Consider the following 71,173-nt stretch of genomic DNA (forward strand, 5'->3'; position numbering starts at 1 on the left):
AATTAATAATAATTATAACTAATAATTATCTATTCACTTATCATAGATTATGCTATATACAGAGGCCTACTGCTATATAGGCTATTATAGCCTAAACCAGGGGTCCCCAAACTTTTTTCTCTGGGGGCCACATTTTCTGTGATCTGGGGCCGGATCAATCATGTGGGCTTTATACTAGGCCACTGCCTGTTATAGCCATAATTTCTAGCACAAAATAGTCCATCATTACAAGTGATGTTTTCTATTTGAAATACCACAGGTATTCCTTTTAATTTCTAATAACCATGTAAAAATAGCAAAGAAAGGTTAGAAAAAGATGGTGATTTACAGTTTATGAGCGATACTATAGAAATGGTAGGCCTGTTTATATTACAGTGAGATGAGAAACTATCAAGACAAGATAGGATTGCTTCTTTGGGCCAGTTCAAATTGTGAGGTGCAGAGAGGTGGAGGGCCAGTCAGAGGGGCATGGCGGGTCACATCCGGCCCCCGGGCCTTAGTTTGGGGACCCCTGGCCTAAACAAATCTGATTTTGCACATCTACTTAGCCTATAAATTATTTTTAATTTAGAACATTAGCCTACTATGCTTTATAACCCAAAATGTGCCTCTTATTTTTTTTATTTGAAATAAAAACATATAGGCCTACATTTTCACAGAACAATGCACATATCAGGACTAGGCAGAACTATGTCATGTGCAATTGCAAAAGCCTATGTAGACTACGCCTATGCAAGAACCTGTAGCGTCTGCACCACATCCAAACGTAGTCCCTTTTTGCATTTCATTTGACCACTTTCTCCGCACTGTAGACACAACAGAATTAGCTATGCGGCGACATTGAATTCGATGAGGGTGGCTTTCAAAGTGCTAAATCGCTTAGTTTATGACGCTTTTGTATGCCAATGAAGTCAACTGCGGGTCGTTATTTAATGAATGGGCCTCTTCGGGCCGCCATGCTAATTAAGCCTTTGGGGATAATGGTCAATCAACAGGGGATAACCATGCCCTGGCCTGTTCCACGCACTGTGGTCCTGCTATGCTCGGAAATAAATGCATGCTCGTCTGCTTGTCGGGAAAACAAGATAGAAGCTATATTTCTAAGAAGCAAGCACTTTGCTTATCCTAAGTAAAGAAAAGAAAAGAAAAAGAAATACAATGGTATTTTATTGCTGGGGGAAATAGGCATGCAATAGGCCTATAGGCCTAACATGAAATTGTCTGGTCAATTAGGTCTGTGAAATCAGATTCCACACAGTGAGGAGAATGCACTGATTATCCTACTATTTACAAATAGCCAGGCTGTATTGTACAAACACTAAAATGTCACCACTGAACTGGGGAAAAGAAAACTTCCCTGGTAGGCCTAGCGAGATTTGTCTGTCTGACATTTCCAACTGTCTCCTCCCCTTTTCCATGTCCAATACGAGTTTCTTGGGCAGTCCACACAGTCCAGGACCTCCTTCCTAAATTTAACCCCTTGGGCGATCGAGTGGACTTTCTATCCTAGTTTGCAAGCTGCACTTTCACGGAGAGGAGAGTCTGTCGAGGGAGGCGACAGACCTGGAAACAGTCCCTCGCGAAATGGTGTTGATGGTAGAACAACCAGAAAGAGTTCTTACTCCGTTATGTACACCAGAAGTGATCAAATCCTCGAGGAAAGATGCGCGAACACTTCAATCCAAGTAAGTTTTCCCAGGCTCTGAAAAAGTGCTGCCAACTTCATTCAAAGGCCTGGTTAGCCGACTACCAAGCTAACTAGCGCTGTCTATTGTTGAATATTATGTGTCGCTCGTTATCCAAAGAGACCTTGGACTTCGATGTCACTGCTCAACTTTGTTGACGTTTTAATGATGTCGCTGATTTTGCTCGAGTAATTTCGGTTACACTAAACGAGCTGTGTCTTTGTTTTGTTGAAGGAACTACTTGGGGCATCTTGCTTTTTAATAGCCGTGTACTTTCTAGTCTTCTTTCCTTCGTTCGATATGCAAGCTTTTCTGATTTTGAAACATGGATGAGAAGTGTGCATCACTGAATAGTGACTTTACCCGTTACTGAAGTTCAGATGCCCGGAGGTTTTCAACCTTCGCTAGACTCCGACAGCCCGTAGTTTTGCATAATTAATTCACACAAGTCGTGGCATTCAAAGTAAAAAACAAAACAAAAAAACACTCTTTCGTGTATTGTCAATATCCAACACAATGCCTTTCACTTGCATGCCCTTGCTAATGTTAACATCTTGTTTAAGTTGGTTCATGTTACACGAGCAAGGGCAAAATCGTTAAAGTTGTTGGAGTCCTTCCATTGATGTGACGTCACTTTATTTGGGAACTCGTACTAGATGTGACATGGACGTAGAGAGGTAGCCTAAACAATTGTGTTTCTAGGCTTAACAATAGAGCTTTTTCTGAGCATAAAAACGGATTTGATGAGAAAACAGTTGTGCATAAAAATGCAATTTCTCAATCACTGAAGGACATCACACCACTTCCTGCAGAAGTGTTTGAAGCCACGCCCCCAATGCATATTCACCATGCATCCATCACATAGGCCTTTATGTTTTCTATAACTCTCTGCCATTAATGCTACTTCTGAGCCCACAACACAGCTAATCTTAGCTTACTATTAAGTGTTTGTGGTTTGACTGTTGTGTGAAATAATTGGTCAAAAACTTCTGCATTCATGAGGTTCTATACTTAAAGGACCAGTTCAGTCAATTTCAACATGCAGTTGTAATGCTCACACTACCCTGGACTTATCAGAACCTGAGATTTTTTTTCTTCTTCAGCCTTTTCCGAGATCCTGGTCATTGTAATGGGGGCAGCGCTTTGTTTACATCTCAAAAAAGCATTTTTATATATCCTCAAAACATCCAAAATGTTATAGAACATCAGCAGACAACCAGCAAATAGTGGTACCTTTTGGGAAAATATTTGGAATAGGGCTATGTTCTTTTTTTATAAATGTAAACATATGCTACCCCCATTAGAATAGCTCATAAAAAGAAAAGAAAAATGTGGCATCACCGGGTACTGACAAGTCAAGGGTAGCGTGAGCAATACAACAGCATATTGAAATTCACTGAACTGGTCCCTTAAGGTAACTTTCCCATTAATGTTTGTCTTTCTTGTGTCCTATTGAAGGCACCTCTGCTTATGCCATGATGCATTATAATTATGTTTCTAGAAATGGGCTCCTCGTTTCTGGGAATATAGTAACCTACCACTTTGTAACTCTAGTGCGCACTTTGCATGCAAGTAAAATTTTGAGGAAATGATTGAACCATGAGTGACATTAATGCCGCATAGGATTTGAAGAGAGGACCGCTTAACAGACAGATGGGTCGTTTTAGATTCAGAGACCACAAGTTTGCCATTTCCCCATTGACAACTGCCAAACAACATTCTGTAAGCCCCTCTCGCTTGTCTGTGCTGTCTGTGGGGGTAATTATAAAGAAGTGCTTTCCTTCTGCCTCCAACTCCAGTTTGGAAGCTGAGAATGGAGAGGACCGGTCAAGGAGAAGCGTCAGGATGGGTGGGGATCCGGCTCTCTTCTCTCTGGATACCCCCGAGTCGGACGTCCCGGAAAGCAAGAAGAAGCCCCCTCTCATGAGGTAGGTCTACAGACTACTGCTGACCCATTAACCTATTGATGTCTAAAGCAACTGCAAAAAATGCCTGCTGAATGCCCAAGCCCTTATTGGGAAAGTTGCCCTCAGCCTATAAAAACCTAAATATATTCGCCTCTGATGCACATAAAAACATTGAAACCCTAAGACCCTCATCTTGCATTAGAATGTGTTCATTGAGCTGGAACATGCCCACATTTTTACTAAAAAAGCTAAAATCTCAAGAGCCTGAATGCTGCATATATTTGTCTCCAGGCACCAAAGGTGAAACAACATATGCGAGTCATTAAAATGGGTTAAGCAAACAAATAACCAAGCTGACTATTGGAAAAGATACAATAGAGATGCTCACTAATCCCAACGCTAGGTATGGTGTGCATAAGCCTATCCATTAGGCCTGTAATGATATTGTATTGAACTGGGAAATTGTGATACACAGTCACAATACTGTATTGCGATGCAAAAAGACTGTATAGTGATAGGCTTTTGAAAGTCCTGTTACCCTTCAGTGCAGAAAACAACCGATGGCATGATGTGATCATGCCTTCAAGTTTCAAATTCTCCTCTTTATTGTTTTTAAACGGTTTTTTATACTTAGTAGCAACTTGTAACCTGCTCTACATAAAAAATATAATTCATAGGGTTTTTAAAAAAAAAAAAGATACATTTAAAAAATCGTGTGGTGTATCGAACCGTAGGTCGAAGACCGTGATACGAACCGAATTGTGAGTTGAGTGTATTGTTACAGTCCTACTATTGCAGTAGAGTGAATAAATCATAGCAATTTCTACCTGGCTGCCACCATTTCAGGTTCCTGTAAACCCCATATAAACAATCACACATTTATACATCGTATCTGCAAATGGTTCGCAGACCTCATGAAGTTTCCATCACCTGTCCAAGCAGACACAGGCCAGGTCAGCAGTTGGGTGCAAGCCAGGTGTTCTGTTTACCTACTCTAAACAGAAGCCAGCCAACCGTGCTCTCACTAAAAACTAAGCCAACATGAACTAGCAGTCAACGTGGAAGCCTAGTTCAGGTTGGACAGTGGCATACATTTGAATGGCAACTAAACACTTCCGCGATGTGCTTTTTTTCTGATTACGTTACTTGACATTTTACAAACCCTTTGTAAGTGACTCACATAAGTAAGGTTCTGGACAGCCCACCCACTACAGGGGTATTTGGTGGACTATTCAAAACATCATCATCAGGATGTATCTGGGTTGGTAATCGGAGTTCATTGTTAACCTAAAACTGTGTATATGGAGCAACAAACATTGCAGCTGCTTTGTATATACGTACCTGCGCAATGGCCCCTTGGCCTCGCATGTTTACAAACCCCCATGTAGCTGGTTAAACACCTTGTTTTATGTAACCTTGCCTTGTTGGTTCAGGTTGGAAAGAAAAGGGGAAGAATGTGCCATACAAACAAACACACACCATAGCAGCAGGGCAACTCTTTCCATGACCAGGTAGTTTTCTATCTAGGCCACTCTAATGCTCTAAAGAGGCTGATGCAAGTGGAAAATAATCATACTGGGTGAGGTCAATTAGATTCAAGATTCAACATTCCTTTTATTGGTCCTGAAGGCATGACATTACAAGGATGTTGTTAATGACCTGCGTTCAATAGGTTCACAGACACGGGACATAGAACGTGGATCTTGATTAAATACGCAGTGCTCTCTTCTTCCCAGATTCTCTGATGGGCTGATTTAAGAGGAAAGTAAATACCCGGTCAGCTTAGGTGAATTTAAAAGCTGGTTTTGATAATGTACACAGTTTATTTTTTATTTTTTTATTTTATTTTTTTTTAACATGGGAGGACATGATACAAATATGGCTATATCCTGGCCAGGGAATGTCTGTATTCCTCTTCACATGACTTAGGATATTTGAATGCAGTCAAATGGTGTCAGGATATGAAAGATTCACAAGAAGCCACCTTTTTTTGGAGTTTGCATTGTTCTGCTTGGTGGGAACCCGCGCTTTGTTGCTCCTCACATTCTTCTTTCATGCTGGAACTTTTGATGTTTTGTCATCTTTTGAAGTGGTCTATCAGGGGGGAAAAAAGAGTGCTCACTGCCTATTTCCTTTGTTTATTTTTGCAGGTTGAAGCCCGTGGACCAGATCTCGCCACTGCAAAGTCCAAGCGACTGTGAAACAAAGTCGGAGAGGAAAAAAGCCCAGTCCTCACAGGTCTGTTAGTGTGTGTATGTATGTGCGACGTGTTTGCATGTTTGTGTGTGTGTGTGTGTGTGTGTATTTTGAGCGCTCATCTGACCATGGGCCTGACTCTTGCCTCGGAACTTTCCAAGCACTCCGTCGTGACAAATAAAAGAACATTGTAGAGCATGTGTGTCACTCCGACTGCCAGTGCGTCGCCACTGTGAGCAGCTCCTTTAGTGAAATGCAAATGCGTTACACACCTCAACTGCTCCATTGATAAAATATGGAAATAGCTGAAATGTGCCAGGTCACTCTCAAAACACCAATCCATACTGTGTGTTATCATGGCTATCGTGTTTCTGTTTTTATATTTCCGAGCAGGATCTGACAACAGTTGTTTATGACCTGTCTGTGTGCAGTGTTGGCTTTTTTGTTTATTTATAGACCTTTCCCATTATAGACTCTTACTGGGAAGTCATATGCCACATAGTCGCAAAGGCAAATGCCATTTTTTTTTCCACCCGTAGTCTCCGGACAGTGGCAGTGAATGGGTGCAGGGTTGTTAAGGCATTTGGCTGGTTGCGTAAGTTTGCTGTGATGCTGCTGAGGTTGTTTGCACCTGCTGTAAATAAACAAGGCGAGGTTGTAACCTCTGTGACGACTGGCTAAAGTGCCCACAAGCCATACAAGGCCACAGACTCTTGTCCCGACATTTACAAGGCCGTAGTCAATGATTTACTGACCCCTATATTTTAATGAGTTTTGAATCGCATGGTCTTACGATTTAATTTTCATGTTAATAATAGTGGTTGAATAATACTGGTCTGAGGTGGTTGTATAATTATTCACACGTCAAGGTTTTTGATTAAAAGTTTGTTCGTACATGGTATTACATGTTCCGTTTTTAATAATAACAATAGTCGTTGAATGATAGTTTTTAAAACGGTTCTTTTCTTATTTTGTCTGTTTCTAGTTTTCCAAAGCAAATGCACAATATCACAAAGTCTTCAAGGATCTCAACAAAGATGAAGTGCTGAAACAAAGTAAGTAAGCCGACCCTTAACCCAATTGAATGCACTCTTAGCAGAATGGATTTTCTTCCGCTTACACTGGATAAACAGTTTTTGTAAAGTAGATGAACCAATCAATAATCTCCTATTGTGATTTCCATATGATCGAGTGGTAGGCCACTTGGGTCAGTGTAATTGAATATCTCTGCTCTATTGAACTCAGAATAAAGGAATTGAGTAGCTTTTTTGCGTCCTGTAGTACTGGATATTGTGTTGAACAAACAGTATACTGATTATAAATCCTGTTGTTCCGTGTAGCATCCTTATGTGCGTTGTGTCTGTCTGTGTCCCCTCAGGTTACACGTGTGCCTTGCAGAAAGACATCCTTTATCAGGGTAGACTGTTTGTGTCTCACAACTGGATCTGTTTTCATTCCAAAGTCTTCGGCAAAGACACTAAAGTTAGTACAGACGTTTCCCTTGATAATGTGTGTGTGTGTGTGTGCACATGCATGTGTGTGTGTCTGTTTCTGTCTGTGTGTTTGTGTGGTTTGTAAAAACTCTGCCAGGTTACATCACTGCCCTAGCTTTGCCTTGTTACCTAATTAGCTTGTGCTGTGTCAGCCTAATTCAGAATTTTGTCAAATACTGCAATACTGACTGACTGCCAGGACTTTGTATCTCTTTAACACTTCCCTTGTCCTTGTCAGCCCTGTATTGCATGGCAACACTGCACTGTCTGAAGTTCAGTATACGTATGCACACAGTAGATTCATGAATTCATATAAAGGCATAGCAAATATGTATGATTTCGTTCAAAAAATGTTGAAGTGCTATAGTTTGAAATGGTAAAGTGTGTTTTGGTTTTGTACCCCAGATTGCCATTCCAGTGCCTTCAGTAACGCTCATCAAGAAAACGAAAACCGCCATCTTGGTTCCAAACGCCATAGTGATCGCCACAGCCAGTGAAAAGGTAAGACTCTAGGATGTCATATGAACAATACAAATATTTTATGACTACATTACATTCAGCAGACAGCTTTTTATTGTTTTAACCTAAAATGACTTCCAAACGAAATCCTAATCCTAACTGTGCCCCCTACAGGGCTGATGGTATTCAGGCTCCATGCCTGATTTCAGGCTTGACAGAGTTTGCAAAGATAAAAACATTGATAATAATTAGCCATTAGGTTATTCTTATCTCAGAAAGTGTTACAGGTTCAGGGTTTTCTTCTACTATCAGGCTTGAATAATGGTCATACACAGGCTATTAAATGTTTGAATAATGTGTCAAAATAGGCCTACGTTGCGTCACTATGCAGTATCTTGTCGTCGTCGTTAGAGCAGGCAGCAGGCTCAGGATTTTTTTTCACTATCACCCCTGCCCCTAACTATGACCCCTAACTGACCCTAACTATGCACTACATGGTGCATAATGAATGTAACTTCATAGACTAGACGCATGTATGCACTACAAAATGAAACCCAGTATGTATTATTTTTGGCGTTACCTTATGATATGAATCATCAAAGCAAGACAAGGAACCATAAGTGCTACATACAGTCAAGTAGGCCTACGTCTGTACTCCATAATAAACCCCAATGTTTCCCTTTTGATATACTTTCCTTGTTTCGCTTTTGCTTGCTTTGTGTCCTTTCCTTGTATTTGATACTTAGTCGTGTGACTGACTTCTTTTCTAACTATGCATTTCCTGTTGTATTTTCTTTCAGCATGTATTTGTATCATTCCTGTCACGTGATACCACCTACAAGGTCCTAAAATCCATCTGTATACACCTGGAGGTGAGCCTTTTGCCATAAACAGTGACACTTTATGATGACATACGGTTTGTTTACAGTGTGCTACATCAAACATTTGTTTTATTAAGAACTAACAGTGGCAAGCCAACAGTGACTCTATCTATGTACTTCTCCAGTCCTCGTTGTTATCACAAAGGTGTTTTTGAGAGCATTGTAACATTTACCCACTTCGTTTTATTTTCACAGCTCGACAACACAGGCAGCAGTCCTGTCACGTCGTCAGCAGAGAACAGCTTCAGAGCCGAGTGTCCGTCCACCCTGCCCCTGGTTAGTGTTGCCAAGGGCGACCAAACGGCGCTGTTTGTTTTTCACATTTTCACATCCTGTCTTGACAGTCCTGGTAGTTCTTGTTGTTGTCATTTTGTATTGGTTTTCATTTGTTTTGTTAATCTGGGCCTTTTCTCGAAAGTGTTGTTGCTAACCACAAAGCAACTTAGTAGGTTGCCAATGGGGAATTGCATCGAAATCAACTAAATCGCTAACATAGTTGTTGAGAAATGCACTCAATTGTTTTATTCTGACGGTTACTATCCCCACTTCCACTCTTATAAGTGGTGCTCTTTAACCACACGTCAGAACATCTGTCATCAGTTCACAACTGCTGTCCATGCTCACTTTGTGAGTCAGCCCTTCATTTTCCTTGCAAATAAGATGTTATTAACTTAGCAGAGTGGAGCTGGAGACGCCCTTGGTGTGTCTGTGGTTGGGCATCCCAAATGATAATTTTGCCTAATCGTCTGTGTGTGTTTCTGCGTGTGTGTCTGTGTGTGTGTTGTTGTGTGCTCAGGATTTCTCTGCAGAATTCTCAGATTTGGATGGAATGGTGCGTCAGAGGAGACAGGAGATGCACGAGAGCAGCAGTTCTGGCTCTCAGACGCCCGACTATGAGAAAATAGCAGGTGGGTGTGGAATGGAATAACTCACACAGTAGAAGCATCTCTCATCAGTCACCCCCTCGTCACTGTCAGAGTCATGTTATGCAACTAGCACGGGGAATGGTTTAGCTTGTTTCGAACGATCCTGTGCGTTGTACAAACTGCATTGGAATCACAGATCAACAGAAAAATAAAGGAAAGGCTGACTAAATGGCCGACTCATGGCAGTTGGGTCGATGGAATATTCCGGTTGTCGAAAGCCTCTTTCATTGGTCAACCTCTGTCCCTATCAGCTTCATGTTATGCAACTCCCAAATAATTTGAAGCATGGTGAAACATTTAGGTAAGCAGTTTCAAAACAGTCCTGTGCATTGTACAAACTGCACTGGAATCTCCATGTCAAAGATATCAAATGTGGAAAGAACATGGGCAGTACTTAGTATTTAAATGGCCGACTTTGAGAAGAGGGCATCTAAGTGGAATCGTCGTACAGAAGCCTCTGTCCTTGGTTGGCCTCTGTCACTATCCACATCATGCTACTCCCCCTTTCAAAATGTCAAAGGCAGTGTTTGATATGCCTTCAGAAGATGGTGAAAGTTGTGCAACTACCACGTCGCAGGCATCAACTTTTGAAACATGGGGAAACATTTCGCTGGTTTAAAACATTTTTTCTGTGGTGTACATTACACACTGCATTGCCAACAACACCATGTCATAGGTATCGAGTTTTGAAATGTGGGAACAGTGTAATGGGATTCATTAGTGTGTTGTGCAACCCTCTCATTAAATAGTAGTTCCCACATATAAGTCAATTGTAGCAGGGAGGAGAAAGCTTTACTCAGGATTTACTTTGCAAATAAAGGCACTTGACGCAAGGTGCGCCCCCTTTTTTTTTCATTTGAACTTCCCACATATAACCATTTGTTTCAGATGGCATGGGTTTAAAGGGGTATGCCACTTTTTTGGGGCTTAATACAGTTAAAATCGTTGGCTGGGGTTTATAAAGGTGGTAAAGTGTCTTATTTTTCATGTTAAGTGTTGTCTTGCTTTAAGATGAGTTAAAAGAGGGAATATGTCGCTAAGCTAGTGAAAGTCAATGGATCCGTGTAGCAATGTAGCATGCTACACGGATCCATTGACTTTCACTAGCTTAGCGACATGCTCCCTCTTTTAACTTGTCTTAAAGCAAGGCAACGGCTTACATGAAAAATAAGACACTTTACCACCTTTATAAACCCCAGCCAACGATTTTAACTGTATTAAGCCCCAAAATAGTGGCATACCCCTTTAACAGTTTGGGTGGGGGGTGCTGTTCATGAACAGAGTTGGGGGGGGCTGTTCATGAACAGAGTTGCACTGTCTAACTGGGGCATATCCTAGGGTGAACTAAACAATCAAATAATAAATGACTTGTGTTATCCCATGAGCAGCATCTAGAATATCAGTAGCGGCACCCGAGGGACATCTTCACTGTCGCTTACCAGTTACTCCGCTTTTGCCATAATGCTCTAGCAGCATTTCCGGGTTATTTAAGACTGGTTAATCTAATCCAAAATCTAGCCTAATGCTTTACAGCATGGCTCATCATGTAGATATCCTTGACAGACTGGTTTGGGGGAACCTAAGGAGCAAATGAACCAATTTGTTTCGTTTCAGTGCAGCTCAAGTGACTGTGTGTGTGTGTGTGTGTGTGTGTGTGTGTGTGTGTATTTAGAGTTTCCGAGCCTTCCGGAAAACTTCCTGAATGGGGTGAAGAACGGCGAGGTGTCCGTGCATGCCGACATCCACCTCCAAACGCCCACCAGCACGCGCCAAGGGACCCAGGCCAATGGTAAGCTCTCGTGCAGTGAGTCCCTGAATGTGTGGTCCATGAGAGGTCCTATAGATATAGCCTCAATTTTTAGAAATGTAGTTTTAATTACCGTAAAGTGTCAAATATACTATATGTGAAACGACTGAAAAATAAGTAAGTAATGGAAATATAATAAAACAAACCAATTGAATATTGTTATTATTGTGTCATGATATGTTGGTGTGACTGTGGTGTGCGGTCTCATTTGGGATATAAGGTTTGGTTTGCCGCAAAAAAGTGGACATTGGTATTCGGAAGCAGGGGGGCGGTCCATTGCCCTAGGCCAGCGTTTCCCAAACTGGGAGTGCGCGGACTGACCCAAGGGGGTGCACGAGCTGAATAGAGCAATGGCTGGGATGTGTGTTTTTACACAGCATTAATGAACATTAAGTAGATTTTAATTGTTTGGTGAATTGTATGCTGGAATGGTCCATCTGTTGTGTAATTTATAACTCCTAGACCTGTCATGCAATAAGTTCCATTGCAATGAAGTTAGAAAAAGCACCAGGTCTATTGGAAATGAGGATTCCCCAAAATAACCGCATAATGTACGCATGTGACATTCGCTTAGGGGGTGCGCGAACCACATTGAAATGTACAAGGGGGTGCGCAAGGAAAAAAGTTTGGGAAACACTGCCCTAGGCGGCACCTGCGAGGGGGTGTAGAGGGGGTCATTGTAGATCATTATAGGATTGTCACTGTTGGGGAACAGGGGCGTAGCAGCAAATTGTGGGCCCTGTGTACAATCGGCTCCAATGGACTCCCCTCAGCCATATATCTAGATAAATCGGACTGTGTGTGGGCCCCCTATATACATGGGGCCCTGGTGTCTCAGTCACCCATTACCCCCCCCGGTACGACACCCCTGGTTGGGAAGTTTGAGAATGGCTGCTCTAATGGCCTCCCTCCCCAGACCTGTTGCTCTTGCCACTGCCACTGCCATTGCCTTGCCACCCACGGAAATTTCCACTGTCTGGTGTGTGTTTGTGTTGTCGTTTACATACTGCACGCTCATGCTTCATCCTCCTCCTCCTCCTTTTGTCCTCTGCCGCAGGCACTGGCAAGCCCGTCGTTCTGGAAGACGTGGTTCGGCAAGACAAACCGTCCCATCCATTGTCCCTCAACACTCTCCTGCTCATCTATATGTTTTTGTGAGTACACCTAACACACATCATTTTCACATACAGTACAATACTGCATGTTTAAAGTCACTTGTCAAAACAATGTCAACGTTCCAACTTTGTCTGACGTGCCTAAACACGTTGAGAAGGCAGTAGCTAAAGTCCTGTCTTGGATCAGTGTGCGAGCAGTTGTTTTTTTTGTGTATGTGTTTGCGTTTGCATGTGCGTTCATGTGTGTTTGTGTGTGTGTGTGTGTGTGTGTGGCAATGGCTTGGTCTGTCTTCTCCCGCTTCCTTTCTCAGAGAGTGTGTGTGTGTGTGTGTGTGTGTGTGTGTGTGTGTGTGTGTGTGTGTGTGTGTGTGTGTGTGTGTGTGTGTGTGTGTGTGTGTGTGTGTGTGTGTGTGTGTGTGTGTGTGTGTGTGTGTGTGTGTGTGTGTGTGTAATACTAATGCAATGGCTTGTTCTGTGTCTTGTCTCTCTCGATCTCTCTCTTTCTTTCCCGTTTGTGTGTGTGTGTGTGTGTGTGTAATACTAATGCAACAGCTTGTTCTGTGTCTTTTTCTTTCCCCAGAGTGTGTGTCCTTGTCCTGTCCTCATGTTACATGGCCTTTAAGATTGTCGTCCTGGAACAGAGGCTGAACTCGCTCGGCTCAGGCGGGGAGTACCACCAACATAATGAGTAAGCTCTTCTCTTCTCTTCTCTTCTCTTCTCTTCTCTTCTCCTCTCTTCTCTTCTCTTCTCCTCCCTTCTCCTCTTTTCCCTCAGGACCAGAGACACAGAAACCATACAACATTTTTTGCAAGTTGCTTGTGAGATACAAAAGTTTTGTGAGTTGCTTGATTTGTTGTCACTTTAGGGGTGGGGAGAGGAAATACCCCTATTTATCATCACTTCATAGCAATGTGACTCGAGGTACATTTGGATTTTCAGGTTGCACTGGAGAGTATGTATGTCGCATTCAACACTTTGCAGGAGCCGGGTGAAAAGTTCCACAGATGATGACATAAGAGATTACCCACCTACTGTTGCTGCTCCCTGTGATTTTTTTTGCAGTTAGCAAAGAATTGAAGCCCTCCCTGCAGGCAACATCTCGTTTTATTAACATTAGGACTTTTACACATTAGGGCATTCATAGACCATCACAGTAGGATGTGTATATTTTTTTCAAATCAAGTGTTCTTAATTGTCAAAAATCTATGTAACAAGGTTAGCACATAAGTCTAAAACTGTGTTTGACCAGTCTCCAAGGAATTTAGCACAGCAGACTAAGAGCAGCATGTTGTGTAGACTTGCCAAAAGCAGCATTGGGACACACATGTTTGTAAGACTGGGCTATTCTGCATTCCCTCAAAGCCAAAAGGCTGGAACTACATATTTTGTTGAAAAATTAGATTTTAGATTTTAGATTTAGAGTTTAGATTTGCTGTGACACAGTGCGCTGATATGCCGCACCATATACGGGCAACATAGCCCATGGGGAACTGGGTTGGAATCTGGCCTGGGACATTTTCTCAACCCATTCCAATCTCTCTACCACTAGTTCCATGCCTCCATCTTGTCACTGTCCTGTCAGAATAAAGGCTAAAAAAATCTAAAAAAGACTTTATAACGGCTCACTGGCCATGGACTGAAAATGTTAAGCTTCTTGCTATTAAGGAAGTACACAAAAACATTACCACTACTGAACTTTATTCAACATTATTCAGTTTGAATATTTGCCTTTGTAAGGAAGTTCAGATGAAGACATAAGGGTACATTTATGGCATGCAGTGAAAGACTATGTAGACTCACTTGGTGAAGTCGGCAGCTGCGGCTTACTCTTACTAGTCAGGTGGTTTTCAGGTCACGGGTTCACGTGTTCAAATCCCACCTTTACCTCTACCTTCACCTTTGCCCGTGAACAAAGCGCCTAACCCCACATTGCTGCAGGGACTGTAACCAATACCCTGTAAATAACTTAGTCGCTTTGGACAAAAGTGTCAGGTAAATGTGGAACGTGTACTAACAGTCAAGTCGGCTACAGCACTTGGCATCTCACCCTGTTCCCAGACATTCTCAAAGCACTTTCAGGTGCACTTCATTAAAATGGCTACCTCCCCCGGTCCTTTTTAAGATAAGACGGTTAGAGAGGCTTCGTATCCTCTCGGTACAGTACAGTGTCGCTTTTGTTTGGTGTTTATCTGGGACAGGAGATCCCCCAGAGGCGGATCAGGACTCTGCCTTGGACTTGCCTTACAAAAAAGTCACCCAGGGCCACTGCTGCAAAAGCTGACAACAAAGACCGTTTTGCTACAGGGAAAAGAATTGAAAGTGATGACTAGTAGCAGCTTCTTGCATTTTTATCTTTTTCCCTCTCTTGTGTGTATTGCAGCGCGGCAAAACTTTTTGTCCCCGGTCACACGGTGTGCTTTTGAGTAACTTTTGTGCGTCTGTCGTCATATATTTTTTTCCACTCCTCCTCAAACAAGAGGTTTGCTGTTCAGCATTCATTGTAGCACAATGTACCTGAAATGCCTAAAGCATACTATGCTGACGCATGATACCAGTTGAAGAGAAATTCCTCCCATGTCAGAAAAGCTTGTTCAAGCACATTAGTGGTCCTTTTCCCCCATCCACTCCATTCAAGCATCAGAAAGATCCTACACTGTGTACATTCCACCAGCAAGTAACTACTACGTTTTGGTTATCTGACCTTTTTGAAGTAAACTTTTACCTGAAAGTTGGATGACCGAAACGTTGGATGACAAAACTTGCTTAATTCACTTGCTGGTAGAATGGACAGTGGGCAGGATCTTTCTCACACTCGAATGACTACCTCACTGGGGTAATGTCTAGTCCTACACACCTCCAACCATTATCAAGTTTGTAGATAGTCATAAACCAAACAACTATATGCCAATAAATATATTACCAGTCCATTCAAAGGTTGCAGAGAAGGTAGTTATACATCATTTAACACAACAAAATACCTGCAATCCTGGTCTAAACGATATGCAATTCGGTTTCAGAAAGAACTACTCTACTGAAACAGCTGTTGTACGTTTGACTGAAAAAATCAGAGCACAGCTTTGAGAAGGTGGAGTTGTTGGAGCTTTATTCTTAGACTTGCGTAAAGCCTTTGATACTGTTTACCACAATGTTTTCACCTCCACGCCTTCTTATTTTAATTTGTCTACACAAACACTGACATGGTTCGCCCATCTCTCAAGTATCCTTCAAGTAGGGTGCAATTGGTCAGAGTAAATGGGACACTCGCATGAGTGATTTGTTTAATGTAGTTATGTGGATGTTCAATTGTTTTATGTCCTGCCAGGGACTGCAGATGTAAAATAGCCTGAGTAACTCTGATGCAATGAAATGGCAACATTTACGCTTTAATTGTACATGTTCCCAAATAAATTGAAACTGACTAAAAGTTGTTGAAGTGGCTGAACTACAGAGTTGTGCAGAAGCGCCCTTGTTGAACCCATCCACTCTTATGTAACCATCAGATGTGACTTTCACAAATGTGTTTTCAGGAATGCTGTTCACCACCGGACATACTCAGAGGTCAACGCCGAGATTTACGGGGAGCTGTCAACAAACCTGTTCAAACTCGAAAAGGTAACTGGGACCACTACAGCTGGACGGTTTAAATCTTCAAAGTAGATGCAGATGACTAGAGAGGTTGATTTGTGTGCTGGTGAACTCACTCACCCGTGCCTAGGCGAGAGCTATCAACAAATCTGTTAAGACTTGAAAAGGTAACTGGTACCAGCACAGCTGAGAGGCTCAACTGCAATGTTTTTTTTCCATTTCAATCTTGAAATAATATCTCCAACATTAGTGGTTCATCAGTTTACTGCAGTGATTCTCAAAGTGTGGTCCGGGGACCACTAGTGGTCCGCGACAGAGCTCAGGTGGTCCGCAAGTGGATTTCTACTTTTCCAAGACAAGCTAGCAGTAGACAATATTTGTAAGATAATTACAAAGCTAACCATAGCTGAAGTCTCATTTCACCACAATAAATCAGGCTCGTAAATGTGAATAAGTAGTAAGTGATCTGCATCAAAATTAGCACCAGTCAACTGTCAATTCAGTTGACTGGTGGTCCCTGAACATTTTTGGGGGGACAAAGTGGTCCTCGATCTGAAAAAGTTTGAGAAACACTGGTTTACTGTATATCAGGGTGAAAGCCACTTCTGACTTAGTGCCACTTGTACACCATGGAGGGTGGAAAAAACTAAACTAACCACTTTGTTACTTTATTAAGAAGCAACTTCAGTTTGTTTCCTGTCCTCTCTCAAATGGTCCTATCCAACAAAGGCCCAAAATGCTATGGTGGAAAATGCTATTTTTAAGCTCCACAAAAATGTTTCAGTTATTGACGCAACATTGGCTGCCATCTTATCAAGATAAAGCGTAGACTACTGCAGCTAAGCTTTGATGCCACATGGTGCTTGAATGACAATGCAATCAGTACCATAGATCATATTCTAGCCTGGGAATTCTCATGCTGCCTTGTGAGCTCGTTCAGATGTAAAACCCTTTCTGAAACCACTGCCTGAGTTTGGGAACCAATGACGTATGGGAACCCAACCACAGTACGGGGAGGGAGGGCAAGACCTATTATTAGACAAAAGTAAGCTTGTAATTTGTTTACCAATCCACCACGTTGACACCAGATATGAATCTAGCTTTCCATCAAGCGTTGGATAGTATTTTAAACAGTTAAGATCAATGTCCCTACGAGAAAATGAATAGATGGTTCCAAGGCTATTATATCACTTGTGATATAGTCTGGTGATAGCCGGGCTACTCCTATTTCTCTGTGGACCTCTGAATCGCCCTGAACTACACCACCACCTTTACCCACAACTCGAGACCTTCAGCCAGCCACCCAACCATGTCTGTAGTGAGTGGGTGTGTTAGTGGGCGAAGTTGCCCTTCAAGTTACGCACCTCGGATACAGTTGACTCCATTACCATTACTGTACAGCCAGCCACCTAAACAAATATCGCAGCCTCTTCCCGGTTGTTTTTCCACGTCTGCCCAGTTCATCTGTCTCGTTAAATACATGTGCGTTTGTTTGCTCTGTGTACACACACACACACATTACGGCCACTTTCACTTCAGCCTGGTGTCCTCCATGATGGCAGTGCAGGTCTGTTGTCAAGTAGACATGTAGACATGCCTGTTAATCATCTGTTTGCTATCCGTATACGCTTCAGAAAGTAAAAACATTGCCACTATATTCTTTGAATCAGCTTTGATCTTAAGGCTTTTGCATACTTAGGAGCAATTGGCTGTGCATGTGCCATGCCCTGCCCATGATGCAAATGGCTGGGAAGTATACAAAACACTTCACGACCACACGGATCCTTCAGAGATTGGTTTTGCCAGTGAAATCACCCGTGCACAGGCAGATGAAAGGCAAGGTGAATTTTTTCAATTGTGATGGTCGAGTCCTTTGACTGCCTTGGCCACTACAACACATCTACCAGGGCGGGACTGGGACCATTAAAAAAAAAAGAAGTTATTTTTGTCTTAAACTGGCCCCTCACACTATGTCGTACTGTATCCTGATTGACTGAGTCCACTATCCATATTGAAGGTGGGCCAATGGGTCACCTTCTGTAAACTGTGGGCCAATCCCTAGGGGCTAGGGGGAAAAACAAAGAAAAACAGCAGCATTGGTTCCTTGGGACTGTCAGCCCACCAGGAAAACACCTTGTGTGCGAAATTACCTGTCCAGCCCTTACATCTACCCAACAATATGGTCAAGTCAAGTCCAGTCAAGTCGGTTTTATTGTCAATTTCTTTACATGAGCTGGTCATACAAAGAATTGAAGTTACGTTTCTTACTTTCCCATGCAGACAGACATAGACTCTAGACTCTAGGTGTGGACATAGACAATTAGACATAGACAGTATACATATTACACCTAGAGTACCTATACAGTACCCATACTATTACATACTATACAAATACAGCATCAGGCTCTACAGTATCAGGCTCAGTCTGTGTAGTCACACTATCGCAGCATCTTCAAGGCGTCAGAGTGGGCATCTCCTCTTTAGCCGTGTTTGTTGACAAGGTCAGTAGGAGTAATGGAAACTGCAGGTAATTGCCTTGTTTCTGCCACATTTCAGGTTGGGTTATGCTGAAGGTATTAGACACACATAACTGCCACTGAGTCGACCCGACGCCAGGCGGATAACAACCCTGGGGAGAAGGGGGATAAGCTTCCCTGCTTAAAACATTTATGCAGCCCATTCTCTCCACTTGAATGGCTGGAAGGCCTGTTTTCTGCTGATGATTGTCTAGTTACCTGCGGTGTGACGTTGCTGACGTCTGATTGATGCGCTCTATTTGTGCCATGGGCAAGGCTTTGTGTGTCAAGTTGTGCGTGTCTGTGCTTTTGCAGATTTTCCCTATACATGTAAACGGATTACACCACACACACGACTTAAAACCCTCTGAGGTCTAAGGCTTTTCAGAGGCTTTTAGGCTGCTTGCACCACCCTGACATTTTCATTTCATATATATATATTTGGAACCTGGAAGGTCTGGGGTTTCTAATGGCGTGACCTATATGTTTCAATGACAAAAACTCACAGAGTTACAGATTTGTTTTTGGAGATCAATTGCCCTCTGAAGGGCACTCGGACCTCAGAGGGTTAAGGTTGCCAGGCATTATTAAAGCTGTGAAGATTGAAACAAAAAATTGTGCACATACAAGTGTGTGTGTGTTTCTGTGTTTCTGTGTTTCTGTTTCAGGTTTTCCCTGTAACCGTTTGCTTTGTTTACTTTTTAGATCCAGAGGAACTTGAGGAAGCTGCTGGAGGAAACCTGAAATACTTGATCTTGGATCACGGGTGAATGTGATGCCTTTAGAAAACTTTTGACAAAACATTTTTTTTTATATAAAGGCCATATACTTTTTTTGAATGGAAAAGAATAACATAACATCCTATTGTGCAATATACAGAATTTTCTATTTTTCTACTCAGGACTTGCAACATTTTTTGCATTTTTCACAGAGAATATCAGTGACAACAGTAGAAGAACGTGTACACGTAAGCTTTTTTTCTCACAGTACAGTAATGGAACTGTGCTTGGGATTTATATAAATTGGTCCTAAGGACCTACAAATGTTACTTTTTTACATTTCATCAACTATGGACAAATTACAGAAGTCTTTATGTCTATTTGACATGACATTTCAGAAGATAAAAATGTAGTCTGCAAGTTTCTGTAATAATGCTTTAAGCAGCTTTCTAGTAGTGGTCAGCCATTTGCCTTTGGTCGAAGATGGCATTCAACAATTTGGTACTCAAGAGCCGTGCTTCAAGGTGGCTTTGTTTTTTTTTAAATGGTTTTATTTCAGTGAAAGAAATCCTGTAAGTGTAATATTTAACAGAACTAATGTACATGTAATGTTATGGTCTCACCTGGTGAACTAAATCACTATTGTACAGTTTATTTTTGCAATATTGTTCATTCTAATGCTCACCCGGGTGTAAAATTTCAAATGGTGAAAAATATTTCTATCGTTTACCCTGACCAAACCACAAGTCTTGTTATTGTCATTTCTTATCCTTGTCTAAGACGTTTTTAAGCTTGAGACTGAAAAAAAAATGTTATTGCTAGTTGGTCTTAAAATTGTTGTGGCTGGCTGCACAAAAATGTATAAAAAGAAGATTTGTAAACTTGATTAAATTGAACTAACATGTTTTGAGCCAGATTCATGATGTCAGAAAAGCACTATATTATATTTCAGTTATTTTCCCCAGGAAGTTGATATCAAATTTGCACCTCATCAACGCCTGAATTTTATGTAAATAGAAATACTGTATCTGTGAAGAATTGCTAGTAATTGTTGTATATGACTAGATTGTAATTTAAAGTATGTAAAAATAAAAGCGTCATGTAAAAACTGTCAAAGCTGAGTTGTTTTTTATTATTTTATTTCAATGTGCATTTTGTCTGTGCCATTTGGGTTGGGTGACCAGACATTCCCCATTGCCAAGGACAGTACCTGATTTTAGTGGCCCGTCCTAAATCATCATTTTTTTATAGCTCATACAAATGATCCATGATTTCTTACGCCAAAGCTTTGAGTAACAAGAGCAGCGTTATACTGTATACTAGTATGTGATGACATAGCTGAGAATTGGTGACATAAGATGAATAGAAGTCCTGCACAAGTTTGAGAGTCTTGGCATTTTGGATGAAGTTGAGGACTGGTGACAATGTGGCTAAACGTTGCTTTTTCCTAAATTAACATGGTACATACTTTTGCTTTGTGCCTACTGCCAAATTGTAGTCAGAGTAGCCTAAACTGTGAGCTGAATGGCTCCATTTGATTCTCGAACAATCTAATGATCTCATTGTGATCATGCTGCACATCAGTACATGCAATGAAGTTTGATTTCATAATTTAACTCTTACTCATCACATGTAAACATTGGTCAGTCCTAACAAACAGCACACGTGGTGCTACACTGTAATCTGTAGTACAGTATAGGAACCGTGTCAGGCTCAGGACCACACAACAGCGGAAGACGGAGAACACGCGTCTTTAGCAGAGTTCCTTACCCACTTGCCCAGGAGTGGGCAATTATTTTGTTCCAAGGGCAACACTGGTTAGAGTATTGACCAACTTGCCCGTGTCAATAATAGGAAATGGTGTACGCTGGCATAACTTGTTAGCTATACCACTCTACAGTGCAATGAAATGTGTTTAGATGTACAGTAGAGTAGCCTATTAACTTGGCTAATCTTAAATTCGCAAGACCACTGTTGTGGGTAGCAATTTTAAATGTTGAGGGACCATATCAAATTGTGTCTCTCTTGTAAAGACTGTGGGCCAGGGTTGCCAGATGAGGCTGATTTCCAGCCCAAAAAATGCTCAAAACCCGCCTAGAAGGACAAAATCCTGCCCAATTCGATTGATTTCTATGGCAAAAATTGGGCGGGTTTTTCTGCAAAATGCCAAGATTTTTACCCGCACACGGATATCCTAAGCAGCCCAATTGGGCGGGAAACAGCCCAATCTGGCAACACTGCTGTGGGCCAGATGAAATGGCTAAGCGGGCTGCACGTGGCCCACAGGCCTGAGTTTGCCCACCTCTGCACTAGCCCATGACCACAACATGACAGCATTGTTTTCATATTAGCCACATAGTTACTGTTATGTTTCTCAATATTTCTCTTTTTTGTCAGCTTGTCATGAATGTACTGCGCAATCTTACCACACGAACTTGGATGTGGCATTGACTTAAAAATGTTTACTTGTGGATGTAGGTATTACCACTTGAAAACTCTGGATGTGGAGCTGGATATGTACTTTTGCAATGCATTTTCCTTTGTAACGTTTGGTAATAGCATTGGTTTGTGGCTTATTGACCACTAACTGAGGACACCTGTTGAACTCTGTAAAAGATTGCTCCATTGTCACACCAGGTTTGCACTGATGAATGTCTAGGAGAACTGAAAAATTTGCACTGCACTTTTTCTTTCGATTCACGACACCCTTCTGGGGAAGGCTCCTTTTTGTCACTCTGTTCAGGTCCTTCTGTGATCATTCAATCATATCACACACCTGCAGTTTAACACCCTATAATACACACAAGAAAAGACAAACTTTTTTTTTTTTCAAAATAAAGGCATGATTTATTGTAGAAAGTACTAGATTGTAGAAGGCAGCATAGTCGGCGAAGTGCTTTGAGGAAGAGTGCACACTAGCAATTGCAATTGACCTTTCTTGTCTAACAAGAGCATCTCTCTACAAAACAAAGAAACGCTTCCCTTTTCTTTAGACATGTTAGTATTACTATATTATAAAGGACAAAACACATTAACCGCAATATTGTTATTTACCTCCCAATGGCTTTTAGAAGGAACGTTAAGAACTGAACAAAACTAAAGAAAGTATAAACGACTGGACAAGACAAAAAAAATCCTCAATCTCATTCTGAAGGCAAGTGGCATATCAACTGCAAGTTCATGCCGCAGGTCTGTGTTAAGAGTGGTTGCTCTTTTTTTTTGCTTGTCTGGGGGGAGTGCTGGGTCAAGCGGAGAGTTCTGTCAACATCCAATTGAAGTTCCAGTCGAACACTTAAAATTGGCATGTTACTCGAACTTGATTCCTTGTGCAAGAGGAAGATCCTTACTGTAGTTGATTGTGCTGTAAGAGAAAAAAAACATGTAAGAGTAGGTAAAAAAAAATGTTTAAGTAATTTTCAAAACTGTGTAAAAGACATGATGAAGCTGGAAGTTATACCATCAAAACATGTCGGGTAAAAGATAAAACTTTTACATGTCTGAAATATAACAAAATTTCAAGTGTGTGTCTTTACAATCTCTTTCCATGATAGCTTTAAATTGTAGAATAAGCAGTGAGGCGTACTTTGTTTCTTTCTGTCAAGTATGACGAAGACGAGAACAAGTAGCTCCCTGCTATGTTACACAGGGCAAACTGTGAAATGTTCCATGGTCATGTTAGCTCAGCACACAGAGTTCCAGTAGGGACATTGAGAGTGAAGCTTGAACTATTTCCTCCCATCCTTTCCTGTCGCTTGTGACCTCTTGCCTCCATGTAGCCCCACCTGCCATCACCCTAGACAGAGCCAATTTTGGGGGGGCTTTCCCACATTCAACATTGTGATTCCAAATGACATAATGACCTTTAAATTATGTTTCTGTGACTGATTGATTGTTTACATTTATTACCATTTCAGCAGCTATGGCTATATCATGGCCAATACAGATAGAAAAAAAACATATCACATTTACAATTATGCTTCTGAGATATTCAATAACGCTTCGATCAGTGATGTCGATCCTTGCATCACAGGGCTGCAAGCAACAGAGGAAAGGATAGGAGGAAGCGCTTTGATTTGCACTCAAACTCACCACGTAGATCTCCTCATGTACTGCTTCCAAGAGTCACTTCCTGACTCCCTGCCGCCTCCCGTGTGTTTCTCGCCACCTGGTGGAAGGATTCAGAAGTGCATTTTAGCGCTTTCCCTTCTTTTCCCAAACCCGAATGCCAGAGTGAACCACCAACACAACGTTCCTCATTTCATTTTTCATTTATTAGTACAGAATATGCTTTAATGATGATGGTTTTACTGACTCCTGCAGTGACATTTCAAAAGGATATATATATTTTTTTAATTATACTGGTCTTTACTGCACTATTACAGGTGTACAAATGTATAGTAACTTTTGCCTCTGCAATTAAAAAAAAAAAAAAAAAACAATTTGTTACACATATTGCTCACCAAAAGCTCCGCCGATCTCAGCCCCGCTGGTTGGAATGTTGACGTTCACGATGCCACAGTCAGATCCTTTAGGCCTGCAAGGGATCAGTTGCACACCGCATCAACAACATGCCAACAACCACAATCAAACTGCATTAATCACTTGCCAAAAGGAAATGGGCAGACTTGTATTGCAAATGTCAAATGTGACATTTTAGTAAAGGGTGAAATATTAAACACCAAGTTAAACATGGCACATAGAATTATTAATCCATTAGTTAACTCATTTAAACAGAACACATCATTAGTTAGCAGTATTACATACGCATTAACTGTATCTTGAATGACATCGCTAGAACAAAGCATGATTTATTTATTTAGTCACTTGTCAGTATTGACAATATTTAATAATTAACCGAGTGTCTGTTAATGATTAACTGTGTGCTTTATTCCTAAGTGCTGCCCAGATCCTTAACGGGAAGATGGCCAGACTGAACCACTAGACCAGTGTTCCTCTTTACAGTAGGGACACATAGGAGGCGAAGCAAGCAAGCGAAGCGAAGAGAGGCGAAATCCAACCATCATCAGGTCGTCGCGGCGAATCAAATGGAATAGAACAGTTATGTTGTTGATTTGATTGGGCCGCGGCAGGCGAATTCGCTCCTCATTTGCATAACATTAAACTTTCTTTAATAATTTCGCTTCGCTTCGCCCCTGTTCGCTTGCCATCGCTTGCCTTCGCCTCTCTCATAGGAATGAATGGCAAAGTTCGCAAATTCGCGTCTATGCGTCCCTACCGTTATTCATCCTTATGCAAATGGTTTTGTAAATATGAATAGACAAGGCAATGTCATTGAAATTACTGATCATTGATTATGATATAGATGATTTTTTTGGGGGCGAAAAAAAGTTTGGATTTATTTAAAATCTTCTCCCATTTACAGATATTTTTTCTAATCTAGCAACTCAAAAACATTGACATGGATGAAGGATGTCAGTAACCCACCCTCTTAAATTGGTGCACTGCAAACCACAATATTTGACCATCTGCGTTTGTACACGCCACTTTGGTTAGCATAAGACCCTGCCCATATACTATATTACTACACTACATTACAGAAACTGAAGCTTCTATTCAAAGCAACAAACTGAAGCTTCTATCCAAAGCAACAGACATATTACAAGGTATTGCTTACAGTCCCTGGAGCAGTGTGGGATTAGGCAGCTTGGACAGCAGGACACTTCAGCCATGGGTGGAGGAATTGGTATTGGTAAGGGTGGGAATTGAACCTGCAACCCTGTGATCTACAGTCCAACTCCCTAACCATTACACCACGGCTACCCCACAACCCATGACCCCAAGACTCACCCCAGCCAGCGGAAGACCCTGCCCATATCCTTGGTGAAGATGCTGCTAGAGAGTCCCTGTTTGACCTCGTTGTTCCAGGCGAAGGCCTCCTCTTCAGTCTGAGGGACACGACACACGACACACACACACAGGCACACGTCAATACTCTACAGCAGTGATTCTCAACTGTAGACCGGTGAAGGTAAACCAAGTGGGACCTGAAATAATTTTCGAAAAATCTAAATAGTGTGTTTGTGTTTGTGTGTGTGTTTGGGGGCAAAAATGTCAGCACATGCCTCTTGCAAATCACACACCCACCCACACACACACAGTCGTGTTTGTCTTATGCAATCCCGGCATAGGCCAAACAGACATGTTTGTGTACAAGACAGTCCCTCCAGTTTTTCGCGATTCAGCGATCGCGTGGATTCATGCAAATTCAATGATATTCCGCATAATTTCACGATGCCACGTAATTCCTGTAAAGCCGCATTTTTCCCGCAAAATTTTCCCCTTTGTCCCCTTCAACATTCTGTGGAGTTTATTGATTTATATTTTCGTCAAAAAAATAAAAATGTGACTACAATACCACCGGAGACGAAACCCAATAGGAAGCATTTTTGTTAATATGTCACTGAAACTATCACTGAAGCTATTTCGCAAGTCGCGACCCTCATCTTAGCTGCTCTGCGTCTCTCTCCTCCCCTCCCTCACACATACACGCAGGCGTCGGTGCTGCACACCCGTGACCTTTTTTTTCAACAGCAGTAGCCTACTTTTCAGTGCAATCCTGGCTGGAAAAAGTATTGTTGCCCATTTATCCATGACGAAGAAGTGTATGCAGTCATGAAATAGTGGCGGTGCTGTCGCACAGTAGCAAACATCTTACGTTACATTTTTGCGCAACTTCTCCACTCTCCCCTGTCGCTTTCATGAGCATGCTACCCGACGGTCGTTGTCTGATCTTTTTTCAATGTTCGCTAATGTTTGTAATTTAAGGGTCTATGTCTATGCGTAGGCACAAGCCTTCTGATAACAATCACTGTAGTGCCGATCGCAAGAGTTTTGCAACTTGTTTCAGTCAAGGACACCGAGATAGGAAGTGAACGGCCCTTCCACGCTTTCACTGAGTTATTGCAATAAAGTCTTGCGAATCCATAGTAAACAATTAAAACAACTACAGTAAACCATTCTAGTAAACAATTAGGCTCATTAATCCCCTCACCCTTTTTTTATTGTCACTTTGGGGATTACTGGGTCTTGATTTCAGGTGCCAGTCTAACTCTCACCTNAAACTAGAGAGAAGGTGTGCGTTCCAATATGCGACCTTGCGTCCTCCACTTATGCTTGTGGCCTTGTACCAGGAAGTAATATGTCGTGATGATCACTGGCATCAGCATTATATTTCAATATCTCGCAAAAGCTCAATTGTAAAGTCATTTTCTCATTTGCAAACTGGATGGTGAATGAAGAATAGTCCCCCAAAAATTGTTGTGGCTAGGCTCACAGCGAGGAAACTTAATTGTTTTCTCCATGGAGGCGGGGCATCAGCAAAACGTGAGGCCACAAGCACAAGTGGAGGAGGCAAGGTCGCATATTGGAATGCACACAAGGAGAGGAAGTCTTCCCCAGAGAGTAGACCCACCTTGAACTTGAGGACGTAGAGGATGGGCACGAAGGTCTCGGTGTGGACGATGGGGGCGTCGTGAGCCAACCCTGTGATGATGGTTGGCTCTACGTAGTTACCTGGACGATCCATTACCTGCGCAATGGATAAGGGATAGGTTACTAGATAGACCAGTGGTGCTCAAACTGTGGTACGTGTACCACTGGTGGTACTTGAGACATCTCTGGTGTTACTTGGAAGAATTTATTTTTTGTGCATTGATTTGAAGGCTGATCAAGCTGTTGCAGTCAAAAATGTCTCTTTGATCTCCCATTTTGTAATATTTAACTGTATGAATCTGAAAACATAATGCAGAATAATACTAGGCAAGCAAGAAATTTAAAAACAAACTTGCACTGAATGTGACCATAGCTGTTGATGCCATTATGAACCTCTCCTGTATTGACTGGCAAAACTGAATATGGAAGGCCTTTACTGCGATTTTGTAATGTTGGTTGTCAAGGCGGTACTTTGAGAGCTCAATATTTTCTCGGATGGTACTTCACACAAAAAGTTTGAGAACCACTAGATAGACCATAATGTGATGGGCTTTTATGCACATCAACAGTCAGTAACAGTCTTGCAATAAAAGTAGAAAAACAAGATGTTTAGTGTATAGGGTTTATATACTGTACATATGAAGAGCTTTGTTGCAAAATGACTTATATCCATCTTGGAACATTTTGGGGAAATTGACATTTTTGTATTAGGCATTGCAAAATACATTTTACACAGGTTTAAGAAGCATGTTCTCAAGATATTTTAATGGCAAGAATTCACTCAAAGATGATAGGACGTCTGAACACTCAAAGATGATCGGACATCTGAACAGTCATTTCCAATAATAAAATGCAAACGTTAAAAAAAAAATGGTGCTTACGTAATTTTGCAATGAAACTCTTCATATACTGTACATGCTGCTTGTATGCGTACAACTTCTACAGACTGGACATGGACACGCTGATTTTTCTGCTGTGCCAACTCTGCGGAGTTCTCTCCTTCATGTGAAGTTGTGTAATGCGTCCTAGGCATAGCTGTATAGCAGTGTAATGTGAAATGATGTAAGGTGTGCATGGCATGGCCCTACCTTTCCTCCGGTCACCACAGTTCCTCCCTGCTGCTTGGCCTGCTCAATGGCTGCCAGGTACTGGTCCACCGCCTGCTTGGTGTGCAGAGGCCCATACAAGGTGCTGGCTGTAGGTACACAAGTCACCATCAGAATCGTATTATTTTTAAGACACACAAGGGTGTCATCTTCTTAAAAATACAATCGTGGTTGCTGCTCAACGACATTTTGAACAGCAATCACGGTTGTGTTTTTACAAGGTACAAATACAAATGCAAATATGGAAAGTAGGGCTGTAACAATATTGTATGGATCTGAGAAATCGTAAGAGGCACGATACTGCATCACGGTGCAAGAAGGCAGCATCGTGATACACCCTTTCAATGTTCTGTTATCCTTCAGTCCAGAAAAGAAACCCATGATATGATGTGAGCGTCAAATCATCTTCATTATTATTGTAAACTACTTAAAAATATATATATTAGTAGCCTCTTGTCACAGATACTACCTATAAACACCACCTACCTATTTTTTATCATTTTATTTTAATTAAGTTCGGAAATTTGAAAAAAGGCAAATTAATTAATTTAAAAAGATACATTTAAAAAGGGTGTATCGAACAGCAAGTCAAAAGTCATGATACAAACCGAATTGTGAGTTGAGTGCATCGTTACTGGCCTAATGGAAAGTAAAGTGGGATAGGAGGTGGGCATCCCAAAGCTCAGAACATACAGGCAGGACTTTCACTCTCTGTCTGGTTTGTGCTCCCCTAAATCAGACATACTGTAATATCAGAGAGAGTAGAGAGAGAGAGGTTCCATTGGCCCATTGTTTCTGGGTTCTTCTATTGCAAGGGGGAGGGGGAGGAAATCCCCCTTTAGGCAGACCTAAGGACTGTTCTATTCAATGCTAGGAGTATTATGACACGCCTCTTTAGGCAGACCGGAACCGGGTCACGTTAGGTGCCCATAGCAAGCTATTATGTTGGCATATCTCTATATACTTATATAATCTCTGGTAATATGTTCTATGGAAAATCCATAAGTCTGTCCTATGGAAAATGAGCAGAGTACTCACGGTCCCAGGGGTCTCCGATGCGAACCTGCTTGTAGGCTTTGGCTACCCTCTCCACCACCGTGTCATGGATGCTCTCATGCAGAATCTACGGAAGAAGGTGTACCATTAGTGATCCACCGATACCGATACTGGTATCGGTATCGGCACCCGATACTGCTCATTGTACTCTTACTCATACTCGTCAAGCACTTGCCGATACCAGGAACGATACTGCTTTTACACAAAACAATGCAACATCTTGTCAAGTTCTGTGGACTTGAAAGCAGCATGGAAAAAAGTCCCACCTCATACATTTACTAACATTTAAATCTACATGGTAATGGCCAATAAAAATATCACAGGTGGAAAAAAACAAGGCCATGCATTTATTTTCATTGTATTTTGGTGGTAAAAGGTATCGGTATCGGCAAGTACACACATTAATGTACTCGTACTTGTATCGGTTTTCAAAAAAGTGGTATCGGTGCATCCCTATGTACCATCAAATGTTTGGACAATTTAAGTAGACTAGATTTTGGAAATTTATATTTTGAATTCTCTAAATTACCCACATATACTTGTCCAAATCCACATAGGACAGATAGCATTATTGAATGTATTCCTTTAAGGTTCCTTTGAAGTTAAAACACAGCAATGAGAAAGACAGAAAGCCATATTGTCTACGTAGTCTTACCAGCCTCCTGGTGGTGGTGCATCTCTGGCCAGCTGTGCCAACAGATGCAAACACGGCAGAGGGTACCACCAGACTCAGGTCAGCATCCTCAAACACTGGAAACAAGACACGCAATAGTTACAGGTAACACACAGACACACAGACACACACACAATACTGGGCCACAGTACACAAATGCATACCTGCCAACCTTTAAAAAAAAAATTGAGTAGCAACTCATCGCGGCGCGGCAATTCACGGCGCAACAACTTGGCATGGCAAAGCAACGGGGTCGCCGACGGGCCCATCTGAGAGGCTACTTTGTTTTGCATAGTCTGCCCTACCCCTAGGGTTGCCAAATGTCAACAGGGAAGATATGAGACACTTCATTCAGGCAGGGGGGTCCTCCCCCAGAAAAAAATGCTTTTCTTAGATGCAATTTCCTGCATTTTAATGCATTTTAGCCTAACATCCCGTGTATCTGGCAAATAGTTTATCTTGCTCTTCACAGTACTTTGAACTACCATAATTTATTAAACTTTCATGAAAGATTTTTTGTTTGTTTGTTTCACACCATAACACCAACAAAATGCTATGATATAGTGTGCTGGAGGCCTCTAAATTAACTTTACTGATCACCAGCCAATATGGCTGTTAATCTTACTAGTCAAACATACCACCAGTCTGGCTAGTAGGCCTAAGTGGCTATTAAGTTATCCTATGTACCAGCCAAACAGAGCATTTAGTCACTTGGGGGGTGTTAAGGAGCTGGAATTGAGTATGAAATTGAAGCATTTGCTTATTATTTTTTTGGCTGTAGAAGGTACATGTAGGAAAATGTATAATTTGATTATAAAATACCGAGGCATTTCAGTGATTTTTATGAACAAAAAGTTGAATTGTAATGATTCTTACATCATCTCCCCCAATTTTAAATGGTGATGTTGTCACCTACTGTGAAGAAGCATCAGCAGTAGAGAAAAAGATAAAGACAAGTGTTATCTAAGCTAGGATAATATCAGGTTAATATTATTACGCTGCTGGCTAACATCAAAATCACACTTTCAGCATTCATTCAGTACAAAATGCGTCATATAGTGGCTCTACTGAGGGACGGGGGCTAAATGGCCAATGCTCTTGGAACTTCCACGGTAAATTTTGAGGGGCATCGCTTCTTTTTTTTCACTTCTCTGCATAATAGTAGGCCTATCTACCCTCATCTGCCGTCATGAGTTGGCTATTGTTCACTGTTCGGCACATATATGATGATAGGAGAATTTATTTTATTAATAGATTGCCATACGTGATTACGGATAGTAGTCGTGGAGTGATGCATATTTGGTATGACGCACGACCTGTTACACCTGTTCACAGAATGGGCCATCCATGACTCAGGGGGGAACAGTATTCCTATACGGTGTCATGGTAGGTTACGGATGTAGACCTACTCCGAGCACAACCGTTAGAACTATCGCTTTATTTTCCCGAGTTAAAATGATCCGGCGCAAAGGGAAACCGAATTTAGTTTGCTGCTAATCTGCTAATTTATAGCGCGGTCATCGACACATTTTCTCATTCGGAAGTAATCTCGTGTCGGTCCAATATCAAAACAAGCAACAACATATTGCCGTCAAATACGGCGAAACATTGGGTGAATCATTACGACAGACCTCGGCCTTTATTTATTTTCATAAGTTTAGGGATTTAGCAACTGGACGCAATTCACTATTCCCATACAGGCTACCTTTCTCAAAGTCCATTTACCTTTGAAACGGTGATTTTGACGGTGCTCACTTGTAAAACTACAGCGACAGTACCAAGATGGATAATACATGACGACAGGAGGAGGACACTTGTTTCAGAGATTATAGGAGTAGTCTCTCTGCTTGTGTGATTAGTTCTAGATTTCGAAGCAAACTTTCTGTCGGCAGCTGATGCCTCGACTCGAGAGGAGCGCAGCATAACAAATGACATCCAAACTAGTTCTAGCGCTCTGATTGGTCAATATTCCCCCCACACGTTGCTGGCCAATGGAAAGGCCAGCGCGAGACAATTGCAAGCAGAGCCATGTCTACGGCTCTGTCTGGTTGCAAGTCTACAGAGCAATTTATAAGGGCCCATGAACACACTTTGCTATTGGTTTTTCGCGTATTTTGAAGTGACAGCGCCGTAGTTTGATGTCAAAATCCGTATCTGCTACACAAAATGCGTAATGGTCGGCAGGTATGCAAATGGCTCTTTTCCACTGCCAGTTTTCTGGTAGGCCTACAGATCGACACTGCGCGACTAAGCAGCCACTTTTTGCTTTACGATTGAGCTGTGTCGTGCCTATTCGAAAAGCAAAAAGTGGTGGGCGAGTCGTGCTGTGTGGAGCTGTAGGCCTACCAGAAAACCGGCAGTGGAGAAGAGGCATTACAGGTCCCTTTCCCGCACGCACGCTCGCACACAGGTCATGAAGTGCAGTCATTTTATGGCTTTTTAAGTGCTCTTGGCAGACTATGCACCGTTTTGTCAGAGCTAGATCATCTCACCTATGATGGCGTTGTTTCCACCCAGCTCCAGCAGCTGACGACCTGCAAGGGGAAAAACAGAATTCAGGGAGTTCAGCTCAAATGTGCTAATGTGTTCAGTGTGCTAAGATTTGGTGTGCTTTGAACACAGTGCATGAACATGGCTGAATATGATGTAAAACAGAGCAAGTAGAGGACAACATTAAAGGGACATACCTATGGCTGAAATAACGGACATATTTTGAAGTTATTATGACCATCAAATATGACTTAAATGTAACCTACAACTATGAAGATATACTGTGAAATAATAAAAGTTCAATAAATAAATGTTTAAAAAAAAAAAAAAACTATGACTAAGATCTCTCAAAACCTCCAGGCTGTACTGCAATGGCACCAGCAGCAGATTTTATAGATGCCAGAGACTTACAGAGAATTACAAGGCAATCATTGACAGCTATAAAAGTGGCAAGATACAGCTTCTGGGAAAACGGTGCCTGTTTCACAGTAAATAAAACCTCATCGGATGGTGTTTCGTTGTGCAGACTTTTACTTGCACCTGGCCTCCGTGAGGTAGGATGGGCTCATGTATACATTAATATGGTTAAATACAACCATCTGGGATGCCCACTAGATCTCGCTTGTGAAGTGAGATGTGCATACACACATCTACTGTACTTTGTTAAAGCACGACTGATGGGGATACCCACAAAATCTCTCCGGCACCTGACCTGTGAGATGGGATGTGCATACACGCATCTGCTGTTAAAGTTCAAAAGATCCATGCATAGCTTCGAGGTGCTGGTAAACGCAAGAGTATTCAATGCTTTAAAAGGAAAAAACTTTACCACACTTGTTTGCATTCTGCCTGAGCGAACCTGAGACTAAATGTGTTGTTTGCTCTGAATAAAAGAGCAAAAAGTCAGACAAGTATGCGGTACAGTCATGGGTGAGCGGTTAGGGCGTCAGACTTGCATCCCAGAGGTTGCCGGTTCGACTCCCGACCCGCCAGGTTGGTGGGGGGAGTAATCAACCAGTGCTCTCCCCCATCCTCCTCCATGACTGAGGTACCCTGAGTATGGTACCATCCCACCGCACTGCTCCCCATGGGGCGCCACTGAGGGCTGCCCCCTTGCACGGGTGAGGCATAAATGCAATTTCGTTGTGTACAGTGTGCAGTGTTCACTTGTGTGCTGTGGAGTGCTGTGTCACAATGACAATGGGAGTTGGAGTTTCCCAATGGGCTTTCACTAAACTGTTTTCCTTTTAACACATCTGCTGTACATTGTGGGGTACGCACCGAATCTCTCCTGCACCATGAGGGAGACCATCTTGCCCACGTGTGTACTGCCGGTGAAGGACACCAGACCCACTCGCTCATCCTTAGCCATCGCTGTGCTGTGGAGCGCATGGTGAACTCAGCATTAGACATAGACAGACATGACATACGACATTTTAAAATCTGCCCAGTGTTTCCATGTGTCTACAAAGGACTATTTGAAAGAAATACTTTAAAGAGGTATGCCACTATTTTGGGGCTTAATACAGTTAAAATCGTTGGCTGGGGTTTATAAAGGTGGTTAAGTGTCTTATTTTTCATGTTAAGCGTTGTCTTGCTTTAAGACAAGTTAAAAGAGGGAATATGTCGCTAAGCTAGTGAAAGTCAATGGATCCGTGTAGCATCCATGTAGCATCAGCGTGTTTGCAATCTAGCTGAAACCTCAAAGAAGAGGATGCCTGCCAATATACGGTCTGTGTGTGCACTCAATGACCTGGCAAGACACACCAAAGCCCACAAAATTGAACTGTGACAAAAGAACTGAACAATTTTGGTGTTGTATACGTGGTGAAAATGTACCAGTCTCTTCAGGGAATGGACACATGGTTCATCTTCACCTCATGGTGTAAAATTGTTCCAAATTGTTGGTGCATTCCTTTAATTTTGGACAGCACTGTTCACTGATTGACTTGCGTTATTGGCCTACACCCCCGCAAGAAAGTTCAAGTGTTTCAAGAATATTTATGTCCATGTCCAGTTTGGCTTTCAGGGTTTTGGCCTGTAGTGCACAGTGTAGTTTGACTTTTTACACAGTTTAAGAAAAACACTCATATGGTGGAGACAAGTCTTCTTCTGATATTAAGTGGATGAGACGTACCCGATGTCAGCGCCCCCACAGGTCATGGAGCAGATGGCACCAGGGAGATTGTTCTTCTCCAGCACCTCGGCTACAATCCTGAACAGGTCACAAGCACATGATGTCAATAACAGCCATACAAATAAGTAATGTAGCCCCTTAATGCACGCCGTACCTCCTGTTGGCCCGTAATAGACATTAAAAGTTTAACTACTATAGTACCACACTACTATGACAGTGCACAGGGCCTTTAGTAATACATTACAACTTGGTCATTGCCATTCTGGTAACAGCTAATTTATAATGCCGTGTCTTAAGGGGTTAAGCAAAAGTAATGACATTTGTCACTCATTATTCCAAATTGAGGTTCACAGGTTGCTAGAGCAATCTTGCATACGTACTTTGTTACAGCAACACTCGTCAGAGGGGTTGTGGGTGCGCCTTTCCTGTTAAAAAAAAAAGAAGCATGTTTTAAAGCAGGGAAAGTAAGCGTTGATTTGAACGCTTTGATTTGGACACTTTTATTTGATATTGTGGAGCTAAAATTTTACCAAAATCTAACAGCATGTGCCATTACATACACTACTCCAAATGCAGATCCCCACGAGTCTTACCAGAGGCAGACGTTGCCGCAGATGAGGGCGATGGCGTTGTTCCAGCCGTAGACGGCCACGGGGAAGTTAAAGGCTGTGATGATGCCAACCAGACCCACGGGGTTCCACTGCTCGATGAGGGCATGGCCCGGCCCTGCACACAGGACACACAACCAGACATGTAGCATCAACGCCATGTACGCCATGTACGCCATGTACTCCATGACTGTAGGGGTGCACCGATACCACTTTTTTGAAAACCGATACAAGTACGAGTACATTAATGTGTGTACTTGCCGATATCGAGTACCGATACAGATACCTCTTGCCACCAAAATACAATAAAAATAAATGCATGGCCTTGTTTTTTCCACCCGTGATATTTTTATTGTTCATTTCCATGTAGATTTAAATGTTAGTAAATGTATGAGGTGGCACTTTTTTTCAATGCTGCTTTCAAGTCCACAGAACATGACAAGATTTTGCATTTTTTTGTGTAATGGCAGTATCGTTCCTGGTATCGGCAAGTGCTTGACAAGTACGAGTAAGAGTATAATGAGCAGTATCGGGTTCCGATACCGATACCAGTATCGGTGCATCCCTACATGACTGCAAACATATTATCTGCTCCATCAGGGCATGTCCATCCCGGCACAACCCCAGATATGTAGCATTACTCTCTAGCCCACTACTGTAAAACCCTCCTTGCTTTAGTTGAACATTCCTTAATTTCCTTCAGGGTCAATGAAGTTACACGTCTTCTCTACTCTGCATCTAATCTGCTCCATCAGGGCATTGCCAGGTCCTGCACAAGAGACACAACCAGACATATGGCAGCATTCGCATGAACCCCACAAGAGCAGCACTCATGGCTTTCATGTAACAGCTCATCTACTCAATCAGAGCATGGCCCAGCCCTGCACAAGACACAGACCCATAGTATCGCTCTCATCTACACCACTACTGTAAAGACTTCATTGACTTTATTGAACATCTGATTAGTTATGGTTATTATTAATTCATACATGTGTACCATACACAAGTTTGGTAGCTTAACTTTATAATTTCCATTTTTGTCATTTAGCCAAGGAATTTTAATTCTAGGTTTTACTTATTATTACTTATATGTTTGGCCAAGAACATTTCTTCTTGATAATGTCCAGGCATCCTGCATGCTCTTAAGTGTTGGCAAAGCACTTAGAATGAGACCATTACTGTGCAGCACTCCTATACTCTTCCATTAGGGTCAGCAATACAAAGCACTCCTCTCACCACCTTTCGGTGCAATTACACTGAAATGCATATTAAACGCCAGGAAGCCACATGAGCCCTATTCAGCAGCACCTCCTCCAAGAACTCAAAGAGGCAAGACGGTGAAAAAAGAAGAGAGAACAGGACAGCATGTGTCTATTCCACAGGCAGATAAATTAGCAGCATGGGTTGGGTGTATCGCTTTAGATAACGAAAAGTGCAGGTGAGTCACACAAGACAAAAAAAGCTTACAGCATTTACCCGTTAAACCTTTTAAATGCTTTGAACTATACAATATTATATTAACAGTGTATTATCAAAGGGTTCTCAGGCATACTATTACAGTAATGCTAGGCTTAGGGCCTCCACACGCCGGTTCCTATGCTAATGGATTCCAAAAAAAGCATTTGCACTTGTCGTTCTGTGTATTTTCTGTGCACTTTGTATCTCCTAGAGATGTTTGCTATGATAACGTCCTCAATTGTAAGTCGCTTTGGTTAAAAAGCGTCTGCCAAATGAAATGCAATGTAATGTAATGCAATCTGGTTCCACTTACTCTCTGAGGGCAACACTGGACCTCCGATCATGCGGGACAGACCCACGGCGTAGTCACACACGTCAACGTACTCCTGCACCTCCCCGACACCCTCCACGTAGATCTTGCCCATCTCAAGCGACACCTGCCATGTGAAGACAAACACAAAACAAGTTTATCAGCGATTTTTCACTTCATGACAAAAACAAGTTTAATAGGGACATAATCACACAAAACTGACAGAGGGACCCAGACTGTCAACATGTGAAGCGATATTTTTGTAGGATAGGTGCTAGAGAATGCAAATAATTAATTATATATTATATGGTGTGACGTCATCGGTCGAATGCTCCATTCATTTCAATGGGGCTCCCCAACGTTCGCACGTCTGATATTTGAGATAAGGACGAGTTGGTCTATATCAGACCGCTGTCAATGGCAACAAGACTTTTCACTGCTAAAACGAATGCTTCATATCATTCCGCAGGGGGTCCGGTCTTTTGCAGCAACAATCTTTTGACATGAAAAATTATAATAAACTCAACATTAAATAAAGAAATGTCCCCGCCATGTGTGAATCATTTAAGTATATCCATATAATAAGCGGGTTAACGTTCGGCGAGTCGGTCACTTTGTGGAATAGCAGCACTTCAGAGAGAACAAGACCCCTCCGCTCCGCGTCGGGGTCTAAAGATTCTCTCTGTCGTGCTGCTATTCCACGGTAGCGACCTTCTCGCCGAACGTTAACCCTTACATATTATTGCACACACATACAGTCGTGGCTTTGTACATACTTTTCATTGCTCTATAGTGCACTGTGTTCATGGTTGTTTAACATATAACAGAGGAGACTGTTGGTTATGCTTCAAAAGGCTATTGTTGATATTTGTAGATGCAACACATCTACACCTCAAAACTAAAAAGAAACGCTCCACATCCAAAGCGTGTTATACTGTAGTAACTGTACGTCACCCTCCAGGAGTCTTACTGACCAAGCTGCCCAGGACTTTGATCTTCTGCCGCAACGCATCACCGATCTGCCTGACGATCTCACCTCGCTTGGGAGCAGGAATCTGGGAAAGAGAGGATTTACAAAAACATGAATGAGTCTGAATCTGAAGGAATGCCTTACATGGCATCTACATGGCGAAACAGTAAGTTGAAAGAGGAAATTAAAAATCCCTTAGGATATAGATAAAATTCCACAGCTGGGTACTACATACACATACTTGAGGTACAATATCTGGACAAAATAGCATAACTGATTTGTTAACAGAACTTCTACATGGCAAGAAAACAGGAAATCAAAAGGATTGACTGCCTGGCTGAGGGATGTGACCACAGTATATTGAGCTGGTTTAGCAAATCACATGGAATAAATAAGTCCAGCTCCCGTCCATCAGTGGTAACATTGATAGCCCTGCTTTTCAAAAGCAATCTAATCAAAGTAGACATGGCATTTGTTCCAGGTGTATGAGTGTTAAAATATACTTTGCTTGTGAAGATGATCAACCGCGTAAATTACAATGGTCACTTCCTGCGTTGTGTGCAACTATGCCCGTTTCTCCTATGGTCTGGCCAAAAAATGTTGGTTTTTTTTGCAGCCGCGTTTCTCAATCTCTGGACACATGAGAACCACAATCCAACTCAAAAGCTAAAAACTCCAAGGTCATCCAGGGGGAGTAGGTATTCTACTACACATCGTTGCTTTTTAACAGCTGAGCTCTTTCTAAACTATTCAAAAACCCATAACGCTGGGGCTAAGGCCATCAGAGAAACAACTCTCCACCTACATCAGCCCAGACTTTCCAGGCCTCCGCAGCCTTCTTCACAGTCTCTTCGTACTCCTCCAAGGTTGCCTTTGAGATACAGGAAGACAAAACAGTAGTGAGAAATAGGAACTGTGACAGACAACAGTCTTCAAGGTCTTTGAACATCAGTATAAAGTATAAAGATCATTTCTAAATGATCTCCTGCCAATACCATGATTTAGGCTGCAAGGGATACATTTTAATCCAAGCCTACAAAATCTATTACGTAACTAGAGAAAAGCTGACACTAAGATAAATATCATTATGCAAAGGTCCCCAGTAAATGTCACTCAAAATGCCTGTTGGCGAAGGCGTATTGCAGTGATTCTCAAACTGCGGACAGGGGCCAGAAATGTATTCCAAGAGGAAATAATTTTCTAAAAATTGAATAAAAATGTGTTGCAGTGCTGCTGTTGACTATTCATTTCAGTTGTATTTGTTTATTGGGCCAGAGGTGGGCCCGGAACATTTATGAAAATTTCCAGTGGGCCCCAAGTTGCAGGGGTGATAGTGAAAAAAATCCTGAGCCTGAACGTTTTCCCCTGCTCTAAATGCTGGAAACCCCTGTCGTATTGCACAAAGACCAACACCACATTTGCCACAGTATGTAGACAACTGATATATCCAATGGATGAAGCGCACAGAATTATTTCAAAAATGACAATGTTTTCCATACCTGTCGCACTCTAGCAATTGGCTCGTTGTTGGCTGGACAGTATGACGTGATGACCTTGAAAAGAAGCACAACAGTTGTGGGCTTATAAATAACTTCACATATCACCCAATGCCATTTCTACAAAAATACCACTTCCGTAACAATCTTGTCATAAGTGTAAAATATTTAAATCAAATCCATTGTAAGATCATTTACCCTCAAAAGAAAACAATGGTAAACGTCACTCAACACAATTAACCATTATAAAAGTATTTCACAGCAACGTATCCAAACTAAAGTGAAGAGAACAAAGCACTTCCAAAGGTAGCCACTAGGGGGATCTGTCAGAAAATGAATGACTAGTTCCAAGTTTCCACCACCAGCAGCTTTTGTTAGCGTGCTAAAACTGCGAAGAGACAGTAATGTTTAATGCATTACCTCTTGCATGTTAAGTGAATTTACCTTACTTGTCGTGTAGCCTACAATTTACTTTGCACATTACATTCGCTTTCAAAGGGGGGCGTTACGTCTGCGCTGCAAATGTGCATGAGAATGTCACTACTTATAACTTGCATAATCTGCGAAACCATGAGCAATCTGCTGTTGCTATCCGTCTGAGCTACATTCACCTTGGTATTGGATTGCAAGATATCTGATCGCATGCTATCTTCCGAGATCAGTTGCTATTCATCATTCAGCAACTGCACACAGCATGTCTTCAGCTAGCTTAGCTTAGCCTTACTGCTAGCTAGTTGGCTAGCTAGTCAACTAACCGGTGGTTACTAAAGAAGTCACGACCAAAGAAACGTGAGGAGATGCAACAGGTGAGCATAGTTGTGAAGTTAAAGGCCAACACGAGGCAAATGTTTAAACTCCATGACACTTTCCCGATCGACTGTTCACTGAATTCAGTCTGCACTCTGCAGTTGTGGCCTTGTCACTTTGTTTCTGCAACCACCTTTTGTGCATATATTTAGAAAGAGAGCATGCGGTTAATCTTCTTGACTTACCTCACCCTTGCCTCCCCATGTCCCGTTGTAAACACCGTCATTGTCTTCGTTCAGACCCAATTCCTTCAGCCAGGCGTATTTTGGCTCGTTTATGAGGAGTGTAGACATGGCTGCTGCTGGTCGAAATCTAAGCGAATAGACCTTTTTCCTCTGTACAATGTGCCGTGCGAGGGTCAGGGCGAGCGTGCGCTGCATGGTTGGCGGAGGGGGTGCAATAAACCGTGCGTGGTAATTTTTACGCCACACCGGTATGTTCCATCCCTCTGACTGGGTTGACACTTGATTGGTCCAAAGTGCCTCTCCCTCTAGCTGGCTGTCAACGATGCGACCAAGGCATTTGCATAAAATTTAAGCTTTTGCAAGTTGTTTGGCTTTTTTCAAGTGTATAATCAATAATTATCTTGCAAATAGCCCTAATTGCCGTGGCCCTTACTCTTCTTGAATCATCATATTTGGATCGAGAAATATCATTTCATATGATATGATATTAGACTAATGATGAGGGAATGAGCTTAAACACCCAGAGCTTGCCGTGAAGTAATTATTATGAAACAAGTGGTGTGGTTAGAGAAAGACATAGAACATAGATATACCACTATAATTGCGGTCAAAGCTATGAGCAGAGTGGCGCAGCGGAAGCGTGCTGGGCCCATAACCCAGAGGTCGATGGATCGAAACCATCCTCTGCTAACTGTTTTTCACTTTTTCTGAAATATAGTATGTAACACTCTACGAGCAACATACCAACTGAAACATTGGTACTGCAAACTTAATACAATTGTATTTTTAGAAACCATACATAATAAAACAAAAAAAGAAGTTCACATTTCCACCAGCGGCAGTTTTCACGTAAGACGTCATTACGTTGCATTATATCCGGCCTGAGAGAAAAATGGCGGGCGAGAACCAGAGGAGTAATACAATGGAGGACCTGGAAGATGGGGAGTTGTCTGGATCCAACTCTGAGTCAGAAATGGGAATGGGATCAAATGCGGATGGCCGGGATAAGGTAATATAATAGATCTCCAACTTCTCTCTCGTAAGAGGATTCAATTGTTCTGTCCTTTCATCTGCAACTCGCTGAAGCCGGTTGCTCCGCAGGTCCTGCAACACTTGGCTAGCTGACTTAGGTATTTCTTGCTAGATAGATAAGTTAGGTCCTGTGCTAACAACATGTGTTATGTGTCTTCACTTTCTGACATGGATTACTTGTTGCCGTTAAATTGATGCTTCTTGTATTTACCAATGACGGATTGTTTTAGTGGCAACGTTGCAACCACACGTGAGGAATGACAGTTTGGATGTCCAGTGTTATCGTCCATCTTGACCCTAAGATGAAGTGTCAAAATCTCAAATTGATTAGGAATTGAGATACTGTTCCGTAGCAGGGATGTGTTTTGCGAAGCATTTTTACTCTTCACCCATAATCTCTCCACAAATCCATGCTGTACTGAAAAACATGGTCAATCTCAGTCATATCCATGCTGAAATGAAACACATTGCCTCAAGTTTAATCCAACCTGCTCAAAATCAGGTGATATACTAAGCAGCCCACTCAAGGTAGATAGATGCATGCACATGCATATTTGATATACGCCTATGAATATACTGTATGTCTAGATCAGCTTCTCGTAGAAGTCACCAGTATGTCCAATGTGGACAGTATGACAGACAGGGTTTTACTCTTTGAGATCAGGGATAGGTTTTATCCTGTGTTGCCAGATCTTGTGAGAGAAGTAAGCAACTCTGGTATCCTGAAAATGAACCCAAAAGACGTGACCAAAGACAGTCACGTGCCTTGTCAGATACTGGAGACCTTACTCTTTGTGAGGGTCTGTGTGGTAGCTAAAATTCACTGAGACAGACGCAGTAACAATGTTGTTGGCTAACTTGTAAGGGTGACTGAGAAAGTTGCAATCATCCAAACTCATTCAAATCGCAGGCAGAGGAGAAGCATGAAGCCCAAAAAAAACCCTGCAACTCCCAACTGTGCAAAATTTAAAGCGTCCTCTCAAGAAAAGAAGCCCAAAGCTGCTTATAATAAGCGTAATTTGCAACCCTGTTTGAGCCCTCTTAACAATGCCTTCCTCTCGTCTCCCTCTAGACTCCAGCCGCTGTGCCCGCAGCGTTCACTGGCATGTCGTTTCAGAGCCGCGCCCCTCCGTCCGCACCGGCCACCTTATCCGCAGCCAGCTACCGCTCCATGCCCACCGCAGATTCCTCCGCCAGCGACTCGGACTCTGACGAAGACGCCTCAATATGGCGACGTAAGCGCCAGAAGTCCTCTCACCCCCCGCCACCACCACCAACCCGCATGGAGCAGGGCAGGACCCACGCGCCCATGTTCGGGGCAACCGCCCCGGGGGGCACAGCGGCAAGCCGCAAGATCAACAACATCTGGGGCGCGGTGGTGCAGGAGCAGACGCAGGAGGTGGTGGCGGCCGAGCTTTGCATCATGGGGATGGAGGGGGCGGTGAGCACCAGCGAGAGGCAGAGCGAGACCTACAACTACGTGCTGGCCAGGAAGATGATGGAGAGGGAGCGGGCGCGCGAGGGGAACGACGAGACGGCCATGTTGGATGAGGAGCTGGAGCACTACATGAAGGGCCAGGGGCCGACGTCGCAGCAGCAGGGGCCACCGATGAACGAGAGCGACGGACACCTGAAGAGGAAGAGGTCGGCCAAGGAGAGGCTGGGGCCCCGGGCGGAGATGGACTTTAAGGGCCGCTACGAGATCACTGAGCACGACGAAGAGGCGAAGGTGGTGGACGAGATTGCGCACAGGTGAGTTTGTGTTCGTGTTGCTGGTGTACATGGAGTATATTAAGAACATGGTGAAGTGATAAACCAGGCTTAGTTAACCAACAGGAAGTCGTAAATCTGCTAATAGATGTACATGCAGGCATCATTTAATCAAGAAAATGAGTACTCTAGGCTCTTCTATTAGATGATACAGGGGTTGGACAAAATAGCTGAGACACCTGTCAGGGAAGTTTCATAGCTCAAGTCAGCCTTTTGGCCATACATTCATTAATTGCACATTGCACAAGTAAAGTTAAGTGTTAAGGTTCAAATAGCAGGGTAAAAAAGAGCACAGTTTTGCTCAAAATTTTGCAATGCATGCAACATTATGGGTGACGTATCAGAGCTCAAAAATGAGAATTTCTTGGTGCATGTGTAACTGTTGTATATTTGACCAAGACAGCAAGTCTTTCTTTTGTATCAAGAGCCACAATATCTGTCTGCAAATCACCAAAAAGGATGAACCACATCCAACAATATTAAGTGTGGATGCAAGATCGGTTTATAACGGTTATGGATCATGACACTAATATTAATAACCACATCAAAGTTTTCACATCGATGCATCCCCAATGGTATGGTAAAAAGACGTCGACGAGGCTCGTTTTGGCCATAGTTGTGGACGTGGTCTGGTGAAATAGTGTTATCATGAACAGCTTGCGAGTGGACTATGAAAGGAAGTAAACTGATATTAATGGGCCAAAAATGAACACAAACACACTGCTTGACTTCACTTCACTTTCTGTGTCATCAGGTTTGCTTCAGTGTGATGACGTTCTACTTAATAATAATACATCAAATTTGTATAGCACTTTTCTAAAATACCCAAAGACGCTTTACAGAACATGTAACATAAAACAAAAACATGAACAGACATTCAAAGACATACACTACAACACAACACAACGGCAATGGAAAGTTCTTTTTTTGTCTATAAATCATGACGGTATGGAGCGTTCACGTTAGTAGAGAAATATGGAGGAGGCCCATGACGGGGGTGGCGATGAAAAGGCCATGGCTGGATACGAAAATCCAGAGCCTCCCGTCGTGGGGGGCGAGCTCGGCTGAAGGAGGCAGCTGAACAAGCCGGTGAAGATTTATGGACGGAGGAGCCACGGAGACACAGGCAGAGGGGGGCATCCGAGCTCGCCATGTCGCCAACGACGACAAGCAAGACGCGAGCATGGACGACGCGAGGACGCCAAGGATGGCGAAGAAGGCAGTGCAGGTTGTGGTAGTTGGAGAAGTCTGCAGCCAGGAAATGGCACATGGTGTAGAGTAGAGGATGACATTTTTCAGGAATTCCCGTGGGTCCCGCGGGTCCTGCGGGATTCCGGCGGGATGGGAGTCGAAATGTAAAAAATGAACGGGAACGAGCAGGAGCGGGAATAAAGACGAATGGGAGCGGGCAGGAGCAGGAATAAAAATGAACAGGTGCGGGAATGCTGCATATTTTGTCTGTAAAAAACGAACAAAAAAAGCCTCGTTTTTTTGACAAAACGGGAGTGGGGTTGATTTTGAGTGGGAGTGGGCAGGATTGGGAGAGATTTTTTTCAGGACGGGACAGGATGGGATTTGTTTCTTTTACTCCACTCCGGGACGGGATGGGATGGGATTTTTTTTCTGGGACCGGGATGGGACCGTGTCATGCTCTAGTGTAGAGTGGTTGGAGAAACCAGCAGCCAAGCTGGATCGACAACAGTCCAGACTTCCTGGAGGCAGTGTTGGAGCAGGCGTCGGATGCAGCAATCGAGAACAGCAGGTGTTGTGCAGCCACAGCAGCAGGCCAACGCACGTGTAGCTGTAACTTTTTTGAGAGAGAGTGAATGATTAGGAGTGGAAGAGAACGAGCAGCGGCAGCCAAAACGGGCCAGCTTCCACTCGCCCTCATTCCGGAAACTTCTAACCCTAGTGGTTCTCAACCTTTTTTGAGTAGAGCTAAACCTCATTATAAGCCTGCCAACGCACCCTTAAAAATAAAATGGACCCAATGTCAACTAAGTACCACCCTCTCTCTGTATCCTTCTCAACACCACCCACCTAGGACTCCTCAAGGCCCCCTGGGGGGCTGTGGAGCCCCTGTTGAGAAACACTTCGAACCAAAACATTTTCGAACATACCGGAGTCAAGTCAAGCATGATGTCTTAACAGTTAAACAATTGTGTAAACGTTACATTGTCCTGTTACTTTGTCCTGCTCACTATCTTTCATGCGTTTCATTCATAGGCTAATGGAGCCCAAAAAGGATCTCATTGAACGGGTGGTGAGAGTCATTGGAAATAAGCTGGCCATTGAACTTCTGTCAGAGACCACAACCATAGAACAGGAAGGGGGACTGTACACAGTGGTGAGTTATCCCTGAGTACTTACGGAAGTTCATTTGCTACAAATATGCTCATCATACTGTGCCCACGTAAAAACACAAACGAATTTTCTCAACTTCTTAAGCCATTTGTGTTTTTCTACAGGACAGAAGCAGGCGGCGGACACCTGGAGGTGTATATCTGAACCTCCTAAAGAAGAACCCAAGCATCACAGATGAACAAGTCAAGGTATTCCTTCACCCTTTCTCTTTTTTATTCTGTAATTTCCTGGAACTCAAAACTGATGTGGTATTCTAATGAGTTGTTACGTTAGCACTTGGAAATAATTTCGAAAGAAATTCTTGATAGTTGTATTAGCAGTGTGATTTAGATATCAGGCTCGGTCACGATGACGCAGGAGGTGGTAGTGGCAGCGTGTGCATTCTGGTTAGAAAATTCAAACTCGAATGCCTTGTAATGGCAAAGTGTGCGTGCACACTGTGCAGCCTCCTGCTGCATGCGCCATCACAAACACATGTCTGATGAAATAAAAGGCATGCTGCCCGAAACGTCACATTAAAATAAGAGAAACGGGAGCTTGGTGTCACAGACATTTCTTTAATTTTTCATGGTATTTTTGCTAGTCCTGCACCCAAGCTTTTTGAGACGGGTGTGTGTTTTTCTCTTTTTTTACCATCACGAACACAGCCATCTTTACGCTGTCTAAACTCAACTATGACCTATGCCCCAATGCAACAGGAGATCTTCCAAGAAGAAAATCACAAGGAGGTGGCCAGTAAGAAGGCCGCGAAGAAGAGGCGACGACACGTGGTAGCCAAGAAGATGAAGCAGGCCATCAATACGCTCAACCTGCAGGAGCACGACGACGTCTCCCGGGAGACCTTCGCCAGCGACACCAACGAGGCTCTAGAGTCCCTGGAGGAGGTTCCGGAAGACACAGTGGAACCCGCCGTGGGCACAGAGGAATCTCCAGTCGTCTACAACTCCAACGACCTGGAGGTGTTTTAACTGCTGCTAACCGGGCTACTGTGTGAGAGTGTCTTTGCGCGTCTCATTGGCAAAGCCAGGCTGATGCCTTTTCAGTGGACAGGTGTACAAACACAGAGACAGTATGGCCGTTATTGGGCCAAATGTAACAAAATGCACTGCCCCCCGTAAGGTTTTTAGTGTGCTGCTGGAAACCTGTGACTATTCTGAAAATACTGAAGGTGGTCACTTCCTTCCCAATTCAGATAGCAGGTGCCTGTGAGGTTTCTCTGATGCACAGATGAGAGTGTGTAGACATCGGTGTGTCATCCTTTTCCTCATTTTCTTGGACTCATCTTCCAAAATGGTGAAGATATCAAAGAATTAACTTCTTGTGTTGTGCGTACACTACTACTTGTGTCTACTTACACCTTTTGTAGTGGACAGTGGAGAGCCAGTCAGCTATCCTGTCTTGTCGTCAAACAGTGTATCAAACAAAAAACAATTTATCAAACAATCTAAAAGCTGTAGCCAACAAAGTACAGTGAGTGCGCTTTTATTTGTATGGACGTACTATTCTGTTAATGTTTTCAGTTTTATTTGGAAATCCCTAAGAGGTAAGGATGTGTGTGTGTGTGTGTTTTCAGTTGGTTAAGTGTGAAATACTGCTCAGATTTGCGGTTGTGTTGCCAGATTTCGCCTTAATTTGGCTGTAAAATATTTCAAGTGGTTTGAAGAGCAGCACAGTCTCCTTAAAGAGCACTAATCTGTTTTTGCATTTGAAAGAAATGGAAATTGTACAGCACCGTTTTTCGAAAGCTCCGACAACCGGTTGTCACATTGACGAGCATTGTAGAAAGCGGTGAAAGACATATTTTGTCAGTTCTAAGCTGCGACGCATTGCAGCGGATCACAAAATAAAATCTTGTTTTGCTACTTCAATGATGAACTTTGCATCTTTCTTCTGACTTGACAGTGATAACTGGAGAGTATCAATTATTCTCAGTGTGGTTTTGAAAAGCGCATTTTGTTTACAGAGAAAATAACTAAATTGTATCTTTTTGGTTTGATTGATTGGTACTGTTGAGTCATCAGAGCAGGCTACTGATTGTCCTTTTCTAGCACAAGTTCCAGTTCATTTGACATGGAACAAACAAAGTAATGCATATTGGGCCCATGGGTGCCGGAAGGAGTTTTAAAAGTGGTGGTGCATTTTTAACAATGTTATTAACATTCTTAACGATGTTATTGTTATTGCACTCCACTCATTTGTCTGCAGTAAAAAAAAGAAAATAGGAAAGCCTAATTTAAGTAGCCCAAAAGTGGGGATGCAAATGCACCACTGCATCCCCCTTTCCGGCACCTATGATTGATTGGGCCTTGCTGTTTGATTCTGTATTCACTGATCAAGGGGGTTCCTTCATAGTAATGTAATACAATGTAGTAGTTCTGTGATGTGTAGTTGCCCCCAAATAATAGAAGATTTATACAGAATGTGCATCAGTGCAGCCGTCCTATGAGTTAGGACTCAATGTATGAATCCTCTGCCGGCAGGTGCATTACAGTGGGATGATCAATGAGAAGAACTCTAGTGGGTATTCGTATCCAGGAACATGATTACATGGCTAAGTTCACCTACAGGAAGCTTTAAAGGGACACTGTGAGATTTTTAGTTGTTTATTTCCAGAATTCATGCTGCCCATTCACTAATGTTACCTTTTTCATGAATACTTACCACCACCATCAAATTCTAAGTATTAATTATGACTGGAAATTTTTCATTTTTCATACATGAAAAGGGGGATCTTCTCCATGGTCCGCCATTTTGAATTTCCAAAAGTAGCCAGTTTTAGCTGCAAAAATGACTGTACTTGGACCACACTAGAAAATATTTGTTGATTACACAGTAAACTTTCATGTAAAGATCAAATTTGGCAATAGGCAGCCCAGTTTCAATCAGCAGCATAGTTGCAGTACCTTTTTTGACCATTTCCTGCACAGTGTCCCTTTTAAAGCTAAACAGCCAACAGGTGTCATTATATCCCCGAAACGCGGAGCGTCGGGGATGTAATGGTTTTGCGTGCACCGCCGCCGCCGCGTCCGCCGCCGCCGCCGCCGCCGCGTCCGCCGCGTAAGGTCTTTCGTGTTAACGCGATAACTTTTGAACGGATGTTTGGATTTGTCCCAGATTTGGTGTGTGAATGCTCTAGGGCAGGTTCATGAACTGATTCGAGTTTGGAGGTCAACAATTTCAAGATGGCCGAATTCAAGATGGCCGATTTTTTGTTTGGCCCATTACTTCTGACCGGGTGGATGGATTTGTCCCAGATTTGGTGTGTGAATGCTCTAGGGTGGGTTCATGAACTGATTAGAGTTTGGAGGTTAACACTTTCAAGATGGCCGAATTCAAGATGGCCGAATTTTTGTTTGGTCCATAACTTCTGACCGGGTGGATGGATTTGTCCCAGATTTGGTGTGTGAATGTTCTAGGGTAGGTTCATGAACTGATTCGAGTTTGGAGGTCAACAATTTCAAGATGGCCGAATTCAAGATGGCCGAATTTTTGTTTGGCCCATTACTTCTGACCGGGTGGATGGATTTGTCCCAGATTTGGTGTGTGAATGCTCTAGGGTGGGTTCATGAACTGATTACAGTTTGGAGGTTAACACTTTCAAGATGGCCGAATTCAAGATGGGCCGAATTTTTTTGTTTGGTCCATAACTTCTGACCGGGTGGATGGATTTGTCCCAGATTTGGTGTGTGAATGTTCTAGGGTAGGGTGTTCATAAACTGATTCGAGTTTGGAGGTCAACAATTTCAAGATGGCCGAATTCAAGATGGCCGAATTTTTGTTTGGCCCATTACTTCTGAACCGGTTGGAATGGATTTGTCCCAGATTTGGTGTGTGAATGCTGCAGGGTAGGTTCATGAACTGATTCGAGTTTGGAGGTCAACACTTTCAAAATGGTGGCATTTTTATTTGGCCCATAACTTCTGACTGGGTGGATTGATTTGCCCGGTAACACCTTATTTTAACAGTTCACCATTTCAGTGAATCTACCATATCAGGTAGGCCTACAGTGTAATAACCAGTGTAACAATATTTAATACCATGTAATACTAGTGTAATACCAGTGTAAAAATAGGCAATACCAGGTACAGTGTAATAACCAGTGTAACAATATGTAATACCATGTAATACTAGTGTAATACCAGTGTACAAATCAGGGCTTAACACTAACACACGCCAGGTAGCCAAATGCGGGTGAAAGTCGGCGTTGGCTAGTAGATACCGAAGGTTCACTAGCCATTCTGGCGGGTCCGTCACTATTCTAAATGATGAGGCACCGCATTTTGTAGTTTTTTCCCCTCGGACCGTCTTTGCTACAAATGCAATGCAATGCGATTTCGCGAGCCTACAATACCCATGAAGCACCTGTGTCACGTGTCACCTGTGTGTCACGCACTCAAAGAATCTGATAGAGCTAGTCTTGCGAAGAGGAGTGACAGCAGCGAGCTGCCGGCACATCAGCGCGTATTAATGTCACTGAAAACCTTCACGTGAAAATAAAGTAGCGAAGTTCATCTCAACTGACCTGTTTTGAGATCTGTCATTAGTACAATGCATAGTAGTAGTGGACATTAAAATGACCAAGGCGAGAGGAGAACACCTCAGTCTTGAGAAAGTCTTGAGAGTAATTAGCGCAGTGATAAGACAAGGACGCATGCATGCGGCATTAATAATGTTCGGTTTAAATCATTTTCTGATTTGCCTGTATGTCTTCATACCTTAATATTCCTCCATGTTTCTTGTGCCGTTGTTCCCGACTGTCAAACGGGGCTTAAACAACGCGCAGTAGTAGCCTTCCAGACAGTACAAAATCATGTCCCATGTCCCTTCTAATGTGCCCATCTTGCTTTGCGTCCGTTTATATTTTAAACAACTCAATATTAAACGGAATGGAGGGAAGTCGTAGCTCCTTCTGTAGTTACCGGTGCCTTCTAGTAGATAGCCTACTTTTATGAGAAAATATTCCAGAAGATGTGTTATTCCACATCCATGACCGAGGACATGCGAAGTTTGGCAATGACTTTGCACTATCTACTTTGCGCATCGAAAGTGCCCTTCAGATCAAAGACGGAAATATTTTGCTCTCATGTAGCTTACATTTGTGCCCTTCCACAACACTGTGCTTGTTTCTGCACGGCTATGCCATTCCTCAGATAAGTTAATCTGTTCTTATAGCATGCATGCATGCATGCATGGACATTGGACCAGTTAACAACAATTCTAGTTATTATATTATATTATATTATATTATATCATATTATATTATATTATATTATATTATTTTATGTTATGTTATATTATCCTACATTACATTATTACAGCCTATTATATAATTCATTAAAGCTGCTATGATGGTTAAGAAAATTATGGCTAGTGAAAAGGCCCAATGGCTAGTGAGTCAGGAAAACCACTAGCCAAAATGGCTGGTAAGCGAAAAAGTTAGTGTAAAGCACTGGTACAAATATGCAATACCATGTAATACCACTTACACACAAATAGCCTACATGATATAAGTACAAAATTGGTACATGGTGTCACACTGGTATGACGTGGTATTAAATATTGTTACACTGGTTATTACACTGTACCTAATGTGGTATATCCACTGTAATAGTGAACCATTAAAACAGTGTTACCATTTGCCCCATTTTTTCCTTCATTTTCACAATAGTCATTTGGTTTTAAGCCTATGCACGTCATTGATCTATGTATAGATATTAAATATATTTATTTTATATTTTGTATTTATCATAGACGTTCATGAAAAGGTGGACAGGAGTGGTAGGAATGATTGAAGACTGGAAGCGTCGCGTTTCGGGGATATACCTTAAGCAGTCGAAGGCGACTGCACAGGCAGTCTAGTTTAGTTATGAAAAGGAGGAGTGCATGTTCTGCTATTAGATGATTTACCACTACATATGTAAAGTTTAACTTTACCTGGTTTACTTTGGACCAGGTTTTTGAAGTACTCCCCTGGAGCACCCTGCAGCTTCAACTTTGTTGGGTGGAAACTTGAGTTATGTTTTGATGTCTACCAGAGTTGGACTGAAGGTGCAGTGATCATTGAAAGGTGACGTGCATGCGTTGAGCTCTAGCTTTTTCCTCATCTTGAGTCACCCTTATGACTCCAACAGACGACGGCCAGCTTGAATATTTACATCACACAACTGCCATGGACCATCTGCAGTTGGACTTGCTTGTGCCACTTTCTCCTCCTCTGTATGCTGCAGTGCTCCTGTGGACCACTAGGTGTCCCTGTTCCTGTGTACCCTGCTGAAGGATGAACTACTCCTGGGCCCAGTGTAAGAATTCCTAATTTTCCAAACTCAAATTTCAAGTTCCACTGTCATTGTAGAAAATGCATCGCACAGTATTGTCTGTATTTTTCCTGTGTTTTTTCTCTTACAGATGGTGTTATGACAGGGATCCTACATCTACAATGTATCATACATACTGTACATGTAGGCACTTAACTACATACACTTAACATATCTCAGCCTAACCCCACGGGAACTACTAGCATATTGTAATGGCTTTGTATGGGCAGTTTGTAGTGTAGGACAAAAGTACAGAAAACCTAGCCTGGCTCTCACGCAGACCCTTCATGCTTTGAGCATCTTTGTTAAACTTCGTGAGCATCGTGAGAACCAGGTTACAGAAAACCGGCCTTAAAGATAAAGGTTGCCCAAGGTCTCTGGCTCAATCAGAATTGTTCACTTGTGTACTGAACATCACGATGCAACCTACAACCTATGTACTCTACTCTAGTATACTATGCAGTGAAGGACTGAACATTTCAGACATATGTATTCCTCCCTGCAGGGTGGCTGATGAAGGCTTGGGGAAATTTGCCCTTTATTTGAATCATTTTGTATTTCTAACCTACAGTACATGTTTTGGTATTATTGTTATTATTATTATTATTATTATTATTATTATTATTATTATTAATAATAATGATATTTGTGTTGTCTCCCATTTCTTGTCATGGCTTTGAGCCAAACTGTGACACTGCATGCTATTTTCATAAGCTATTTTCATTTGTTCTGTGTAATTATTTAGGCAGCTAATCATGCCATAAATAGTCCTCAGCATGAACAATATTTTTCCAATCCAAAGTGAAGTGCTGCACCTGTTGGCCTGTATTGTGTTGTTTTTTCCCCCACAGGGCCGGTAATGCCCACCCGATTTCTAGTGCATGTGCAGGGCCGTTTCAAGGTTTTTGGGAGTCCCGGGAAAAGAAGGACATGGGAGCCCTTTTATTTCTTCAAACTATTGGGGAGAGATATATTAAGAGATGTTTTGATAGCGGTATCATTGCACTTTTCCGTCATCGAATTAAGGGAGGTTTTGCCTCCTTAACAAAGTTGTCATTGAATGCACAGCCAGTTAATACCAGGGCCCCCCTTCAGCTGGGGGCCCTAGACAATCACCTAGTTTGCTTGCCTGGTTGTGACAGGCCTGTGCATAGAGAGGAGTGAATCAAACAGGCGTGGGTTTGTCATTATACATTTATACATCAGGCAGGACAATGCCTCACATGTCCGCAATTTATCTGTGGCCCTCAAAACGTAGCGGTTTAGGCTCATCCGTTTGCACACACGCACATTTTCTCTCCCCCCCACCGCGCGCATGCAATCTCTCTCTCTCTCTCTCTCTCTCTCTCTCTCTCTCTCTCTCACTCACTCACTCACTCACTCACTCACTCACTCACTCACACATACACACACACACACACACATACACACCGACCTGAAAGTGGTGACTGTCACTCAGTGCACTCCTCAATGAAAAGTGCGAGGTTGTCATGGGAACTGACACACAAATACTTATGATAACTCATCCAAATTAGGGCCCAGCTTCATCTCTCTCTCTCTCTCTCTGGATGGTCCTTATAATATGTCGGGCAATCAGACAGGCAGCAGACAGGCAGCCTTCATTATTTCATTATACTCATTGAATTGAAAGGCCGCTTTCTTTCGGTGAGAGGTGCTGTCGTGATGCTGTACAGAAAGAGGTCGGTAGCGAGGAGGCTCCGTGTGTGTGGGAGTGGGCATTGTTGCTTCAGCACGATCAAGTGATATTTGTAGACGGAAGTTCATGGCCGGACCCCGGTACAGAGAGAGTGAGTGAGGAATCTGATTTCTCAACCACTGGCAATATATTTTTTTCCTCACTTGGATGATTCACATTTATGTGGACACAGACTACAACGAAAATACCAAAAAAGGGATTCTTTTATTGCCATTCACAAATATTGCACTAGTATTTGGACACTTTACCTCAAGTTTAAAAGCAGCATGGAATAAATATATATAATAAATACATAAATAAAAATAAATAGTAATATAAATAACCTAGACATATTGACATCAGTATGGATCATAAGCAGCAGGAAATCACATCTAGACATCACATTCACATTCACATCCACGCACATCATTTACAATTCATGAAATCTGTTCGTTCATATTTTGAGTGGGTGGTGAAATCTTCTCCTCGCCACAGTGAGATGGAACCCACGAGTGCCGTCTGGACCGTGGGGGAACCGCAGCACACCGTGGGGAATGTTCGAGTCCCCGTTCAACGCTCTCTTGGCCACTCCAGCACCCCGGTTCTGCCTGGCACCATTACCACCATCCTCCACAGAGACGGAGGAGGATGAGTTGGGGGTCTGAATGACTGCCAGCTTCCTCCTCTGCACCCACGGACTGCCCGAGTTGGGAGGTGTGGAGGAGGCTGCGTTTTCACAGGACTGATCCTGGCTCCTGCGTCGCCTGCTCAGCTCGGGGCTGGTGTCTGGACTGCCCCACATCTCCGAGAACAGGAGCGGCGACACCCGGGGACCCGGCAGCGGAGCGTGGAGCACCCTGGGGCTGGATCTGGGGCTTCCCCACGGGCTGCTCCCGTACCCGCCGATCACCTGTCCGCTGAAGAAGCGTGGCACGTGGAGAGGGGACGAGGAGGCGAACTCGGACTCGGAGGAGCTGTAGGCGGAGGAGTCCTCGTTGGCCCGGGACTGGAGCTGCTCCATGCGCCGGTTGAGGATGTTCATTCCTTTACCCGACGACGTCCTCTCCTCCAGAGAGCCCACGGACGAGGCGTCCTGCTGGCCGCTCTTGGTCTTCTTCTTGGAGCTGCGGCCCACCAGCACCACCTTGACGGAGGTGCTGTCCGACTGGGTCAGCTCGTGGTAGGCCTTGCCCGCCCCCTCCAGCTCCTCGTACTCCACCAGCACGCTCTCCTCCGTGGAGAGCTCCGGGTACCTGCAGGGTCGTAACCAGACATTTTCAAATACCGGGTTCAAATACTGCGTGCTGTACTGCATACTGTACATTTTGAATGCTTCAAACACTTCAGTCAAACTCTTAAGTTTGCTTTCATTAATCACTGCCCCGAGGGGTGGCGTATACAGACTGAATTTATCACTGTTGATCATATATCGATTTTCATCATAGATCAATTTCACATTACTGAAAAAAATACAGAGGACATGACCTCTGTGTCCTCAATGGTAGTTACGGCCATGTGTACCTGTAGCTGTACCTCTGCACCTCAGCGGGTAGCTCTCTTCCGGGCCGGTTCACCCGCACGGTGCTCAGGGCCCCGAAAGGCTCCAGGATGCTGATGGCTGCCTCTATGGTGCTACGATGATGGGGAGGAGGAGGACAGGGAGGGACCGGGGACCCGTTGCTGCTGGTTTGGTCTTGCTCAGCATCATCACCTGCTGGTGCTGGTGGAGACTTCTTGCAGAGTTCTGAGATGTTCCAGACCAGTAGGACTTTGCTGGGCACCTGGGAGAGGACCGCGTCCGGCACGGGCTCCAGGCGACGCACCTTGTTGCCCTCCTCGTTGACCTCCAGCTTGGCGGAGTGGCGCAGGGCAAAGGCAGTGGAGCGCCAGTCTTTAGTCAGCTGTTTCATCTGGAACACAAAATCAGTCAGATGTTACAGTAATTGCTTCAGTAAAGTACAATGCAAAAGGTCACCAAAATTATGCCTTTAGTGTTAAAATGCCCATTCATGTCCTACAACTGGAAATAAAAATACATGTAGGCCTATTGCGCATTATACATGCATTGTTGTAAATAACTTTGGATGAAATATAATGCAATATTTGTAATATATAATGTAATATATCTTAAATGATATGTTCTTTTTTTATACATGATTACCCTTTACATAACAGCCTACCTTTTTAAAGGAAGTCAACAGCTTGATGTTCACATAGCCCATCTTGTTCCTCCTGACATGTTTCAGGAGGAAAGCATCTTTGGCAAGATTCTCGTCCGACAGGTAGTACTCGATCTGTTTCACCATCCTCTGAATAAGATTCTCGTCAGGAATGATCCAGTCATCAATGTCTATATCCTCGTCATTTTCATTGAAGAATGGTCTACAGAAGAGCATATATGAGTTATATCGGTAAACTGCACGTTTTGCTGCAGACACAACCTGATTTGAAAAGGGAAAAAACACAGCAAACTGGTGTGCGCACCTGTTACACAGATACTTCCTCTACTTCTATCAATACAATGCTGTTACATAATCATCAATTAAATTAAATTGCATGTTAATAATACGTTAAAAGTAAAGACTCACTTGTCATCTCCATCATGACAATCCATTTTCTGTCTGAGAAAGAGTCTGTGCTTCTTGCCAGAAGAAATGACTGTAACTACTTCTGTCATGAGTGTGTCAGAATGACCAGAGATTCGCTGCCTGCTCGACTATAAACTGTCTGCCTACTTCAGCTGAGAGGCTGGCATTCAAGCCTGCCCAATCAACTGTGGCGTGGGGGTGAAACGCGAAAAGAAATAAATTAATAAACTGACGGTATCGCCATACAAGGTTATACTTCTGAATCAGCAGACGATTGTGGGCGACTATTTTTATTTGCCTTTTGAATGAGAGCGTCTCCCACGCATGGGGTGATGCCGAATCGGTTTGAGGCAACGTAGGTGAGCTATTAATCTCTTGATATTTCAAGGATTTGGCCACTTGGTGATGTATAAATAGCACAGGTGTTGTGCATCGCAGATAGTTCTGGGAAGTGCTGAATATCTTATCACAAGTTTGGGCATCAGATAGCCGTGCGCGTGCGCCAAATAGGTTAGTAGTTAGGACAACTTGAATAGTTCATGTTTACGCACAATGTTGTCAGCAGGGGGAGCGTTGCATCACTGGCGGTGGATCGTTTTCCATTCTTTCAGGTGGTAGGAGGTGAGCTGAAATGGGATGGATGCTACAGATATTTTTTGCAGTGGTGTGCTTGCGTCTCTATGAGCGTACACACGGTAAATGTTTTAATCAAGTCTAACTTAAACACAACTTTTTTCTTTTATCCAACAAATAAGACGTGAGCACTGATTATAGGAGTTATTGGCATAAACTCGATTAGAACAGTTAAATTGGGAGAGCTGGGGCATGCAGCTCATTAGTACTTGCATGGCATTGGAAAGGAAAACCATGAACGACTCAAAACACCTGTGTGGAAAAATATGAACCCTCGTGGTAAAATAAAATACATTAGATGCATTTCAAAACAAGCCACAATAAAATAAATAAATAGGCCTAATATAAATACAATTTATCATGTGTCAACTATTGTGACACTGTTGCAACTGCTAACTTTGATAACCAAAGCATGTCACAAGAGATTTCAGTGTGCACACATATTCCTATCTGCAATATATTTCCCCCAGTCCTTTTGGAGAAGGATGTGTTGTAAGCCCCATGCTTTTGCATTTACCAACATAAAAACCAGCAGGCCTTGAGGACTAGGAGTGAAGTCCTAACATAGCCTACAATGTCCTCACATACAGTATACATCACATATGGGGCATAGTGAGATGGAGTCTTAGTCATCATGTGAAGACGTCCTTTACACACATTCAGGGCCGTTGAGAGCCTATTTGTCTGCCCGGGACAAAGTCATCTAAAAGGCTCCCCAGTCCCCACCCTACATACAATACAATGAGGGCCCAAGGTCTGCATACTGTATGTGTGCCCTTTGTAAAGTGTCGTGTGTGTGTGTGTGTGTGTGTGTGTGTGTGTGTGTGTGTGTGTGTGTGTGTGTGTGTGTGTGTGTGTGTGTGTGTGTGTGTGTGTGTGTGTGTGTACATGTAGCCCAGTGATTCTCAAAGTGTGGTCCGGGGACCACTGGTGGTCCGCGAAAGAGCTTAAGTGGTCCGCGAGGGGATGTCTACTTTTCAAAAAAAAGCTAGCAGTTGGCTATATTTGTAACATTATTACAAAGCTAAACAAAGCTGTATTGTTATTTTTATCACAATAAGGCAGGCTTGTAATGTGAATAAAAAGTAAGTGATCTGCATCAAAATTAGCAGTGTCAAATTAGCACCCGTCAACTGTGAATTACGTTGACAGGTGGTCCCTGAACAATTTTGGGGGGACAAAGTGGTCCTCGGTCTGAAAAAGTTTAAGAAACACTGATGTAGACAAATCAAGGTACAGTGCCCTCCATAATTATTGGCACCCCTGGTTGAGATGTGTTTTTTAGCTTCCAATTATTTTATTTTTTTTCTAAATAATATGGGACCTTAATGGAAAAAAAGAGAAAAATCCAACCTTCAATACAAGTGCATTTATTCAGTGGGGAAAAAATCCCACATAAAGAAATAATTATTTGACATCAAATAATGTGTGTCACAATTATTAGCACCCCTGGTGTTAATATTTTGTACAACCCCCTTTTGCCAACAAAACAGCACCTAATCTTCTCCTATAATGTTTCACAAGATGGGAAAAGACAGAAAGAGGGATCTTCAGCCATTCCTCTTTGCAGAATCTCTCTAAATCATCCAGAGACCTGGGTCCTCTCCTCTGTACTCTCCTCTTCAGCTCACCCCACAGGTTCTCAATGGGGTTGAGGTCAGGGGACTGAGATGGCCATGGGAGGAGCTTGATTTTGTGTATGGTGAACCATTTCTGTGTAGATTTGGCCATATGTTTAGGGTCATTGTCTTGCTGAAAGACCCAGTGACGACCCAGCTTCAGCTTTCGGGCAGAGGGCAACATAATTTTATTTAAAATGTCCTGGTATTTCAAAGCATTCATGATGCCATGCACCCTAACAAGGTTCCCAGGGCCTTTGGAAGCGAAACAGCCCCACAGCATCACTGACCCACCCCCATACTTCACAGTGGGGTATGAGGTGCTTTTCAGCATAGGCATCTTTCGTGGTACGCCAGACCCACTTAGAGTGTTCGTTGCCAAAAAGCTCAATCTTGGTCTCATCTGACCAAAGCACACGGGTCCCAGTTGAAGCCCCAATACCGCTTGGCGAACTCCAGACGCTTGCGTTTATGATTGTGAGTGAGGAAAGTTTTCTCCATGCATGCCTCCCAAACAGCTTGTGTGCGTGTAGACAGCGCCTGATGGTTGATTTGGAGACTTTGTGACCCCAGGATGCTACCATTTGTTGTAATTCTGTAACAGTGAGCTTTGGAGATCTTTTGATTTCTCTTACCATCCTCCTCACTGTGCGTGGTGGCAAAATAAACTTGGGTCCTCGTCCAGGCTTGTTTACCACTGTTCCAGTTGTTTTGAACTTCTTAATTATTCCTCTCACAGTGGATATGGGCAGCTGCAGTTGAGTGGCAATCTTCTTGTAGCCTCTGCCTGACCTGTGAAGGTCGACGCACATCTGCCTCACTTGTATGCTGTGTTCATTTGTCTTTCCCATCTTTAAGAGTGGATAAGAGAAATGGCCTCGGTGTCACGTCATATTTATACCCCAGGGAAACAGGAAGTGATGAATTACTAATTAAATGTTGCTACATACTCTGGTAAACTTTGTAAACTACTGTAGAAATGACAGAAATGCTTCAATTATATTTATTTCCTGGGAATTGTTAAGGGTGCCAATAATTGTGGAACAGGTGATTTAATGAAAAATAATTATTTTTTAGTCAGGGATTTTTTTATTTTCTTACAATTCATGTGAGTTGAAGGCTACATTTTCCTACAATTTTCAGTGTGACAGTATTCTTCTGCAATAAACACTGAATTTATTTTAAGGCTTTTAACACATCTCAACCAGGGGTGCCAATAATTATGGAGGGCACTGTATGTATATTTTTGAGGACATTTGACTCAACTCACTCATATCACATGCTTTCAATTTAGTGTGGTATGCAGTGTAACATAGTGCTATTGCAAAACATACTAGCTTAGAAGCTTGTGAAAGGGATTAATCGTCCGTTGGTATGGCATGTGTCAAATACTTTTTAAAATTAGAAACATGATCAGTTGTTTGTCTGAGAGACCTGTCATGTTGTGTTTGTCTTGCGTCAGACTTGGATGTACAGTACATTAATAATCAACACACATAGCTGCTTGTCAAACTGTCCAGTCGCATATCCGAGGAGGGGCTGGAACATCTGAAGAAGAAAACCCGCAATTTTCAAATTTTCTTTTTGCCCCGCAGTCTCAGGAAGAGAATGTTCGGTATGTGGTCTCCTCGTAGCTAGCACAAAGGATGTTCTGTAATGAGACACATGGAGGGAAAATCATCAACAAGATGGCTGCCAGAGACGGCCCAGAACAAGGAATTTCTTCAAGGTGTTATGTCACTGACTGTCAGTCAGAGAATTCTTGATGATTTTCCAAAGACTTCTGTTTGATGTTCATCCCATTCACTGAAAATTTGATAGGTTATACAGTAATGGGGAAATAACAGTGATTCTGAATTTAATATGCATAACTATTGAATAGCATATGGACATAAAAAGGTTAAAGTAGGCTATCGTTTGTTTGGATGTTTCCGTTCCTCTGAGTCTGTTTTATTTCAAGTTACAACCTGAATCTAACACTATTTGTCATATCCTTTATATTGCTAGTTCTGCAGGTCTACTCACCTCCATTGGTGTACAAGTGTTGATGCTGCCTGAAGTCAGTCACATAATAGTTCTGTAATGATATGTTCCAGTAAAGAACACTTCCCAAAACATACCCTTCTTTGTGTATAGATAATAGATTGCATTTCACTCTGAGAACTTTTGGCATGGGTCAGCAGTTACAATTCAATACAGTAGTAATTTAATGCAGTAGTTACAATGTCACCACAAGTGTATTATGTTATCTAATTAAGTCAGCGAAGATAAAAGATTCTACTTCCCTCTAAGAACTTTGGACATGGGAGTCTACAATTACAGCAACAAAGGTTTATTTAACGCCACACATGAATGGTTCTTAATTTAGTCACCATGTAATTATACATGGTGTAACAATTGAAGAGTTCAGATGCAAAACCCCCTAAGTGCCTTTTCAGAAAATAATCTTAATTCATTTTTATTTAATACAAAGCTATCAAAATTGCATATTTTTTTATTTTATTTAGGCCTATGTATCCCAATGGAACTATTTATATGTATTATCAAGTACATGAATGTAAACCAAACCAACAATGGGGTTCTCTAAAAATATAGAAGTGCAGATCTTCAGAAATGGAGTTAGGGGGTTTTGCATCTGAACTCTTCAATTATAAATATGTAAGTGTATATGCCAATTCACCTTTCCATACTCCATAGCTTGTTGTTTACATGTAGGGTATGTTCTGCGCTAGGAAGTTGTCAAACGTCAGTCAGTAAATAACAGGCCGCGAAGAGGGCGGAGTTCTGCAGTAATTATAGCGCGTCCGTGGCTTGGATGGTGTGTGTGTGTGTGTGTGTGTGTGTGTGTGTGTGTGTGTGTGTGTGTGTGTGCGTGTGTGTGTGTGTGCGTGTGTGTGTGTGTGCATGTGCGCGTCTTGAGGGTGTAGTAGGGGGTGCCTGTACAGCAGCAGCACATCTGCAAAGCACAACCTTCAACCTCAAAAATGCCTCTGCCCCTCATAACAAGCCTGCTTTAACTTTGTGTAACAGAAAAAAAAACTTTGCATTTCCATAACGATGCCTCCAAGATCTCACTTTTTGTCATCATACAGTTCACTGTACAGCAAAACATAATGGAGCAATGGAGCAAAGATAATATTAAAAGTGTCTAAGTGTTAAAGCATAGGCCTAATGGAAAGGGAAGGGGGAGTATGGGGAACAATCCAAAACTAAAAAGAGTGACAAGATGTGTGTTTGCACCAAATAAATGGTTAACTTTTCAGCTGCAGTGTGGCCCACCTTTCTCCTTGAATAAATAATATATGAAAGAGTTGTTAGGCACGGTGATACAGTATATTGGTGGAGATATAATGCTAATATAATGCTTTCAGGAACTGCTGATGATATTGCACAATTAGTTTTAGCAGCAGCGGTGGCGATGTAGTAGCCTATGTGATAATCAACATACACCTTAGTGATGTATGATACTTTGTTATATCATTAATACATCAATCTCAGGTCTGTGGGACAGCATCATAAATATGATTCAAACTAGCAAGCATGCCTAATGCATCTAAATTTGACAGAGCTGTATATCAAATTGCCATGGAAACGGCTCTTCCCAGTGGTGGGTAGTGGTGTTTATGCCACACTGGCCCGGTGAGCAGCTCTGTGACTGGCTGACAGGCCTACTGCTTTTGGTAGGGGTAACTGATGCGGCCCGAGGCCGATGCAAAGCTTTAGCAAACATCCATTTGTTTACACAAACAACCCCGCCTTTAACCTTCTGGTTCTGAGGACATTGACGTCCATTTTAGTTCTTCAAACCAGGGAGCACCCATACAGTAGAACATAGCACTTCATACATAGAGGCATACCTTTTCCCCCAATAACAGACTATTTTACTCTCAGTTAAAATAGTTGTTCCTTGCTTCCTCCACAGGCTGGAACAGGAATTGTCTCTCATTTGAAGGACAGAGAGACGGCCCACTCTGTCACACAGTCAGATGCGGCTATAACCATACTGTGCAACTTGATGCAACTTTTCCACTAAATACAGAGAGACGGCACAGGTTAGCACAGGAAGGGCAGAGAGACAGCATCTTCTTTTACTTTCTAGATGTGGTTATTGCTATAGAGAGACAGAGTTTGACATTAACTTTTATTTCTATGGATAGAGAAATAGCCCAGGTTAAAAAAGGAATTGTCTCTCATTGGAAGCCCAGAGAGACTACCCCTTCCTTCAAACCTACTGATGCGCTTTGACTGAACAAATTGAAACAATATCTGGCTGAATTAAATGACCAAGTGCTGTATTAATTGTATTTCCTTGTCACAGACAGTGATATATATATATATTTTTACAAACAAACAATACAACACAGGCAAAACCACAATAGTAATAATTGTAAGTTGCTTTGGATAAAAGCATCAAGTGTAATGTAATGTAATAAAAAAGGACTATGTTTTTTTTATTATTATTATTATTCTGCCAGGCCAAGGTTAAACAAAATCAAGAGTTTGACACAATCTCACTGGACTTGCATTTGGCGCTTAAACGACGGAGACTATCTAGAGTAGAGAGTGCACTCCGCTCAGTGAGCACAGCCAGGGGTGTATGTGGTAATTACTATGGAGGGCCTGGTATGTTGCCTGTGGCGGGAATGGAAAGGTTCCACAACTATTGGCCACAACTATTTCTCTACTACATGTAGACGTCACGTAGCACTCTCCTTTGTGGTAATGGCTTTTGGAGAAGACTACTCAGGCACAAGGTTTTCTTCTTCTTTTCGGTATTCATCTGTATTGCGTTTATCACTATTACATAATAGGGGTTTATAAGACCAATGTTGACATATTTGTACTGAATTGGATTTACATTCCACTGGACCAGTGCATAACTCTACAGTTTTTTTTTTAGTTTTTTTTACTCTTACTCTTACTGTATTCCAGTTAAGATATTCACTCTCACCAAATCTCCACTTGACATACAGTAAATAGCCAACTGCTATTGCAAAAAGGTTGGGACACAATTATTCTATCCTTTAGAGGTCAGTTGTCCTAGGCGCAGGACAGGGAGAACAGGGACCCAGAATTGGGTCCCCATTATGTTGTAAGTGTTGAGGGGGGGCCCTTCCAGATGACTTTGTCCCTGGGCCCGGCCAGACCTGTCAGCAGCCCTGACTGAAGGAGTGGAGGCAAAAGGGTGTTCCATGCCCTCTCTGACTAAACAACTCTAGAGTTCAGCTTATTTCTCTCCATGACATGTCCTCCATTCTTCAACAGTTTGCAACACATGGCCTCACACATACAGTATGCGTCCGCATGCATTGGGTGGTGTGGTCTGAGCGAGCAGAAATGCATGTAGGAATGTTGACGTGGGGCTTTCAACCAGACTTGCAGTCTTCGTTTTGCAAACCCACCCTCTTGGAACAGAACGTCTGGGGAACTACTTGGAATGCAAAAAAGATGGTGATATTCCCTCTGGCAAACAAAAAAAAATCTGTATTTGATTAAATATGGATATTTGGAGAGCCATATTAAGTTAAGAATGCACGGTGCTTTTTTCAAATGCATACAATACGAATACTACTGTTAAGCAGGCTTGTTTATGAATATAGTATATTAAGCCTATAAAACTTTGTTGTAACCATGTGTGTGGATTTGTTACCAATTATTCCTGCTGCTTTGTTTTGGTGAACTACCTATCAACTTGTGACGCTCAACAGGCGAGGAATGTTGCATTTGGAAAAACAAAAACTCGCATTACAGGTGAAGTGTCAACACTGTCTGTAACCCCACCTCCTTTCGCCATCTGGCACAATGCCCTTAAACGTTAGCTATCGAACTTGTGCGTCTCCAGGGCGCATAGCTGTTTATGTCAATCCACCTCATCTTGTAACTGGTACACACTCAGTCTCAAAACATTGCAAATCCCCTCACACGCAGCCTAATCTTTACGCACATACGTCTAGACTAAACACAACGACTATTGTCTTAGAGGGATAAGAAATGTTCAACTTCTCATCAATGATGATGGTGACATTATGGATAACATGTTCTCAATCTTGTTAACAACACAATTCTCAATGTTGTAAGCAACACTGTATCCATATTAATATACAGTTTAGACGTTTTGTGTTACACTTTATACCACGTGTTGTTATTTTGGCGCAACGTTGGATGCATTCCTTATATTTTGAATTTTGTCTCTAGCGCAGGAGTTGAGGGGAGCCACTGCGTTGCGGTTTGCCATTGGCCTGTCACAGTCACGTTGTCGTGCATACTCATGAGTTGGCGGCCATATTAGTCAAACCCATTCTTTCATTCGTTTGGGAGACAAAGTGCGGCGTTTTCATGCTGGGCTTTGTGGATATCTTGCCTTTTCGCAGCTTCTTTGTAGCGAGTTTACAGATGGTTGCGTTTTTGTAAACTAGTGTATGTTTATTCGTGCAATTTTTAAATTGCATTTGGAAGGGGTACTGCTCGCCATAATAGGCCAATCTATATCTGGATAGCTGTATTTAACGCGTTTCTTATGACCAGCAATTTCACCCGGGTCCTGTAGGCATTTATTCGCGACTGGACACTTGGTTTTTACAATACTTTACCAGCTTCTAGGTGGCGTATTGGCTTTTTAAAATATTAGGCCTACTTTTAAAATTCGAATCAGCATTTTTCTTTTACAATGGCGACCGCAACTTCAACTCCGGCCGGCCAAAGAATAAGCTCCCGCACTGCCGGTAGTACTCCTCTGAGCCCCACGAGGATATCTCGACTGCAAGAAAAAGAAGAGCTGTGCAACCTGAATGACCGCCTCGCCATTTACATCGATAAAGTACGAAGCCTTGAATCCGAGAATAGTGTACTACATCTCCAAATCAGCGAAAAGGAAGATGTTAGGAACCGGGAGCTTACAGGTTTGAAATCACTGTATGAAACCGAGCTCGCGGACGCCAGGAGATCTCTCGATGACACAGCTAAAGACCGCGCCAGGCTGCAGATCGAATTGGGAAAGATCAAAGCCGACCATGAGCAATTACTACAGACGTGAGTGTTTAATAAATAGCCTACCATGTGACTTATTTTCAACAGCCTGGTTTTGCATGTTAAAATAATATTTTTTGCTGTGCGTTATTACGCGGTGCCTAATATGATATCTTGTAGCAGTTTCTGTCAGTGAGTCTGTGGTAACGCGATACATGTATCAAGTTCTCGGCAATATTTGTTGCCCATTTTGTACACGCTGCATATGGCGCCTCTACACTGGTCAAAACCAGAATCCCGCGTCTATGATGTTTTCATTTGAGTCAGTACCCCTCCCCTTGGGTGAAAAAAGTTTAACCGCTTAATGCCTTGGCGATGCGGTTCACTTACTTCGATTAGTTATTATTCTACAACTTTTCGTCTTGTACAAAAGCATTTAAACTAATCAAGTATGTTGTTGCAGTAGGCCTAGATGTTATGCAAAGTGTAAGCGTGGAAACAGTTTTGACTTTTCCAAGGGCCACACCTATTGATAGTGGCGCTTGGGGGAGGGGCGAGTACCTTAGTCCATTTCTGGCTGTTTGAATGGAATGTATGCCGTCATTGCTCAACTTCTGAAAACTATACAAGTTTACAATAAGTGTCACTTATATTTTCTTATAAGTGCGCACAAACACAGCTGCTTGCTAGGGTCTACTTAAAATGGGCAGTTACAGGAGTAGGTTATTGCCTCTTCTGTGTCTTCCTCGTTAACTTGAAGTAGTTAATAAATTAGTGTACATTTTGAACCAAGTAAGAGTTACTTGCGTTACCATGGGTGCCAGAGCAAATACACAGACTTATGTAATATACATAGGAGTTCCCCTATCCCAGAAACAGAGTGCAATAGCCCTACCCAACCTTTACAGGATACAGTCTACACCTGAAACTAATCAGTGAAAGATTTTCCCCTCCTCCTTAATTTCCTGGTGGGAGCGAGTACAGTGAGCCGAAGGGAGGACATTCCATAGTAGTGTCAACCCCCGTCACACTTACCAACTTGCAGGTTAAGTTTTTTTTAAGAGCCAGTCAACACTGTAATTAAGAAAGCTTTAAGTCCCTGAAAACCTGTATTTGTGTGTTTTTCTAAACAGTTCAAAGCATTCCATGTGAGCATGCTTGTGCTGCTCGGAGATGGGACAAGTTCTTAACCCCCTCTTGTGTTGTGTGGAAAGGCTTGGTTGGCTTTCCCCCCGCTCAAGTTTTGCCCTCCTTGACCAACCGCACTCACGTGCCGCTAGTCCACCCGTTACTCGGGTCACATGAGTTGCTGAACGGAGATCCACTTAACCAAGTGAGACGTGCCAGTGTTCCCGTGCTTGGGAGTTTGCCTTCTTTTCCCAGGGAGCCGTGTCCCATCCTGCATGTATCCATGGGAGAAGTATCATTCAGCAAAGTGAATTAAGCCAGGGCCACGGCCCAACTCGCTCGCCTTTACTCTGTGGCAGCACTAAGCCACACTAACTCCCCCACCATCTTAAATGATTAGTGAGTGCTTACAGGCCAATATGGTGATTATAAGGCTTTGGCTCACATGAACATCGAACCCGAGTCTGAGTGGCTCGCAAAAGCCACGGCGCAGTAACAGTAAAGCCGCATCTTCAAAGAAAAGTTCACGGTTCGCCACCCTTTGCCTTTTGTGTCGATAGTGTAAGCTATAAACTGGTTATCGATATGATAACTTTCTGTTTCAGTAGTGTTGGAAAATCATCCAAGGATGTATCTTGGGTGTGTAGCAACTCCGAACAACAGCAACTGTTGTGTGAATGAAAACCATGGGTACAACCACAGCTAATTTGAATGTCCCGATGAATGAAAGGCACTACTTCCTCACATGGCTTGAGGCTGAGAAGTTGGTTATAGTATTAGTAGTGTAAGCGAGGCCCTGTTTTTGCTTTGTTTGTCTTGCTTATTAGACTTTGCAAGTTCATGACCCAAGTCAGTAAAGTCTCACAGGCTCGACATCACTACCTGCCTACCTACCTACTGCACAAGACTAGAGCTGAATGCTTATGCAATGTATTCACTGTACTCATGCTAAATATTTGCCTTAAAGTCACTAATGCTTTTTCAGGTAATCAGTCTGCAAATCGAAACTAATTTTGCGCAAGCTTGAACATTTTGGATCATGGACATCAGTAGATCGCTGCTGTCAGTCATGTTTCCCCCCCTCCTTCCCTGGTGTAATTTCAGTGGGGGAATGGCTATTACTGAGGAATTCCTGGAATTCCAAAGTGCTGCTCTGTGACACGGAATGTGACGAGTCTTCGAAAATCACCTTGCAGGTTTTCAGTCTCTCAACCATTTGCCACCTCACACACACACACACACACACACACACACACACACACACACACACACACACACACACACACACACACACACCACTGAAAACGGACACGCCCTTTTTAGGGGATGGAAGGGATGGACGGTGGCCACCCATGGCTGGCTAGCGTAGGTGAATGTCAAACCGGTGTTAAATGACCGCAGGGAGTCTGTCTGTACGTCCTAACCCGCCCTCTGTGCATGCACACGTACGCACACGCACAGTCGGCGGCTTCTTTTTTTGGTCCCTTGCTCATTTTATTAGAAGCCCATGGCCACTAATGGGGAACATGGACTTTCTCGATCACTGCAATTGACTTTGCTGGGACATGTGCTGAAAGAGTTACTTTGTACAGTTTATTCTGGTCTCTTCCTTTCTTGTTATGCTCTCTCTCTCTCTCTCTCTCTCTCTCTCTCTCTCTCTCTCTCTCTCTCTCTCTCTCTCTCTCTCTCTCTCTCTCTCTCTCAGACTATTGGCGAGGGCCCAAATTGGTTGCCACTACTGATTGCTTGCCACTACTCCTAGTGTGTCATTGGGTACAGCATGTCTGTTTACAAACTTTGCTTACTAGTGCTCTGGTGTGCACTCCACTATACGTTCAAGTTTCCGCCCAAGGTCTTCCTATGGCGGAAATGTTTCTTTTTTTCTTTCCCCGCAACTTCCCGTTGCGATGCGATGTGGTGATGCAGTACTGCTGATCATATAGAGAGATGAAGTTTACGTCTACATTGAGATTGTTCGTGGGTGGTTCCTCTTTTGCCGTTCTTCTTCTCCTCCTCCTCTTGGCCTGGCATGCTTGTGCCATCCTGTGGCACTTACATACTGAACACCCAGACAGAAAGACACACGCACACGCACACGCATGCAAACGTTACTTGCTCTCTCTCTCAGACACACACAACAAACTTGCTCTCTCTCTCAAAGACACACACACACACACACACACACACACACACACACACAAACTTGCTCACTCACTCACTCACTCACTCACTCACACACACACACACACACACGCACACACACACACACTCACACCACACAGACTGGGTGTCCGAGGAGGCAGGTGTGGGGCCCTTGTTGGCCCCTTGTCACTTGATTGACTGAAGCAGAGAGGAGCCTGAGCTGGCTGTTTTGCACCCACCTGTTTTTCAGCAGAGCCCGCCGCAAACAGATGGGCTTTATTAGAGAAACGGCACCATGCAAAAAAGCCACCGCTTGTGCCGCACGCCCGGTCAACCGCAGGAAGCCTTCTCGCCGAGCCTTGCCGGTTGCCTGTTGGAAGGGTGGGGGTAGGGTACGTGTGCCGGCCTGCCTGCCTAGTGTCCCCCTCCTCCTAAACTAATATCCTGTTGTATAGCAGGCTGGCCCCTCAGCTGAGGCCAAAACACGTGCCTATGGAGAGCCACATTCATTGTAGGCTATTTAATGCGTTGAACTTGTTTAGGTTAGCCTTAAACAACGCGGTCGCATCTGTGGGCATCACTTCTCTTGATGTCATTTGTACGAGTGTGAATGGAAGGTGTGGGTTTTTATTTCACAGATGGAACCTCTCAGGTCCACTAAACTGAGATGGCAGTTTAATGGAGAGTTGTTTATTTTTGTCCAGTACTTAAAAAAAAAGACAGAGGGGAAAAAAGCCCGGGAATGAGATCATTTTTTTTCTCTCTGCTCTGTGAGCGTCTGGTTTTCAAGCTACAACCACATTCCTCTCGAATTGGAGGCAGGGGGCTTTTTTTTTTTTTTTGCTTTCTTCTTTTGAAAGTTTGTTCCAGACATGAGTAATACATTAGAGACATATGACAAGTGGAAAGTGGTAGTAGTGGCTTACAGTTACAGTTGGGGTTGGGTGGGGGTGTACTTGTATAGTAAAAGCTGTCATTTTTCAACTTTGACGTAAAATATGTGGGTGCATCGAATTGAAACCCAGCTTTTTCGTAAGTAAAGGAAACCAAGAATAAACTGCATAGTCTGGATGCAAAAACAATTTACTTAAAAAATCAAGGATTTTTTTGTTGTCTGTGCTGTCGTCAGTTGTTGTGGGTGTCAGAGAGGTAGAGCAGTTTTCGGGTGGCAGTGGATGTGTGGAGACAGACACAGCATTGAGTGGAGGAGCAGCTGGAAAGGGCTGGTGATGTATAGGGAGCCTACCGATGACCCAGCTGTTCACACACGCGCGCACACTCACACAGTTTGTCACTGGGGAGGGGCAAAAAGCAAATAAAACCTTTTTTGTTTGGCACTGCACATGGCTCATCAGTTGGTCAATTAACCCTTTAATACACTATTGTAAACCCCCCTGTTATAAATTAGCTGTTATCAGAATGGCAATAACCAAGTCGTAATGTATTACTAAAGGTCCTGTGCACCGCCATAGTGGTGTAGTAAGTTACTATGGTAGTTACGTTTTTTTCAGTGACTATTACAAAATCCCAGTGGCTGGAAAGGGGCTTCAGATGTCACAAGTCTGATTTTTAAGAATCTCTAGCTACAAAAGCTGTCAATCTCCACCATGTCCTGCGTCTTGTGTACAGGTGCAATTTCCCACTTAATAAAGTTTGGTTTTGTTGATACAAACCCACCTGACCTCAGGAAAACAACCCAAGGTTGTTAGCCTCATGCCAAGAGGGGCATTGCACAAACATATTGAGTAACACATGTGGAGCGGTCGCGGCTTTCGACCAAGAGCTTGGCATTGCACGCATATGAAAAAGAAAAGATTGCAACATGTGAACTGCACCTGCAAATTGAATGTAAGCCCAGGAATGTGCCTGTGTGTAGGTGTGGACTGGGCACACACTGCGTGTGTGCGTGTGTGTGTGTGCGCATGCATGCTTGTTCGTGTTGGGGGAGGGGGGTAGGTGTGTGCGTGCGTGTGCACACATCCAAAGAATGCAAGTTCTGGTGCTTTTCCAAATATCCCTTGCCATTGGCAACCACATGCATAGCCTTGAGGTTGCACCTAAGGAGGATGGCTTGTGAGTACTTGAAAGCAGAGTGGAGAGAGAGAGGTGGGGTGATGATAAGGGGGCTGGTCAGGGGATTGTGCTCCCTCCTCCCCTCCCTTCCTTTCTAGTAGACTAGTCTGTCTGTTCCTTGCAGCGGTGTGTGAAATACCAGCCATACCTTTTGGGCATTCCTCACATTTTGTGCTGCACCTTAGACAGTGCTCGAACCCGCTCTCGCCTACATTCCCCTCCAGTTGCGGAGTAGTGAAAACACAAGCGGTCAGGTAAGCGGAGAACGAACTGCTCCCCCGTGAGGTCCTCTCCCTTTTCAACGCCCACCCCCCCTTAATTCAAAAAATGCGAGGGCCCCCTTCAACAGTCAGTCTCGTGCTTTTTTTTTTCCCCCGCCCCTCTTAGTGCGGAAGTCACAAAGTCAACACGGATAATCCGACAAAGGAATGAAATAACTATGCGTATTTGTTTATGTATTCTTAAAGCTGGATACCTCTTGGGTGCTTAGCGTGTCTCTCAGCGAATTGCACAGCGCCAGTGAACTGTGGAGAAAAATACAAATTGGTCCCGTAATGCTCTTATGCAATGTATGGTGCTGCTTTTGCTTACCAGGAAAAGTCGACAGGGGCGCCCGTTTGTGATCCCTTCCCATGTGATGTGGGAACCCCTGGCTTGGGTGTGTATGCATGGCATCCAGTCATGCGTTATGGCATCTCTGTCCAGTTCTCACAGCATAACATACAGGGGTGTCATGTAAACGCGCTTAAACAAACAAGACTTGGCCTCTTGCATGGCTGTGTCATGTGAAAGTGTGAAGTGGGAGTCACG

The 71,173-nt window shown here is 42.9% G+C and overlaps 5 protein-coding genes across 5 annotated transcripts in view; 3 read left to right on the plus strand and 2 right to left on the minus strand.

Moving 5' to 3' along the window:
- The first annotated feature begins 1,320 nt into the window (after window positions 1-1,320).
- Window positions 1,321-20,400, plus strand: LOC134458300 (GRAM domain-containing protein 2B-like). Its single transcript, XM_063210529.1, has 14 exons — window positions 1,321-1,685; window positions 3,485-3,613; window positions 5,743-5,830; window positions 6,774-6,843; window positions 7,167-7,270; window positions 7,687-7,782; window positions 8,541-8,612; window positions 8,817-8,897; window positions 9,418-9,529; window positions 11,220-11,336; window positions 12,412-12,508; window positions 13,050-13,157; window positions 15,998-16,082; window positions 19,277-20,400. The coding sequence occupies exons 1-14, from the start codon at window positions 1,585-1,587 to the stop codon at window positions 19,313-19,315; spliced, it is 1,299 nt and encodes a 432-aa protein (XP_063066599.1). The 5' UTR covers window positions 1,321-1,584; the 3' UTR covers window positions 19,316-20,400.
- Window positions 20,401-22,108: 1,708 nt separating this feature from the next.
- On the minus strand, window positions 22,109-40,270 carry aldh7a1 (aldehyde dehydrogenase 7 family, member A1). The gene is made up of 18 exons (XM_063210530.1): window positions 40,039-40,270; window positions 39,050-39,103; window positions 38,356-38,421; window positions 37,555-37,635; window positions 36,584-36,707; window positions 34,798-34,930; window positions 34,585-34,629; window positions 34,205-34,282; window positions 33,349-33,446; window positions 32,070-32,111; window positions 29,560-29,654; window positions 28,887-28,971; window positions 27,831-27,937; window positions 26,723-26,839; window positions 25,099-25,196; window positions 23,751-23,824; window positions 23,380-23,455; window positions 22,109-22,651 (listed from the first exon to the last, which is right to left on the minus strand). The coding sequence occupies exons 1-18, from the start codon at window positions 40,231-40,233 to the stop codon at window positions 22,597-22,599; spliced, it is 1,623 nt and encodes a 540-aa protein (XP_063066600.1). The 5' UTR covers window positions 40,234-40,270; the 3' UTR covers window positions 22,109-22,596.
- A 651-nt stretch (window positions 40,271-40,921) lies between these two features.
- phax (phosphorylated adaptor for RNA export) lies at window positions 40,922-47,072 on the plus strand. The gene is made up of 5 exons (XM_063211331.1): window positions 40,922-41,047; window positions 42,143-42,822; window positions 45,067-45,187; window positions 45,309-45,392; window positions 45,903-47,072. The coding sequence occupies exons 1-5, from the start codon at window positions 40,931-40,933 to the stop codon at window positions 46,170-46,172; spliced, it is 1,272 nt and encodes a 423-aa protein (XP_063067401.1). The 5' UTR covers window positions 40,922-40,930; the 3' UTR covers window positions 46,173-47,072.
- A 6,397-nt stretch (window positions 47,073-53,469) lies between these two features.
- LOC134458967 (la-related protein 6-like) lies at window positions 53,470-55,881 on the minus strand. Its single transcript, XM_063211332.1, has 4 exons — window positions 55,803-55,881; window positions 55,395-55,596; window positions 54,736-55,124; window positions 53,470-54,467 (listed from the first exon to the last, which is right to left on the minus strand). The coding sequence occupies exons 1-4, from the start codon at window positions 55,826-55,828 to the stop codon at window positions 53,669-53,671; spliced, it is 1,416 nt and encodes a 471-aa protein (XP_063067402.1). The 5' UTR covers window positions 55,829-55,881; the 3' UTR covers window positions 53,470-53,668.
- An 8,485-nt stretch (window positions 55,882-64,366) lies between these two features.
- The window catches only part of lmnb1 (lamin B1), a 26,355-nt gene continuing 19,548 nt past the window's right edge, over window positions 64,367-71,173 (plus strand). Inside the window, exon 1 of the mRNA XM_063210531.1 lies at window positions 64,367-65,083. Coding sequence (XP_063066601.1) covers window positions 64,722-65,083 — 362 coding nt within the window. The 5' untranslated portion in view covers window positions 64,367-64,721. The remainder of the gene's footprint in view (window positions 65,084-71,173) is intronic.

The sequence above is a fragment of the Engraulis encrasicolus genome, chromosome 11 (genome assembly GCF_034702125.1).
Source record: "Engraulis encrasicolus isolate BLACKSEA-1 chromosome 11, IST_EnEncr_1.0, whole genome shotgun sequence".
NCBI lineage: Eukaryota > Metazoa > Chordata > Actinopteri > Clupeiformes > Engraulidae > Engraulis > Engraulis encrasicolus.

Bases quoted from the DNA above. Each gene is read 5' to 3' on its own strand.
- LOC134458300 (XM_063210529.1), top strand. From the start codon at position 1,585: ATGGTGTTGATGGTAGAACAACCAGAAAGAGTTCTTACTCCGTTATGT. The intron at 1,686-3,484 runs GTAAGTTTTCCC...CTCCAACTCCAG, and splicing joins GCGCGAACACTTCAATCCAA to TTTGGAAGCTGAGAATGGAG. The intron at 7,783-8,540 runs GTAAGACTCTAG...ATTTTCTTTCAG, and splicing joins TCGCCACAGCCAGTGAAAAG to CATGTATTTGTATCATTCCT.
- LOC134458967 (XM_063211332.1), bottom strand. From the start codon at position 55,828: ATGGATTGTCATGATGGAGATGACAA. The intron at 55,597-55,802 runs GTGAGTCTTTAC...GCTCTTCTGTAG, and splicing joins TGTCATGATGGAGATGACAA to ACCATTCTTCAATGAAAATG. The intron at 55,125-55,394 runs GTAGGCTGTTAT...TTTGTGTTCCAG, and splicing joins TGTTGACTTCCTTTAAAAAG to ATGAAACAGCTGACTAAAGA.
- phax (XM_063211331.1), top strand. From the start codon at position 40,931: ATGGCGGGCGAGAACCAGAGGAGTAATACAATGGAGGACCTGGAAGAT. The intron at 41,048-42,142 runs GTAATATAATAG...GTCTCCCTCTAG, and splicing joins ATGCGGATGGCCGGGATAAG to ACTCCAGCCGCTGTGCCCGC. The intron at 45,188-45,308 runs GTGAGTTATCCC...GTTTTTCTACAG, and splicing joins AAGGGGGACTGTACACAGTG to GACAGAAGCAGGCGGCGGAC.
- aldh7a1 (XM_063210530.1), bottom strand. From the start codon at position 40,233: ATGCAGCGCACGCTCGCCCTGACCCTCGCACGGCACATTGTACAGAGG. The intron at 39,104-40,038 runs GTAAGTCAAGAA...CTTCTTTTCAAG, and splicing joins CATGGGGAGGCAAGGGTGAG to GTCATCACGTCATACTGTCC. The intron at 25,197-26,722 runs GTGGGTCTACTC...CGTGTCCCTCAG, and splicing joins TCTACGTCCTCAAGTTCAAG to ACTGAAGAGGAGGCCTTCGC.